We start from the raw sequence: 72,089 nt of genomic DNA on the forward strand, positions 1-72,089 counted from the left end.
AAACCAAGATAGAGTTATGCACCCTCTCTAGCATCGGAAACATATATTTATTGATTAGTTTTGTAAATTTAATGTTTCTTATACTAGATATAGATTTAAGTTCACTAACTCCTTTAAATACACTTTCAACTTTATTTTTTGATAAAATATTCCGTTGTTTTAGTTTCGTTTCATAACCTAAACAAATTTAATTTCTTAATAGTTATTACTAAACTTAATTTTAATGTTGAAATCATACAAAGAAAAAGAACAATAATATATATTTTGCTAATATATGTATTTGCCATTCGATCTTTTCAAGAACTTGTCAAGTCATATCTATTAGTAACCACAACTAAACCATCAATTTCAGTAACTTTTTTTTCTCATAACTTTCATGAAACAACACTCAATGTTTTACTATTCAGTATCCGTTTATTTAATTTAACACAATCCTCACTTTTTTTAGCGTAATCTCTGGTCATGCTATAAGATTTTGAAGCTTTCCAAAACATAGTATGGATTTGTTTGTTTTGTATTGGAGACGTAAAGATTAAACAGAAATGTGTAACTCGCATATAAACTTTATGTTATAACAAATTAACCTCCTCGGTACTCTACTCTCATGGAATTGCACAACAGATACATTTTCGAAGCAAACATTTAATTTGAAAAATATAAAAACTGTGGAGGAAAGGAACATTACGGAAAAGACCCCATCGTTATCCGAATTTACACTCTCAAGGTCAGCATCAACGGTGACCAAAATAAAATAAATAAATAAATAAAATTGAAAAAAAAATGGTCAAAAACTCAGAAGCCTAAGAATTTAAATTTTGAAGTGAGTATTGGGAAAGTCCAAAATTTTCCAAAAGAAGGTAGGGACAAAAAAAAAAGAGTGGAATTAGGTGAGTGAAATGGAAGTGGAGGAGTCGAAAAATTTGAAATTTGATTTGAAAAAAGATAAGAAAGGGTAAAAAGAGAGATTTTGAATGATGCCATGTGTTGTGGCGCTTAATTAATTTGAAAGATTATTTGAAGTTTAGGAGAAATGGGAGGTGAGTGGCAGCATGCAAGGACAAATGTCCCCAACCACTGGGCCACTCTTCCAGTTGTTTACACTGCAATTCTCAATTCTCAATTTTCTCTCTCTTTCATTTTCATACGCACCAATATTTTTATTTTCAAGTGTCTAAAAGGGACCCTGAAACCTTAATAAAAGCAACTTGTCTTCTTACATTCTATTATCCTCCAACGCATCACAACACAACACAACACTCTCTTTTACTTTCTCTCTCTCTTTTTTTTTTTTTTTTTTCATTCGCAGTGTGGGTCCCACCCTGTACACACAGCTGGGTCATTATTAAATCTTCCTCAACCAGCAACTTCAGCTTCCTCGTTCCCCTTCATTACCCTCGTAACTCGTAACGGCTTCATACCGCTTTTTTTACTTTTTCTTCTCTCAAGCGTCTTTCCTTCTTCCAACCTTTGCTTCACTCCTTCACTCTCTCACCCATGGATGAAGCTGAGTTTGACGCCGCGTTTGGCTTCCCGTCCGAGTTTCCCTACGAGTTTCACTCGCCCGGGGGCGAACCGGTCGAGTCCGGTTCGACCGGGACTGAGAGCAGCGACGAGGAGGACTTCTTCGCCGGGTTGACTCGCCGACTCAGTCATGCATCGCTCTATGACACCAAGAAGGAACAACTGCTCACTGTTCCAATCTGCAACGGTGACAAGGCTGAGGTAAATGATGGCCGGAACGTGCGGTTTTGTTTTGTTTTGTTGTTTTTTTCTTTCCGGTGGACTGACGGTGTTTTTTGTTTTTCTGGGGGTTTTTGCAGAGTCAGAAAATGAAGGCTCGGGGTTTGGCTGGGTCGCCTCAGTCTATACTGAGTGGTATCGGAAGCTGGTCTGGTCGGAGTGGCGGTTCCGGCGACGGGAGTCCGAACGGGTCTTCTCGTGTTCCGTCGCCAACGACGACGCCGTTTAAGGCGACGAATGATGCGTGGGATGTGCTGTACGCAGCCGCAGGGCAAGTTGCGAGGTTGAGGATGAACGATGAAGTCTCTTCGAAGTTTGAGTTTCAGAACGGGGGAGTTTTTGGGGGTGTTTCTCCGGCAGTGGTGGCGGAGAATGCGTTTTTCGTGAACCATGGCGGTCCACAGGTGAGTTATTTACAAACGCGTTCAAGTTGTTTGTAAAAATGCGTATAAGAACTTGCATGTTGAAATCGGGTGTTTACTCTTTGTTTTCCTTGCGTAGGCTCGGTACCCGCAGGTGAGACCGGAGCAGATGCTGAAGCAGCAGTGTGGTTCGGTTTGGGGAAGGCAAGAGAAGGTTGCCTGGGTGACCCAGCAGCACCAGCCACAAGTTCAGAACAGAGTCCGTGATTTGCGTGAGTTTGGGTATGACTATGAAGCTATGAACTGCACACGCGCTTTGCCTCATTCTGCATGGCACCGTCCTCTTCAAGTGAAGCCACAGAATCAGCCGGTGTCGCATTTCGGAACCGGGTCTCGACCCGGTTTGCAAGCTGGATCTGGCGGTGTTAACAAAAGGGGTTGTGCTGGAACAGGGGTTTTCCTGCCTCGTCAGTATGGGGCCCCTCCCCCTGAATCTCGCAAGAAAACAGGTAATTTACTTAACCCCCTTGACTAAGCACTGTTTCTGCTGATTTAGCGGTTTTCTGATTGTTGTTTTTGTTTTGTAACAGGTTGTGCTGCTCCGGTTTTGGTCCCAGCTAAGGTTATCCATGCTTTGAACCTCAACATTGATGACATCAATGCCGCTAGCCAACAACGTTTTTCTGGTGCATTCGGGGCGGACTATGGTAAGTGGGTTTTCAAGTTAAGCAAAACATTTTGGAGTAAACTTGAGTTCTTCCCCTGCTAACCTGTTTGAGTTCGGGGTTCTTGTAGATGCTTTGTTAGCAAAGAGAAACGCTCTGATTCTGCAACAGAAGTTCAACATGCGGCGAGAGGATGCAGCCAACCATGAACTTCGCTTGCCTCAGGAATGGACGTACTGACTAATCTGATAGTTCAAACAAAGATTCAATTTCCAAAAGTTTAATTCGGCGAAGAAAGCAAGCTAGTGAAAAATTCGTAGGGAAGTTTATTAGTTTAAATTTTATAATATAAAGATGAGATTCAAGAATGTGTTTTGGGTAGTTTAGTGGCAATAAACATCCGGTTTTTGTGAGAGATGCAGCTTTGGGATCTGTTAGTTGAAGAAACAGTGAAAGATAGCAGTTTTAGGGGACGGGTTTTATCTCTGATTAAGAATATATTTATTATTTTGTAATAAGTGGGGTTGTTTTTCTTCCATGTTAAAATTAATGTTGTGGAAGAAGGGTAAAGAGCTTGGTGCGTTAGAAGAGGGTTCATGTCTAGCTGGCAGAAAAAGTGTTGGAAGATTGCCCATAACTCTTTGTGAAAGCTCTTACTCCTTATAGAATAGTATGTAATAAGGTATACTATATGTAGTAAAGGCAACTGTTGTGTAATTCCATTATCCTCCATATCTCTATCATCCTCCTGTTCAGAGTTTGCATTTTAAGCCTTTCTTGATTTTCTTATAGAATTTGTGCTGCCACTGTGCATGGGTTCATCAATATGTTTGACTGGTATTAATTTTTGAGTATTGCTAATGCCAGTAGTTATTTTCTTTTAAAAGTAAAGTTGTGAAAAAGCAAAAAAATTAATTAAAAAAGGATACTAGAGTACTGGTTAATGATACTGTGTGGGACATATTGGAATTGAAATAGGAAAGATATTTTCACTAGAAAGTAAATTTGAAAGGTCATTATCAAGTAAATGGAGGGAAGAAGAGCAGAAGGAAAGGAAGATGAAGGTGTAAGCATTGGGACAGGGGATGCTGGTTGAAGATGGGAGGGTACCTCTGATGGGTCCCTCTCTGAATCCAGTGTTAGGACCCTCTCGTCTCGGTTACTACCCTCTTCATATGCATTCCCGCCCCTTTTTATTTATTTTATTATTATTTTTATCCAAAAACCGATCTAAAGAGTTGTCATTTTGAAATTCGTGATTTGATTTGGGACATTTCTTTTCTGATTTTGACCTGGTCAAACTTTTCATTATTATATATATATCTCTCCTTTTCAAATTTTATGCTTATTTGAAGCAAATAATTGTTTCTATAGTTCTTATTTAATGTTAATTTATATCTGATTTAAAATACTAATATGCCCACTTTCCTATCTATAGCACAATTTTAATGATTATTTTATTAAGCTAGATCCATTGATCATAATTATTATCATTGTTTTTAATGTATGGTTATTTAACACTTTTTCCACAACATGATCATCTAAGCATTATTGTTGCTTAACGGAGTATCAAAATAATCTGGCCTTGTACGGGTAACGGGATATTGATTTTCATTAGGAAATGCGAATCTTAATGAATTTATGTATACTCACACGACAGGGTAGCATAGATCGCTACCCTCCTTTCCATGATTCTCTTAAGAACAGACACATCAACATATTTTACCGAAAATGAAAAAATAAACAATTTAAATGTATACAAAACATACGATGAAAATGAAATTTTTAAAAATCATTTTTATTATCAGTAAAACCAGTAAACAAATCATTTATAAACCTATCTCAAGAAAACCAAACCACAATCATATGTAATAAGTGCTTTGTTTCATCAAATAAGCGTAGAATGATGATTATATTCATTTACGATCAATAAAAAATAAAACTGATAAGAGTGACCTTATGAGTGTGTTTTGTAATAAAAGAAACAATTAATGAATAACAGTTAAAGGATTTATGGACGGCACGTTATATAGCATTAAGAACACATCAGCTTAATAAATTATGCAGTTAACTAGTTGTTGTACTTGCTTGTTTAAGAATCAATAGAAGCCTTCAACAAATACTTTTTTTTTTCCATCACAATTTTCTCCACATGTCTCCTTTGGTGCAGAGGGAAAACGCACATCTATTTTGTTTTTCTTATTTTCTTATTGCAAGTGCCCTTTTGAAATTTCACGTATTATTAACATTATTATTTTCCAGATCAGCTTACAAATTTGAAACAGACACAGAAAGCAAATAAATATTTTGGATGGTAAAATAAGTTTTTAACATTTTTTATGGGCTTAGTGAACATAGTTTTGAACACGTAATCTAGTTTTGATACCAATTGTTAGGATCAAGTGCTTATCACTAAATCAAAATCATAGTTCTTAGTTAAGAAGCAATTCTTTTTACTTAAGAGTGCAATAACCCAAACATCACGATTATAACTCAACCCACTTGGTCTTCTCTTAGCAATTGTTTAATATGGAATCCCACTTAGATTGTGACTTTGTCCACCTAACCTCTGTCACCGGCCAATTGTATAACCCGCAACATAGTATAGTCCAGCCGAAAAAAGAAGTGTGGTAATTGTAATTAAAACGAAGAAGATGAAGAAAAGGGTAATTATGCGTGACATGATCCTACGTAAAAATGTGTAAGATTTTGTTATATTAATCGAAGTGGTTGACTGGTGGTGAGGTAGTGGAATACAGCTATAAAGTTTGTGACAGAGAATACTAACATGGCAGATGAGATGGGTCTTGGAATAGGGATAAACCTCAGGCTGAAAGACCCAATCGCAACCTTTGTGAGCATGTGGGGTAACACACACACTAGGGTTCATCTTCACTCATTTGGTTTTTGCAACTTATGCAAGCAAGCACATAAAATAAAACAACCCTCTATGTTTCAATCTACTCTTAGTCACGTGTGGCTACCTATGTAGCTAGATCAAACGATGTAATCCAAAACCCAAAATCATTCTTTCACTTACTTTGCCACTAAGTATCATAAACATGGCAACATTTCATTTCACTGTGAATGTGAATGGATTTTTACTTTGAGATTGTTGTAATAATAATAATAATGGTTTGGGAAGCATAATAGGTCATTTTGGTGCATCGTGGGTGGCTGAAATTCAAAAGGGAATAAACATAGCTGTCTTTTCAGAGATGAGTGAGTTGGTGACAGTTCATAGATAGCATGGTTTTTATTTGCTTAATTGACGCTCTAAGTTGTTGTCTTTTACCATATGAGAGGGTTTATAGGAGTAAGAAACGTAGGATTGTGAAGTGGTTAGTACTAGAAATGGTGCAAGTAAAAGGCAGAGATTGAGGTCGGTGGCGGTTGTTGCGTCTTATTAATTGGTTTTGTTTTGTTTGGTTACTTACTCACTTCTTAATCAACACCCAATAAGGATGTTAGATTTGTCCCTATGGAGCAACAAAACAAACAACCACACTTCTGTCTCCATTCAAATTCAATTATTGCCATTTAAGCCTATTGTTAAAGGATTATCTACTATGCCATGCTCCCAATTAATCAATTCAATCATGTGTCTTGTGTTGGTTATGTTTTTTTTTAACCTAGTTGTCCTTTTTGTGTGATACAAATTGAGTGATTCAAATTCTCTATTGGTTACTAAAAATACATTATATTAACACTTAAATTTTGTTTTTCCGAATAAGTTTCATATTATTTGAGAGTCGAAGTTTTAAATACATCTTTCTTTCTTTATTTTTTATGGTATTTTTAAAGATAAAATTGTGATAGAACTTTATACTCTAAAACAAACAATACTTTAAAAATACAGTCGTTGTTTCTATCGATCCTCTTGATATTGGATTGAAACACTTTTCATATATATTTTAAAAGGACAACAGATAAACAATATTGATGATGAAATTGCAGCTTGCACGCCCTCATATGGGTTTCTTGATTTGATTTGGTTTTGTTGGTGGTGGAATAGGCCCTTCTCTTTAAAGAAAGAAAGATAAGTATTGATGAAAGGTTTTGTGCGTATTCATTCACTATTATGGACTTGTCTTTGCCACCAAGATACCGAGCAAAGCCTGCAAAATAATTTAAAGTAACGTGCAAGAGGAGATGGGTTGTCAACACGTGGAGGGTCACTGATAATATCATGTTTGATGTGATCATTCTTTTGCCCTTTCTTTTTTTTTTTCTTCTGTCTTTTGACGAATGGGTTTCCCTTCTGCCCTTGCTTGATTTCTGGCCCATATCTAGCCGTAAATCACGTTTCTTATGGGCCCACGGTCCATCTATTTTTTAACACTTTTCTTCATTCCATCTACAACCATTATAACTTGCACTTGCCTTTTGGCATGTTAAATCACAAGGTAGTTAGTTTCACTTATTTATTAACATACTCCAAAATGTTGCTAATATTTAATTATGGTGTAATGTGTGAATGCTTAATGCTTGTTGTGTATTGTGGGTGAATTATGGTGACACGCTAAAAGTACAAAGGGTGTTGAGCGTTTGAGTAACAATACTAAGTGAGTGTACGGAGTTTGATGAAGCTAGGTACAGTGTTGGCGTCATTTATATGCTATTCTTCGAGCCCCACACCGCGCACGTTCTTTTGCGTTCATTCATTTTGTTAATACGAAAACAGTAACATCGTTTACAATTCATAATCCACTCTCCATGGCGTGCACATAAGTCAATCATTTTGCAGCTACCATTTTGTTTGAGAGGGAAATTCGCCGTTTGTGATCAGGTTTTCATTTTCACTTTTTTTTTTCTTAGTTATTTAATTAAAGCAATTGGTTTCTGAAGCTATTGTCAATGATGTAGATATGTGGATTATGGAGGCAACTATATTTTGAATTATAATAAAGGGAATTAAGATGGATGAATATTTTTATTATATCTATGGACCTTTTTTCTTTTTCTTTTTCTTCCTTATTACCGGTTTTATTGCTTTAAAATAATTTTAACCTTTTAATTAAAGAGTTAGTTCTCAGAATTTTGAATTTGCGGATTAATAGTGTAGTGACTTTTAACTTTTCAATACTATTGGTAATTATTTTTTATAATAAATAAATTGCATCACATCAATATCAAATTTTTTAGATTTGAGTAACTAAAATAGATTCGAAATAAAGAATCAAAACAGAAGTTACTTCGAATTTTAAACACTAAAAATATCTTTAGAAATTTTATTATTTTTATCGTGGATTGCTTTATGATAATGGTACTTTTATTTTTAATCCCACCTTTTTCTGACAGATTAGTCGCATTCTTTATATTTAATAGATCATAAGCATGTGTGGAGTACGCAGAAAACTGTAGATCAGGGTAAAAGCTGCCATAATTTTCAAGAATGGTCGATGTAAAAAGATTTTGAAGAATTAAAAATTATTCTATATATATTTTTTAAAACAATTATTATAAATAGTTAATTATTACTATCACTATTGCAAATAATAATAACAATAAATAATAAAAAAATACTGTCAATGTGAAGGACACAAAATTATGAACGATCATCATAAAGAACTTTTGACCTTAAATAATATCATAAGCACACCTGCAATTGATTGCATGCTTAATTTTAAGACTTACAATTAATCCAATTTCATGCTACTTCTGATACAAATATGATGATAAAGCAGCTGCTCAAAACAAGAAAAAATTGAATAGGTAATGCATTTTGTACCCATGTGCGAATAGTGTGGGTTGACATAGTTTGATACATGCACCGAAAAATTGACTTGTGATTCTCTAGACTAAACTTGGCTTGCAAACAAATCTAAGCGTGATGGTTCTTACTTTTCTTCTTTCTTGTAGCAAAGCTGCTCGGTCCAATTTCTATTGACATTCTTTTTGTCCTGCAGAAAATAGAAAATTCAACATATATATTGTGTCAGTCTAGGAAACTAGACACTGCTAGTAAAATCTTACTTAAAAAATTCAGAAACTGTATCGTTTCCAATATTTCACACTGAAAAAAATTACCTTGATGACAACTCTTCTGACTCCTTGCAATCCTCAGCAGCATCACCATCACCATCTGTGAGAATAAAAAAATCCTCTGCTCAATCATAGCTTATCATACTCCAAAAATTAAGGAAAAACATGACAGATCAAACAAGAAACAACTAATGGCATGGGCATGTACTCATGTCCAATGGTGTCAAACTCGGCTATCATAAAAACTTGAAGGATAAAAATGGTGTAAAAGATTAGTAACTCGATGATGCAAAAATCAACAAGATCCTAAAATGCTTCCTAAAACTTCAAAATTATATTTATATAAATGCATATGCATAAAAAGTAATATAGATAAGAAAAACTAATAGCTCATACTTGTCATAATAACTACGAACGGAAAATAGAGTATTTTTTCATGTAACGGAGGATTATAAACCCAAACAGGTCAACACACTCCAAACACCTAATTCTGCTATTATGCAAGAAGCCGAAACCTGATTAGGAACATAATTAGAAACTTCTTCCCGAAGCTCTCAAGGTAAAGTGGACTCCACTGAATTATTTCCCTAGGCTAACTTCAACCGGAATGTTGCAGCTCAAGAAGTTTATGGGCCAAAAGAGCCACTGGTCCACAAGGTACATGAGACACCTAAGGTATGCAAGGTGTAATGTGCACAAAAGAAAGCGAAATCCTCAAGCAGAGGTGGCATGAGTAAGTGGAGAAATTGTTACAAAACAGAGTTGGCAAGAGTAGTGAGGAGGTTGTTAGCCGTGGGAGAATACTTTAATTATAAGTCTCATGAGACAGGGGAGACAGGGTGATGAACTGATTTTCTGTTAAGAAAAGCTATGCTTTGGGCAAGTGGAGGTTTCCTCCATTTGTAGTTTCCTTTATGTACATGAATCTTGACATAATCAAACTGTGCCATTACGCTAGAGACCGTCCAAATTAGCAAACTCAATAACTTCAAGAAATTACCATAGAGGTTCGTGGTACCCGTGTGGTTGTGTGCGTTAAATTTCAGCTCTTAGATTATCACCCTGGTAGTCGGTGAACAGATTATGTTAAAGGAAAACCATAAACATGATTAAGGGAAATTTGGCCATTATTAGGCCGTCCCTAATCGAAGAACATTGAAGAACACTATAAATAGAGGTCAAAAGTATGGTGGTTGGTATATTAAATACATATTTAAGACTGATTTAATCCGCTTAACCATTTGACATTGAACTGACTTGAGCGTCAGAGTATCTTTAGCCAGTACAATTGATCAGTCTTGAACGAACATGACACCTTGGCATTGAGGAACATCACGAGTAATGACAGATAAGTTGTGTAGGAGAACGCTCGCCCCCTTTAACCCGAAACATTTTGACACCCAATGTGGGGTCGAGAGATTACCTTAAAACCCATATGATGACTACAAGGAACATGACGAGCAACGTCACTGGAGAAGAGATACACAGCGATGAGATGGAAGTGAGGGAAATGATGAGAAGGATGCAAAAACAGATGGAGGACATGCAAAACAAATACAAAAAAGATTTGAGGGAACTCCGAGTGGAGAATGAGGCAAGAAAAGAGCAGGCAAAATTCAGTGCCATCAACCCTAAGTATGTTTGCGATGCAAACCCTAGAGCGACCGATCGTTACCGTTCGTGAAGAATCTATCAAGGAGCCACATGGACAAGCCATAATTGTTCATGCGAGTACTAGAGCAAGCTAGGGTTATAACCCAACAATTGCGCCTATCGACCCGTTCGCGGTGTGTCCCTTCAACCAAGAGATCTTTCAAAACCCCTCTCCCCGAGCGGTGGAAGTTGCCGAAAGTAAAGAAGAACGACAGAATCACTAATCTGGACCATCATGTCAATCTTTAGGAATCAAATGATGTTCTATGCTGCAAGTGACGCCATTTGGTGTCGAGTTTTTTCTACTTCTCTAACAGGAGACGCATTGGAATGGTTCTTCGACCTCCCATCACACAACATTGATTGTTTTTGTACCCTGAAAGCTAAATTCAGAGCCCAATTTGTTGCTAGTCGAACAGTCGCGCTCACCTTAATGGCCTTCGTCAACATCCGACAAGGCAAAGACAAATCATTGCGAAACTTCATGGAACGCTTTAACAACGTCTCTATGAAGACCAAAAACTTGTTACCAGAGGTAGCCATGCACCACTTGGTTACCTTGGTGAAAGCCGAGCCTTTTGCTGATAAGCTCAGCAAGAAACCGGCCAAGAGGACGAACTAAGGGAGAGAACCGCTCAGTTCATGCACATGGAGGATATAAAGGACTTTCGCAATCAGATCCGAGCGGAACCCCCTGGAACAGAGAATCACAAGGTGGAGGACAAGAAACCGTGTGGAATAGCGAATGGGTCCATGTAAAAGAGGAGGAGTGTGCACGGTCTATGAAAACCAACAAATTGCGCACGAATGTTATTCTACTAGATTGAAAATGATGCCCTAACTAGTAGCATAACCCGAACTACATTGGCCAACAAATATGGACGACCACATAGAGCAAGAAGGAGAAACTAATGACCTACAAGTAGGAAAAAATCAAGGGTAGGTGACCAAAATCAGCACTGATATGAACCCGCAGAGCGAACAAGTACCAATAGCCGTGATCGAAGAAGACAAAGACCTCTTCATGCGGGCCTTAGCGGATATGTGAGGCATACACCCGGGCGTCATGTTCCACAAACTAGCCATATTTAGAAAAGCCTGACCGCTTGCCCAGAAGAAGAGTTGGCTCGAAGAGAGACGAAAAGCCCGACCGGTGGTGGAGGTTAAAAAACTGAAAAAAGTCGGTTTCGTTCGAAAAATCAAATATACTACATGGTTGGCAATGTAGTTCTGGTTAAAAAGCCAAAAGGTCAATGGAGGATGTGCACCAACTTCACGGATCTGAACAAGGCTTGTCCTAAAGACGCATATCCACTCCCCAGTATCAACCGCCTGGTGGATGGAGCGTTTGGTCACAACATGCTCAGTTTTGTGGAAATCATGACAATTGTTGCTATTTTGAGACCATTGGAAATTGTTCAAATGCTGCAATACTATCTTGAGACCATTGGAGATCCCTTTTATTAGCAAATCAGTGACAAGTCTTGCTATTTTTCCATAATTGCTAATGAACCTCCTATAGTAACATGTGAGCCCTAAAAATCTTTTTAAAGACTTGACACACTCAAGAATATATTGTTGTAGAATTGCTTTCATTTTCTATGGACCCATGGCTATTCCCTCCATGCACAGAAATTACATGCCCTATGTAACTCTGTTTGAGCAAACTCACTTCTCCAAATTTGCATAGGATATGTGTTGTTGTAATGTACTAAGAACCTTTTTTTTCTCAAATCCACCGATTGTTCTTTCCATGATTAACTATGGATTAGTATATCATAAACCTTTTGAGGTAGGGCTATAAAGTTACATTTATATACCACATTGGAATGTAGTTGGGGCATAGGTTAGCCCAATAGGCATGACTAGAGAGATTAATAATGTCTTTGATTAGTTCAAAAATGCAGTCTAAGGAATGTTTGGCTTGTGCATATCAATCTTGTGAGATCCAACTTTTGAATCCAACGTAAAAAAATTGGGCCCCATGTAACTCATCTAGCAGTTCCTCAAAATGACTTCCTCAATGACGGGACTAAGGGGATTTGTTAGCTATAGTAGCCTTATTTCAAGCCATTAAGACAAATCCTCCAACTTCCATTCTTTTTCTTCACTGGCAAGGCAGGACTGGAATAAGGACTATAGTTGGGCCTAATAATTCCTGAACTCAACATTTCTTTCTCTAGCTAGTCAATTTCATTCTTTTGAAGGTGTGGGTACGTATAGGGCACATTTAGAGGACTTACCCCATATTTTATGGGAATTCTGTGATCCACTGACCTGTTTGGTGGCAGTCTTTATGGTTCAGCAAAAGCAGCAGAGAATTCCTCAATAATGTATTATAACTCTCTTCATTCCCAGCCTCCGGCGGATTATTATTTCTTTCCTTCAAGGACCTGTGTTCCCTGGTTTCTATCCCCCATATATTGATACTGCCTCTATCTGTGTCCCCTTCATCAGAGCTTGTGGAGTAATAAAAGCTTTTTACAGCTGGGGATCACCTCTAATTTCCACAACCTGACCTTGTTCAACAAAGTTCATTGTCAAAGTCCTCCAATTTACTTTTACATTTGCTAGAGTGGTTGACCATGACACACCTAAAACAAAATCCACTCTAAATTCAAATATGAAATACTCCTCAATATGAGCATACTCACCGAACAGAAACTTAATATTTTGCAGAGTCCTGCTGTTTGTTTTTTATGCCCATATCCTAATTTTACTCTAAATGGTGGAGTTTGCTCCACCTGTAAACCCAAACTGCCCACCAACTTAGAAGAAAAAAATTTGTGGCTAGCTCCACTATCTATCAGCACCAAAACAGGTTGCTACCACAAATTTTAAATCCAGCAGGTCAAACCAATTGTTAGGATTCTCAGGATCAAGAAAAGAAAAACTAAAGGAAAAGGTTCACTCGTGAATTTATTCCTGAACCAATAGCAAAACAGATTACAAAAGGGAATTGTATCCTTTCACACCAGATAACTTGACTCCACAAACTAATATTCCAAGATGATCCCGTTAAAACAAACAGAAGTCTACTTGTAAACATTTTATAACAAAAAAGGTGAACAGATATAACTGTCACCCAACCTCTAAAAACAAAGCTTAATTCGTACTCTTAAACTGCTTCCTGTAATAACCTCGTCAAACCTTCTCCTGAACTGGAACATTGTGTTGTCTAAGAACCCATTTGTTGGCTATGGAAACCTAATAAGCATTGACCTGCTGGATCTTCATTTGTAAAGGTAAAGTGGATCCATGATTCCAAGAATCTTGCACTAAAACTTACTCCACAAATAATCCATACAACATGCAATCCCTCTGCATGTTAGCATGTGAACCCCAACCCCTTCCCAAAACTGGTAGCATTGAAAGAATTGATGAGTTTATTCACAGTTTTGACAACACTGTTCAAACCATTATTTAGGCATTATCTTCAGTATGAAGACAAGTTATAAATCAGCCAAGCGCTTGTTTCAGAATAATTTCGAATCAGTAACTCATGACAAGCATTAAAATTTAAAATCGATCAGGCTATCCCAATTAAGTCCAGCAGAAGGAAATTAACTCAATCAAAAATCAATTCTACCAACTTTGAAACAAAAAACTCTATGTTATTAACTGTCTAAGTTCATTTGACATTAAATGTAGAGTGACATGAGGGGTATACATACCGATTACATTCCCATCTTCAATTTCCTGCACTGACTCAGACTCAGACTCGGAACCCCATCGATCTCCTCCATCATCATGGTCCCACCGATCACCAACAGGAGGCATCCAGAAGTCTTCATCTTCTGTGTCATTATCCTCAACTTCTGTGTCACTATTCTCAACGGGAGACTTCGTAACTTCTGATCTAATCTCTTCAATTGTCGTGTCCTTATTCTTTTTCTTCTTCATTCTATCCTTTTCTCCAGGATTTGCACTTTTCGACTCCAGTAAGTTCTCCTCATCAATCCCTTTGTTCTTATTCTTCTTCTTCTTCTTCTTTTTATCCTTTCCTCCACCTTCTGCACTTTCTGACTCCTGTAAACTCTCTTCAACTTCCATTCCTTGGCACGATAACTTCTCTTCTTCCTCTCTCTCTGTTCACACAAAAAAAAATGTATCAGTAAACAAAGCTCCCAATATCTATACTCAATCACAGATCACAGAATCTGCAAATACTAGCAGGAAAACTTAGTCTCGCTTCATTATTGAAGCCCTGGCATCACTCCTAATCCAATATTGAGTGAAATAAAAGACATAACATCATTGACCTAATTTATTGAGAAATCTTTTCCCACTCATATGCTTCCAGATATGTTCCTCTGACTTATTCACGTTGTCCCCAGTCAGCTTACATATCAACTTTGAACTGAAAAAGAGGAACAAAAACAACTACGTCAGTAACATACTCCACAGACACAGAAAATGGGGACAGAAAAATATGTAACAGTTGAAAATTGTCACATTTTCATGTACAGACTGTGTTGCTACTTCATACAAACAGATTTCACACAAACTCAGTCGAAAATTCACAATTTTTAAAACAATATTTGATGACAGACATATGTTGAAGTTTTTAAGAGCTTTGTCAGCAAGGTTTCGATATTATTCTGTTAAACCTAATCGAACAACGTAACATTGGTTCGACAGACACACGTGAAGGCCTGAAGGCAGAGAGTAACAAAAATCAGGGAAAAAAAAAAAGTGGGAAAGAAAAGGAGAAAGGGAAATTGTAGTTTACCGACAGAGAGGGTCTTGTTTGAACATGTTGAGAGGGGCTTTGCGGTTCGTCAAGGCGAAATCGATGAGACCCAAACGACATTTTTTGCTCTGAGAGTAGGACGCTATGTCCTTAGAAAGGACCTCGTGCCCAGTTTCAACGCACCTGAAACGGGCGTTTCCCAACTCTGTGAAAGTGGGCGAGCCTAGCAAGTTGGTCCCTTCCTTCTTTCCACTGTCTTCGCTGGTTGCCATTGCCTCACTCTGTCCTTGCAGGATCCTCTGGAAATTGTGGTATTGTGTTACCAGACAGGGTTTTAGGTTGAAAAATTGGAAGACCTAATTGCACTTTAGACCTTTGATTTATCAATATCATTATATAGAGAACTTCATACTTTGTATACATATCTTTTTCTAATTCTATCTTTTTATAAGTAAATTTTTTTCTAAATTAAGATAATCATTTTGTTGATTTTATCTTTTAAATATTTTATATATTTAATCTTTTTTAATTTAATTATTTTTTAAATTAAATAACTGTTTACAATACAAAAGTTATCTAAGAATTAAATAAAAATATTTTTTATTAAAAAACACAAACATACGTGAATATGTTTCCTATTATAATTTTCTTAGTAGCAGGTAGCATTCAATCTTTTCATCTTTTCATTATAATAATAATAATAATGATAATTAAATATTAAAATAATGGTAGTTATAATTATTGTCTAATTGATTAAAAGATTAAAAGATGAGGAATATAAATCCCCGTACTTTGTCTATTCCGTTATAGTAATAAAAATATATTAAAAGTTAATTATTATATTAAAATTAATTACAAATATATCTATACTTTCTATTGATAGTATAAAAAAAATATAAATTAAAAGTAATTGTAATTCATTTTATTCACTTTTAGAATGTCATAATTCTAAGAGTAATAGGATAATATGTAATTTTCTATCAAAATAAAAAAGGAAAACTATAGTAACATATTTATATGAAAATAGTTATAAAAACATATATTTTTTCTTTAAGAAATTATGATTATAATTTACAATAGAAGAAATACTTTCAATTTTTATCATAAGTTTCTATATAATGAAAATAAAATATTGGTAAATAAATATAAAAATACAAATGGTAAAGGGGGTAAATTAATGTACTCTAAAATAAAAGTTGCAAAATTCAATCCCATCATTATTAGTTAGATATTAAATACCAAAAGGAAAATTAGTAGCTTTTGTTGTGTTGCATATGTTAATGTTTATAACAAGTCTGAAAATGAAATCTTAAATTTATCCATAAATATTATTTCTTTAAATTTTTATTCATTCTTTGCAACAAATAAATATGGTCATAAAATCAGGAAATATAAGCTTAATGAATCTAATTGGTCTCATTCAAAATATCTTGGTTAAAGTCTTAATTTATCAAATTATTTATTTTAGTTTATGAATAAATTAATTTTAATTCATGGCAATTTTTTAAGGATTGTGCTCATTGAATAAGGTTGATCATCTCCATTGTGCACATCTGTAGCTGATAATTTTTGGCATGTCCGAAAGAGCTTTTGGGCCGAAGTTGCATACCAGCCCAATCCAGGTAACACCTGAGAAATTGAATTACATAAATTGCATATTTGGATTCTCATCTACTTGAGACTGCTTTTTCTAAAGAATGCATAATCTATATCCACTCTTACGATATTGGTATGACATGTATATCTGTTGATTTGGAAAATAATAAAATATATATTATTTGATATACAACCATTATTGAATAATGTATAATAAATATATTATTGTTATTTTATAAATTTAAATTAAAATAATATATATTAAAATTATTAAAATAAAAAATTATAAATTATTATCATTATTAAAATATTATTATTTTATAGATTAAATATTACATTAAAAAAATATCAAATGTATATACGTGTCTCATATTAAAATATCTAATTTCTTACGTTTTGACATTAACATGTGTAATTAACATCAAACCAAAAACTCTCACAAAGAAAAGAAAATAAAAGAAGAAAGATAATATTTAATTCCTCCAATTTTTAATTTCACAATTTTTCCCTTAATCTTTTTCGCAAATTTGTTTCATGCTGTTTTAGCTGTTTAACTTTGATTTTATACATTTCACGTGACAAAAGTATAAAATATGTTCTTTACAGAGCATTATTTTCAAATAAATTCAGGAAACTATAATCAATAAATCAAATTATGTTAAAAATAAAAAGCATGACATTTTAGAAACTACATCTCTACATAATGTTAGTACACTTATTTTTTAACTAGAATTTTCAAAACCAGGATACACATTTATTAAATAAGATACAAGATTTACTAAATCTCATGGTATTCAACTGAAAAAGAAAAAAGTGTTAAAAGACGGTGTTGATAATAATTTTAATTGCATAATAATCTATAGTTAAATAGAATTAGAAGATTCTTAACAGCATATTTTAAATTGTTTTGAAATTAACATGGTTTTGTAATAGAAAGACGTAGAAGGTTAAGAGAAGCACGTTTCTGATCCATCACCATCTGAATAGAAAATTCTGGAAAATCCTCAGCACTTCTCTTGAAACTTATATATAGCTTTCGCTTTTCATTCCCAGTATCAGACACAGTTGATTTGAAGAAGAGATTCAGTCAGCAACAACTTTTGATCAAAAGGAGAAGAGATAAAGATAGCAATAACGATGTCTCTAATCCCTAGCTTCTTCGGTGGTAAACGAAGCAACGTCTTCGACGACCCTTTCTCTCTGGATATATGGGACCCTTTTGAGGGGTTTCCCCTTTCAGCTACTCTGGCCAACCTCACTTCCTCCGGTGATGAAAGCAGCGCCATAGCCAACACTCGCGTGGACTGGAAGGAGACGCCGCAGGCTCACGTGTTCAACGTGGACCTTCCCGGGTTGAAGAAGGAGGAGGTGAAGGTGGAGGTGGAAGATGGGAAGGTGCTGCAGATCAGTGGAGAGAGAAGCAGAGAGAAGGAAGAGAAAGATGATAGATGGCACCGCGTTGAACGAAGAACTGGGAAATTCATTAGAAGGTTCTGGCTTCCCGAGAATGCTAAAGTAGATCAGGTTAAGGCTGCTATGGAGAATGGGGTGCTCACTGTTACTGTTCCTAAAGAGGAAGAGAAGAAGCCTGAGGTCAAATCGGTTAAAATTTCTGGTTAATTAGGTCTTATGGTTCAGATCTCACAACCATTTCACTTTTCAAAAAACTGTGTTCCGTTGTTTCGTGTGTTTCCGTGTTGTTTATATTTGTGTCATGTTCTGTAATGCGGTGGTTATGGGAAGTTTGGGTGTTGTAATTAACTTGTAAAGGCTTCTGTTGAATGCATGGATAAACAGTTATAATCTTAATAAGCAGAAAGTTCATGTATTCTCTGTCACTCGACCATGGCTGTTGTTGCTTTTTCTTCTGTTTTTTTATGCTTGAAGATTTGATTTGGTGGAGGAGGCTCTAATAGAAGCTGATAATCAATATTTGTTCCGATCCGATTCAAGGTCTTCTGGCATAGTTAACAATAAGGATCGTGTTTTGAGGTTTTTTTTTTTTTGAACATGTCACAGTTTTATAAATAACGTTAATGTTCTGATTCAAGTTCGTGTAATAGCAATATTGTTAAGAACAACGATGATATTTCTAAGATATTGTTCTTTTCAAATGTTAAATTTTGTTATAATTTTATTTTTAAAAATCGCTTCAGAAAAGTAAGGAAAAGAAATAATATTTAAACTTGACTTCGATTTCGAATTAAATACACTGGTAAAATATTTAATTGATGTTTAATTGGTAAGAGATTTTTCTCAACCACCATCGTTGGAAGTGAAGATGGTTAGACTTTGTTCGTCGTCGGAGAATGCCGAACACGTGTCTTAAACAAGTAGCTGGTCCAATTTTGATATTTTCACGAGTCAATAGCAATTTTAGAGTCCTTTCAATTATTTGATTTGAAATTATTTGTTCTTTTCCTGTTAATTATCACAGTCTAAATCAAACTCATCAATAGTTTTTTTACATATCTAGGACCACAAAAAGAAGGTTTTTACACGTGTTATAATTACATAATTTTAAAAAAAATAACTGAAAAAGAAAATAAAAAGGGTATTCGTGACATATATTTCTCATTATTGTAAAGCCTATTTTTGATTTTGGAAGAATTAGTTTTTCAAAATCGTGCTATAATAAAATGGTAGCCTTTAAATCCTAATATATTTTTTTTCATTCATGTGTCTTCATTATTATGTATTGTTTTCTTTTCTGAAATTTTTTCTTTATTAGAAACATTTTTTTATCGTACCTTTTTATTTATTAAACTTTCTTATTAAATATTTATTTGAGAAGCAACTTTTAAATCACATGAACTAAACCAATATATTATTTCCATGTTTATTCACATCTTCCTCTTCTTCACATTTCTTTCTCTTCTTTACATTAAGTTGTGTAGTGCGAAAACTAGAGAAAAAAAAAACTTGCCGATGAACTTTCAATCTTTAGTATTACTTTTTTACTTATATGTGAAAATATTATAATATTATTAGTATCATGTTTGTATATTATTTTATCTCTGAAAGAAGAACATTAATATACATATAATGTTTATTTGTGTGAGAATCTTTTTATATATTCACGTTTACTTGTTATGTTGGTTGATTTATTTAATGATTTAGATTTTCCTAAGTGAAGTTAATAAGTTAATTTTTATTCAAGTATATTGGATTTTGATTTGACTTTTTAAGTGTGAAAAATCTTATACTACTACTGATGTTAGTAACAATGAAGAGTTCAAACATATTTGTCTTAATCTTTATATGAAAGAAAATTATTATTAAATTTTGATAATTTTCTTCTAAATTAGAATGTCATCTTTTAAGTAGTTTTATAATATAGAAAAATAAATAAATGTAAAAAATAGATGAATGGAAAAATAGGTAGTCAATTAAGAGATGTCACCTCATAAAAAAAGGTTGTCAAAATTTAATTTTTAAAAGATTATTTTCTTTATATAAATGAGCATAACAAGTAATATTGAGTCTTTTCTTTCTAAATTGAAAATGTAACCAAATTTATAAAATATGTGGAAGAGTAGTTCTTTGCTCGAATATTAATTAGCACTTTAACTATCATTAAGTTTCATTATGTTTGATGATTTTTGTACTATGCATAAACACTTAATTAATATGACAAACATTGTCATTATGAAATATGTGGAAGAGTAGTTCATTGCTCGAATATTAATGAGTACCTTAACCATCATTAAGTTTGATGGTTTTTTACAATGCACAAACACTTAATTAATATGACAAACATTGTCATAAAACTTGAGTTCCTTCAATAGTAATAAATAATATTTTTCTTGTATAGTTCATTATAGACCCGTTAAAGGTGGTATGTTTTAAGTGAACTATAATACTATGAAAATATTATGAAAGACAAGTAAACTGTACATAATTTAAAAATGAATTTAAAAATATATTGTTTCAGGAGAAACCAAACTTAAAACTTAAAAAGTTATCTCTATACAAAATGAGAGAGTAGGAAAGAAAGCTAATAAGAAAAAATTACTAAAGATTGTTTAAGTTTGTACTTTATCTATTTTATTTTAGTGGTACATTTTACCTTTTTCATGTTTCTTATAACTTTTTTTCTAATTACTTAATTTTTCACATAATAAAAAGAGTGACTTCTTAAATTCAGAGTCTAAGGAGTTTGATTTCCTCTTAACATATTGTGAAATTCATACACATTTTATTTATCTTCCATGATATTATAGTTTATTTGAACATACCATACTCAACATACTCAAGCAATAATATAATGAATTCAAAATGAACCATACAAGAAAATTATCATCTATTACTTGAGGCAATAATATAATGAATTCAAAATGAACCATACAATAAAATTATCATCTATTACTTGAGGCTTGTTGTTGTGATGTTTGTCATCCTAATAAGGTCTTTGTGCATAGTACGAGAATCATCATTAAAGTATTCATTAATATTTAAGTAAGGGACTAGTCAAATTTCATAAATTTTCAATTAAAAAAAACAGTCTTAATGTTAATTGCTATGTTCATTTATAGAAACATCAGAATAAATCTATTTGACTTTTCCCAAATCCTACAATAAACCTTCTCTTATTGCTACTAGCATTAATAATAACAGTAATAACAGTCAATTTTTGAAAGTCAAATTAAGATCCAAGACAAAAGTGAAATTGGACATAAAAAATCTTTAAAATAACTCAACCATTTCTTAAGTGAGCTTATTTTTTCAATGAGGATGAAGCCAGACTTGTTGTACCTACATAAACAGTTACAAAACATTTATTATAGTGTAAAATTCCAACTTCCTCCAACTGTCTACGATTGTTCAGACATCAATTTCAGTTCTACCAGCTTTTATCTTATTCCCACGAGCCAAAACGAGCCAAAGCTTCTTTTCTTCACTACTTACTACCAAAACCTGACAAATAAATTTCAGATATAATGTTATCCTTAAAGTGAGCTTCATCATAAATATCTATTATTAAGAGTACTGATATCTAACCGGCTCTGCCAGATTTATATTCTCATAAGTTTCCGAACCTATGTACAGAATTTTATCTTTTTGTCTTTATTTTTCCCTTGCTTGTAAACTTATGAGAGAATATCTAACCGGCTCTGCCAGATTTATATTCTCATAAGTTTCCGACCCCCCCTTTTTCTATCCTGGTATCAGAGCGAGAAATCCTTGGATACCTTTTGAATATTTATGTGATGGAAGTGGCTTGTATTCGCTAGGATACCCTTTATAGATCGGGCAGGTTATGGCCAGAAGAGCCAACAGAGCCATAAGTCCCATTTGATCTGCCTCTGAGGGTTGAGGAATACTTTGCATATTGCGACACTCTTTACATACATATTTTCTTGATTATATGTGTTTAAAAAGTGTAAAAAAAAAAAAGTTTTTGAGCCTTATGATTACCTATATTCTTTTATAAGTATTACTCTATAGTGTATTCCGTAGATTCCTGCCTCTTATCTCTTACTACTGCTTTTCCTCTTTGACTATACTGCTTCTATACTGCTTTTCTGTTTTGCCTACACTGCTTTCTTATTTTTCTGTTTTAATGGATAACATACAACCATTTCTAGGCTCCGATTACAAATCAGCTCTAACTGCTGTTGAAAAAATTACAAACTCTCCTCCTGTAGGTTATAAAAAACCTACTTCAGAAGTAGACCCTGTACACACAGTCCTTATAGGACAAAATAACACTATAATAACTCTTCTAGAAGAAGTTTCTAGAAAATTGAATCATATGATTGATTCTACTAAAAAGACGAACTTGTCCAAAGACATAGATGGTCTTATAAAGCAAGTATCAAAACTATCTTTAGGGACACATACACATATAAAAGCAACTTCTAAAAATTCACAGAAATTTATCAAAGTTACAACTAAAAAAGATTCAAAAGCTGCAAGTACCAACGCAGCACCTTCTTCAAACAATGAAAATAGTTTGTAATGATGACACAAACCAATACGTCTACACAAACACAAACTGATAATATTAATATGAATAGTACAACAGAACCTAGTAGCACACAAAGATTCCCTGGAACCCCCAGAAGATTAAGGGAACATCAGACTAGAAGTCAAAATCTTATACAACATCCAGGAATTTTAGATAGATTCTTAAATAGACAAAGAACTACTAACATTAGAAGATTTAGTAGACATACACCAAAATACAGATATAGGATCTAACTCAAGGATAGATTCTCTAAATCCTAGACAATTATACAACATAGGATGGCTAAGTTCAGAACGAACAAGCCTCTATCGATATAGGAGAATAGAAGATTTTCATCTCCCTGACAATACCTATGAGATAATCCCTCTAATATCTCCACAAACAGGAAGACAATTACAAAATCAACAAGGAAGATATGTCCACATGGGGTTAATTACCATTGGAGTAAGATCCTTAGCCAGACATATGATTGGAGCTAGAGCTTTAATAGTTCTACACGATTCAAGATTTCAGAATAATGATTCACAAAGTGTAATAGGGATTTTAGAAGTAGATTTAAATCAACCCTTTTCCCTTATTTATCTTGCTCCAAATTTCACATTAACTTTACAAGATTTTATAAATCATATAAACCTAGAAGTACAAACGATAGGTTTTGGACCCAATTGGATGGGTGAAAATCTACATTTAGACATAACCTTCATAGGAAGAATAAGTAACCATATTTCTTCTATGTATAGAATAAACACTAGACCATTAGAAGAAGCCATTAGCTCTTATGGTACACAATTCTTGCCAGCTCAAGCCTTCACAAGAAGAAATGAAGGACATTTATGGCAAACACATTTACCCAGAGAAGAAAATAACCCAATTACAGCCCCTTCATCTGCCATTTTACATAACAGATCTAAAGGACTTAGTCTAAGTTTTGTAGATTACACAAATATACCACGACTTGACTTAGAACAAGATAGGTTAGCCGAAAATAGGCATAGCACTTCAGCCATTCCTGATAACGAACACATTTCCATGATGAATACCATACAATACGAAGATGATGAAATGACTGATGAAGAATGGAATCATCATCAGGCAATTATAGCCATGTATAGACAAGGATCTTTAGATCCCTCTACAAACATAGATATTGAAGATATTTATGATGAAACAGACGATATCATAAATAATTTTCTTGATAACCTATATTTAGACAAAGAAGACAGCTCTTCAGTAATATCAGAACCTTTATCTACAATAGGTTTCGTCAATACAAGTGTAGGATCAGTAAACCCCAACAGTTATCAGTTAGAACATGTTGGTACACAAAGCTATTCTACTGGATCATACCCAGAGAATCCCCAACAAATGTTACTTTTACAGATAATCAATATACAACACAGGGGAAGAGGCTCCCAATAGAACCAAATTTCCCTTTGCCAAATCTTTTATTAAATATAGGAGGAATTGACCCTCAATTATTACCAACATACATTGAACAATGGACTGCTACTGTAATCCGTGATTATGGTATCCATTACGAAAAGGAAGTTCAGTCTTCACAGGACATGATTGCTAAAGGTGAAACCTACTTAGGTGATATAGCCAGAGCATGTTGGGAATCTTTTAAAAAAAATTACCCAACATAATTAAATACATTAGTAATCCAACCATGTCCTAACATTTATAATTTTTGCTCTCTAATACAAAGATTACTCACTTCTCAATCTGCAAATGATGGGAATACACTCAGACAACAAATTTATTTAGGACATCTAGAAAGGTTGTCTATAACATATTTTGGAAAAATCAAAGAATTTTTACAAGATTATCTCATGTATGCCTCTATAGCCGGATGTTTTCATGATATAAGTGTTGGAGAAAAGATGTTTCTCAAACTTCCAGGAAAATTAGGCCAGAAAATCAGAGAATCTTGGAAAAACGATGAGGTAACCCCCATGTTAAATAACCTCTCAATAAGAATACAACATATTATGAAAGTAATGGAAGACACTTGTACACATATTGCAATACAAAAACAATTAAAAAATTTTGATTCTAGAATTTGTAAACAAATATACACTCCACAACAATACAATCAAAATAAAAAATATATGCCCAGAAGAAAACCTAGATATAGCCAATCTTATAGTCATAAGTCTTAATCGACTGTACAAAGACCAACTAATTCTAGAAAAACTTATACTATAAGATCCTCAAATTCTAGGAAACCAACTCTAAATCCTAACAGACACGTTAGAAAATTTAGAGAAAATAAAAACTACAAACAAACATTAAAATGTTATGCTTGTAGCCAAACTGAACATTTCTCAAGAGATTGTCCAAACATAGCAAATCTTTATACAAAAGAAGCAGAACTCATCAAATCTTGCCATATGAATCTTCTTCCGATCGATGAAGACGTATCTACTGATTCTAAAATATTATCAGTAGTTAGTATAACAGAATTCAATGATGAAATTAATTTAGAAAAACAACCCAAAAATTATGACTTAATAAATGATTTCGCAAATAATGAATTTATCCAAATTTACCCTAAAGAATACGATTTCGAATTAAATGACAAATATAATGAATTAGGCGAAATATTAGATGATTCGGGATATTATCTAATGAATATAACTGAAACAAATATATGTCATCATACATTACAATACTTTTCAGGACCAACATCCATTCCCTGCTAGTATTGTGATAGGTATTTTCATAAATCACAAAGGGCTCATTGTCCTTTATGCTACAAAAATTTTTGTATAAAATGTATTACAATACATCTAAAATTACAAGAAATACCAATCTTTTTAGAACAAAAAGAAAACATAAAAGATAAAAACATAATTGATACTAGGACTTCAATTTTAGAAACCAGAGTAAATAACCTTGAAGAAAAAATCCTTCGTCTAGAACAAATAATCCAAGATTCTGAAACAAGCACCATCTCAAAAAACATACAAAATAACATGATGGGAACCACAGAATGTATCCCATTGGTTTGCAACGAAAAACAACTAATATCTGTTAAAGTATTAGTAAAATTAAATTTTCCAAAACAAAACAAAAACCCTGCTAAGGAAGAAATCATACAGGCCCTCTTAGACACAGGATGTTCTGAGACAGTCGTCTGCAGAACAAAAGTACCTTCATATATGATTACTAAGAGTGTTATTTAATAATATGTTGTATTCTTATTGAGAGGTTATTTAACATGGGGGTTACCTCATCGTTTTTCCAAGATTCATATGGGTGACATTTGTGTTTTATCACTAATAATGACATAATCCTTATTTATAGTGTTAGTTCTATTATGGCCTAATATAAAATCTAAACCAATAATCATGCTTTGTTTTGAAGGGACTAAATTTTCTACACGCATGGTTTTAAGATGTATTTTTTAGCCAAATAGGTCACAATTTGTACTGAATTGAAGAGAAATATTGTTTATTTCTTCATCATTTATCATTACTATTCCAGACATAGTTCTTGTTTTTTGTATATGTTTACTCTTAGTAATCATATATGAAGGTACTTTTGTTCTGCAGACGACTGTCTCAAACATCCTATGTCTAAGAGGGCCTGTATGATTTCTTCCTTAGCAGGGTTTTTGTTTTGTTTTGAAAAATTTAGTTTTACTAATACTTTAACAGATATTAGTTGTTTTTCGTTGCAAACCAATGGGATACATTCTGTGGTTCCCATCATGTTATTTTGTATGTTTTTTGAGATGGTGCTTGTTTCAGAATCTTGGATTATTTGTTCTAGACGAAGGATTTTTTCTTCAAGGTTATTTACTCTGGTTTCTAAAATTGAAGTCCTAGTATCAATTATGTTTTTATCTTTTATGTTTTCTTTTTGTTCTAAAAAGATTGGTATTTCTTGTATTTTTAGATGTGTTGTAATACATTTTATACAAAAATTTTTGTAGCATAAAGGACAATGAGCCCTTTGTGATTTATGAAAATACCTATCACAATACTAGCAGGGAATGGATGTTGGTCCTGAAAAGTATTGTAATGTATGATGACATATATTTGTTTCAGTTATATTCATTAGATAATATCCCGAATCATCTAATATTTCACCTAATTCATTATATTTGTCATTTAATTCGAAATTGTATTAATAAATTCATTATTTGTGAAATCATTTATTAAGTCATAATTTTTGGCTGATAATATTTCAGAATCAGTAGATACGTCTTCATCGATCAAAAGAAAATTCATATGGCAAGATTTGATGAGTTCTGCTTCTTTTATATAAAGATTTGCTATGTTTGGACAATCTCTTGAGAAATATCCAATTTAACTACAAGCATAACATTTTATCTTTTCCGACCCCCCTTGGGACTCCATGTTCATGTTATATTATTATTAAATATGTTAAAACATATCTTTTATCGATTAAAAACAAACATTTTCATTTCGATATATATTTTGATATTGCGCAGTGTATTATGCAGGGAATCATAAAACTTCACATTATGAAACAAGTTTCTGAAACACAAACACTGCTATAACATTTCAGTAGTATCTGACACTCCTTTAACTCAATTCAAGCACATACATTTATTCAACTCTGTCAGACCGAGACAGATAAAGAGTAAAAAAAGAAAAACCATACAGAAAAGACACAACATCATCGTTTCATTCCGAGCACATAGGTAAGATTGGGGAGCCTAGCCAGTGATCTGAACGGGTTTCACATCGGGCTTCTTCACTTCCTCCTTGGGAACAGTGACTGTGAGCACTCCGTTCTCCATAGCAGCCTTAACCTCATTGACTTTGGCGTTCTCCGGCAGCCGGAAGCGGCGGAGGAAGCTGCCGCTGCTACGCTCCACGCGGTGCCACTTGTCGTTCTTGTCCTCCTTCTCCTTCGTCCTCTGGCCGCTGATCTGAAGCACCCTCCCCTCCTCGATCTCCACCTTCACCTCTTCCTTCTTCAGCCCCGGGAGATCCGCTTTGAACACGTGCGCCTCCGGCGTCTCCTTCCAGTCGATGCGCGTGTTGGCGATCGCCGCCGTCTCGCTCGAGACCTCGGAGCGCGGAAAGGAGAGTGCGGTTTCGAATGGGTCCCACACGTCAAGGGAGAAGGGGTCGAAGACGTTGGTCCTTCGCCCTGTGCCGAAGAAACTTGGAATGAGCGACATCGTTTTGCGAGAGTTGTTGATGGGTAGAACTAAGCTTTGTTATTGCGATGAGATTTTGCTGAGTGATGAGAAAGTGGAGAAGAAGAAGCGTATTTATATGGAGTGAGGATGGTGTTCGCGAGGTTTCATGATGGGTCGAGTGATGGCAGAAAAGAGAAGAAGTGTTTAGACGGTTCTGAAGAATGTATGTATGTAACTTCTGATTGATGAATGAAGGAGATGCCAGCGTGGACGTAAAGAACCATGAAGATGTTTCGGGAACAAACAAAGAGTATTTTAACACACCACTGCCACGTGTACGGCTGCATTCACATCACCGATCACCATATTTGCTATAAAAGTATTATTTTTCGGAGTCAGGTATTAAATTTTTAAGTATCATTAAGTAATTAATATTTTTATTTAAAATTACAATATTATTAATTAATAAGCTAAGATCAAGATTTAAAAGCATGCAATAGTCATAACTATGCATAACTATTGGTTTTTTAAAAGATCAACCACTTAAAATGAAAATAGAAAAATAATTAATTTCAAAAATATTTTTTCTACAGATTTTATAATTAATAATTAAATTAGCCAATTTTTTTTAGTAGTACCCAAATATAATCATTTTATAAATAAATTAATACTAAAATCGCATATTAAAAGAGAAAAAAGTACCCAAAATTAGTATATGTCTGTTCATTATCACATCGAACAATACTTCTAACATTCAAACCGTTCAATCAGAATAATTGAAAAGTAGACGCGTGAAATGACGTGATCGACCCAATGATAAATCAACGACTCTGACTCATCTCTTTACACATTTAATTAATTCATATTTGAGTTTGCAAATATCATTTAAATTATACTAAACCAATTTACTCAATTCGTATTAACAGAAAAGATATATCCTGCACCAAGTTCCCTTTAAAGAATGTAACATATGCACAAAAATTTAATTTTACTGAAAATATATTTTAATTTTATTTGTTATATTCTTAAAAGAGTAATAAATATTTATCAATATATAAATATTTTTATTTGTCTTAAGAAATCGCCCAACAAATATGTATAATTATGCAAAACATATTTTTTTTATAATTTTGCATTACGAAAATCAAGTTATACTTCCCAAAAATTTTAACAGATACAATCCAGTCACAAACACCAATTCATCCTGAATACATACATCAATACATCTCAAATGCACAACTAAAACATTAGTTATTCTCAAGTAAGTAGATAAAAATTCCATTTTTCATAACTATCATACAACATTTCTTAGTTTGAATTTCATATTTCAAAATATAAATCATTCTTTATATAATTCTAATATGTTTGAGTTTTAAAATAACACAATTAATTTCTCTTATCCGTAAATTAATACAGACGACCCAATTTGAGTATCAAATCCTTTTTAAACTTAACAGAGATCACAACTTAACCCTTAACCTAAGAATAATAAAAACATGATCAGAGAACATCATCAGGATCACTAACGAGTGGAAAAACATGAAAGAAGCTCAAAGAACACATGCGGTTTGAAATTCTCCGCATGCATTGGAATCTAAACTAAACCAGAGAAAATAAGATCAACTTACTCTGTTTGAGAAATTAATTGAACAAAAATAGAGAGCTCACCTCAAGGATCCCCTAACTATCTCTGATTGACGTGAGATTTTTTAGAGATAATATAAAAGATGCTAAAAGAATAGTTTCTAGAGAGATAAAGTGTTTATAACTAATAATACTTGTTTTTAGATTTTCTATTTATACTTAAGCAATTTAATAATAAAATTATTAAATTTTATTATTTTAAAACACTTACCCCTTCTAAACTACCATTTTCTAAGTTTTCACACTTTTTGTGCTAAAATTAAAATTTAAAAATCTATAAAAAAAATTATTTCAAATTTTCTTACCTATCATTAATTAGAAACAATTTTTTATTTTAAAAATAAATTTATTTATACAAACGAAATTGGATGAATATTTACAATTAATATATCACTATAAGAAAAAGATTTTATAATGGTAGATATTTGCTGGCCTTTAAAGAAAACCAACATTCTCTTTTTGAAAAAAAAAATATAATGTATTTAGAGTCTTTTTACAACTGATGGGAAGTTTTAGGTATTTTTTTTTCTCTTTCTCATTACATCTTCATTCCTGCTATAGAAGAAGAACTGTTTTCACTCTTCCCTTTAGGTAAACATTTTCGTTGTAGAAGAGCTCATTCATTGTATTGTCCTCTGATTTCTTTTTCTAATGCTCATTAATGGTTAATGGAAGTTATTCCCAGCTCCCAATTAAAGTCATCTTCGGAGCCATCTTCTTCTCCTTTAAGTAAGTATGCTTCATTTGTCTTTATTCTTCATGTAAATTATTTTAAGTTTCATAAATCCTAATCCCATCTTCAATTCTTGAACCCTAACTTGATTTCTACCTTTAAAATACTTTAAATTTATAGACTAAGTGGATGTTACAACTGTCATGAAATTTTTTAAATTCCTAGATTTATTGGCCGTTATAACCGCCACGAAAATATTTAAATTTTTAATCTTATTGACGGTTTAAAGTGTCGCTAAGTTTTTTTTTTTTAAATTAAAAAGTCTTTAGAGGTGGTTAAAATTGATGTTTCAAAATTTTAGTAACAATTGTCCGACGATTACATTAAATTAATGTTATGATGACTTTGTAGCGTTAAATTTGGTGACAGTTAATTAACTGACGGTGGAGAAAATAATAACAGTTATAGCCGTCACTAAATATCACATTAAATTGACACAAAAGTTCAAAATTTTAGTTGTGGTATCCGTATTCCATCTCAAATATACCACTTCGATTCTTATTATTTTCTATATCCTTATTATTTAAATATGTCCAAAAGTACACATTAAGGAAGTAAAAAATCATATTACATATATAATAAATAATTAGTTCAAGCGCAACAGGATTTAATTTCTTTTTAAGTTGTGTTTTTGAGAAAAAAAACATTTTATATTGATATATACTTTCCATAAGTAATATATATATATATATATATATATATATATATATATATATATATATATATATATATATATATATATAAGTACGTTTTTATTTTATTTTATGGTGAACAGAACTCAGTGTATCCTATGAGATTGTAAATGATGATTCAGAAAGCCTACTATATGGTAAGTGAACATTTTCTCATGCATGAAAAAAAGAACTTTGGGACGTGTCTGCACTTTTGCATAACACTTAATACAGCTAAACATTTGCTCTTGCAACACCTCGAATGTCCCCTTTCCCTTCTCAACGCCAGATCATGCACACATGTTCAAACCACAGCCATGCCCTCAATTTGTTCCTATATAAAAGTTCCTCAGTTTCTTCTTCACAACAAAGAAAGTGTGGAATTGAAAATCCTGTAATAGCCATGGCTCTCATCCCAAACATCTTCGGTAGTCGACGAAGCAACGTGTACGATCCTTTGTTTGAGGATATATTTGACCCTTGGGGAGGGTTCCCCTTGGCTTCGTTGGGTGGAGAAGGCAATGCCATGGTCAACACTCGCGTGGATTGGAAAGAGAGTGCAGAGGCTCACGTGTTCAGCGTGGATCTTCCTGGGTTGAAGAAGGAGGAGGTGAAGGTGGAAGTGGAAGATGGGAGGGTGCTGCAGATTAGTGGAGAGAGAAGCAGAGAGAAGGAAGAGAAGGATGATAAGTGGCACCGCGTTGAGAGAAGCTCTGGGAAGTTCGTGAGGAGGTTCAGGCTTCCCGAGAATGCAAAAATGGAAGAGATCAAGGCTGCTATGGAAAATGGGGTGCTCACTGTTACTGTACCTAAAGAGGAAGAGAACAAACCTCAGATGAAGTCGATTCAAATCTCTGGCTAGATCTATGTCTCTTTCTTCTATATTCTGTGTTCTGTTTGTGTTCCTATGTATCATCATGCATTGCAGTTATGTGAAGTTCTAATGTTGTGGTTGTGATGTTTTCCGTTACATGTTTCAATTAACTGTCACTTTTGAAGAAGAATTTTCAATAAAAGGTTAACTCAAATCACTTATGTTAGCCTCTGTTTATCTTTTATTGCAGTATATATATATATATATATATATATATATATATATATATATATATATATATATATATATATATATATATATATATATATATATATATATATATAGGTTGAATATGATGAAATAGTTTAATTTATTAATTTATTATTTGATACTTTGAATAAGATTAAACGGTCTCCTTAATCTACATGGAGAGAAACAGAAACTTGAGTAAAAGTTATGTACACTGAGACATAATGGTGCCTAAAATAATTTATCCTCAATTCAAACCCCTTTTAAAGAAAAAGATAATCATTCAAGCTAATTAAAAAATATTAAAACCTTAGTGAAAAAACATTAATATGAAAAAATGGAGAGAAAGAAAACTCCATTTTGAAAATAAAAACAAAACAGAGACCTTCTCTCATGAGTAAACTTAAAATGAATAAAAGAAATAATAAAAAACTTAAATAGGACATTGTATAGGTAATTATAAGATAATTAAGACGAAGAAAATATAGCTTCTAAGATTAATGCGTCTTGTTCAAAACTATATACACATACACATGTCACTTGTTAGTTTATTTATAACGTGATTTTACAGATTAAAATGAATGTTTTGTATATATTTTTACAAATGTGTTTCTTTAATTAAATAAACAAATTTCTATTTTTCTTTTGTGTCTGTATAATCTAAATATTTATTTCAAAAGAATATTTTTAAGTTTAAATAAATGTTTATTATTTATATTTGTAATTAAATTTTTTAATTTAGATTAATTTTATGAAATAAAAAGCTTAAGTTGTGAATCCGACCCTGTATTTCATGATTTCCGTTGAAAAGTACTTATACAGTAGGCCGAATTGTTAAACTGTGCAAGGACCTGGGCCAACCTAGTCCATTTTTTTATGATTTGTTTTTTGGACTTTTTTATGCATAACTTTTAGTCCAAGAGGGAGTAAGGCTAATCCTCTCTAATCTTAAAACAAATAGGAATTTACTTTGATGGAAACCATTTCCATTCACGATTTCAAAGTAGTTTTTAAAGAATTTATCTTTCACTTTCTATATTTATTTATTTTTTTAAATTTGACTGTGTTTTACTTTTTTTTTGAAGTATTTGAACGTTTTAATGTAATGAGTGTTTTCTGATAGGATTGTTGAAGATCCATTACATCATTCAGTGCTTATAGTAAGTTTTGTTACATATGATCTAATATACAATACAAGTTCTTAACACAAATTTAACTTATAAACAAGCTGCAACAATAAAGTATTTTTTAGATAAATACCGAGTGTTTGAAACATTATCTCTCGATGTGTATTACTTCTATGTGTTTTATTTCTAGTTCACATATAGACATCAACATAGGTATTACTATAACTTAGTATTCATATAAATAGATTCTTCATTTGAGAACCAGTAATTACTCAAATATTTAATATTAGACTGAACCATGTTTTAGTTTTTTAGAAACGATTTTAGTCTCATACTGATGTTATTTGACATACACTATATATATATATATATATATTTCCTACATGCTTGACCAAGCTCCACAAATGAAATGGTGTGCTCTTACAAAATGGAAGGTACTGATTTACATGTCTTCTTCTTCATCATCATCATCATCACTTTCACTACCACTTGAATCATCCACATTAACAGCAGCTACTTTGGAAACACTAATCTTAAAAGAAGCAGATTGAATCTTGTAAGGTAACTTTGTATTATTGCTTGCAGGCACCCTACACTCTTCCACCACTTTTTCTTCCTCTTTCTTCAAATCACTCGGTGGTAGGAAGCAATCAATGGACAACCCTTTGATGTTAAAATCCACTTCTTCAATCTTCCAAACCTCTTTTACTCTGGTTTTGGAATGGCCCTCAGGGCCTTCACCAAACCTAGACAATGTCACCCATGTTTTTCCTGCATGTGCTATGTTAATTCCATCTACAAATTTGTAGTCTTGTATCAGAGACTCCATGTTGGTTTCCCAGAATATAGAATCACTTGCTGTGGTTTTGAGTTTCAGCAAGTGAGAGTCTTCTAATTGGACCAAAAGACCTGTTCTTTGGCTGAAGTAGCCCCACACAGTGTGGCGTATAATCTCTACGTTGCTGCTACTTCTTGTTTGAAGTGAATTGGAATCTGCTTCAAGTTTTAATATGAAACATTCTTCGTCATTCACCGTCTTCTCTCCAATGCATATGGAGTTGTTGAACAAATTGGCCGTGGACCTTGGATCAAGACCCTGTTTAAAGGCATTAACTGTCAAAAAATTGCAGAATAGATGACAGTGTTTATGCAGAATTCATAAACACGAAGTAATGCGTCTGTGATTTGACACCAGCTAGTAGTGTTTAGTTTATTAGCACAATCCTTGGTTTGAAGGATTGATTGATAAGGCTTAAGAAGCATGGAATGGTCGTGTAATTATGATACGTCAATCATGGCTATTGATAATGCATATGATGGTTATTGTTAGTCATACTTCACGTCATGTTTAAATGCGATTACGTGTTGAAAGGCTTGAAGGACTTGAAAAAATGGATAAACCAGTTGTCATGCACTGAAGAATGAAGATAGATGTTGTTGACTTCTGGAATGAGGTAGGTATTGTTAACCACCTAAGTGGAGGAGTATTATACTTTTGGGTTCAGACTATATAAGAAGAAATTTTTTTGTATTACATATTAAATTGTTGACTTTTGTTAATAAATGTAGACGCCATTGCGTTCTGGGAGGGGTAGGTTATTAATTTCTGTGCAAAAAAATGAGGAAAGTAATTTGACTTTTCTGAGAAAAAGTTCTGGTGTTCTTTTTTGAAAAGGAAGCACCTGGTTTTGGGAGAGTAACATTTGGTTAGGCAGCGGTTGAAAACATGTTCAAACTAGCTTTTCTGTTCTAGGGAGCTAGAAGAACAAAATACAAAATGCAACGTATTTGGGAACACATTCAATTCAGATTCACACTCACACTTGAGTGACTCATGAAATCAAAGAGGAAACAACTCTTAGTGCAAGAACACGGTTCAGAATATAACACATCAAATCCTAATCATAATTTAAGAACTCAAATTAAAGGGGAAAAAACTGAAAAAGATAAAGATATTGGTGAACTTTAAAGAGAAATTACCTGAAGTAAACGCCTGAGTGGTCTTGGTGGGCCACGAGAAGCATGAGAATGGTGCCAAGGTGTTTGCCTCCATGCCACTTTTCCATCACTCCCGGCACTGATTTTGTAACCGGAAACAACCAGCTCCAAACACCACAGTTCTGGCTTCTTCTGCCACACCACAAACCCTCCCACTTCACCTTTCTTCTGCATCTTCTTCACCTTCACCATCTTCTTCTTACTCGCACATTCTTCCCCTCCTGAAAACTCTGTTGCCCCTACTCTCACCTCCCCCATCGCGTACATGCTTTCCACCCAATTCAAAGCTCTCTCTCCTCCCACAGCCGCCACGTACTGTTTCACTATGTATTTCGCCATCGAAGCCTCCTTCACAATGAAAGATTCAAACTTTAGATACATATACACTAGTACTTCTTCAGATGCTTTCTGGGGTAGCTTTTCCATGGGAATTCGAGTTTCATATCAGTAATCGGCATAATAGTAAATTTTTGCGTTAAAAAATAACATCGATTACTGAAGTGAAACTCCAAATTGAAAAACAGTATTAAAAACATATAAAAACTGCGTGGAAAACAGAGAGAATGTTGTGTTGGTAACTAGTGTACTAACAATGTTATGGGATTTAATGGTGATGGGTTGGTTGTGAGAGGTGATGGGAAGAGGGATCAATGGTGCGCCAACAACACCAAGCAAGAGTTGCATATCAGTATTTTGGTCTCCATAGAGTGATGATGATGTAGAAGATTCAACGTTTGGCTTCATCCATGACTTCATGTTATGCCAAGCTCTGCTGGTTCCGCTTTTGATGGTGAAAATCTCTTCTGGGATGGGAACCTCCAGCACCGTTTGGAGCCCATCCTCGCGAGCAAGATTGGGACAGAGCTTCTTCATTGCAGAGAGAGATATAGGAAGCAGAAATCAAAGAAAATGTGGTTTGATTTTGATGAGCATGAAATGAAGAAAATGTTTATGGGTTGATTGAGAAAGCTTATGAGATGAGGAAGTGACGAAAGAGAAGAGAAAAGAGAGGGTTGGAGTCTTGAACTGAAAGGGAGAAGGATATAGTTATACGAGTGTTGTTGAGTATTGAGTATGTTACTTTGGAAAAAGATTAACAACCAAACTATGGGGACCCTCACTTGTTTTTTCTCGTCGTGTTCGCACGCCTCTCGTACTATTCTTAATAACTTAAGGTTTCCCTTTAAATTTAATGTACATGTTTGAATAATTTTAAGGTTTTCATCTCTAACTTTTTTATTTTTTCTAAAGGGAACATGCTAAGTTAGGTTGTAGCTGCTTATCTTTATTTACTCTGTCACAAAATGAAAGGCCAAATCCTCATAAAAGTCCTCCGGTTCATACCTTATAGTCTTTCTAAACTCCAAATTGCAAATATTTATTGCATCGCATTTTAGCTAAATTATTAACCCAAATGTGTCCCATATATTTAATTAGGGATATTTCTGACACAGAAATAAAATATACAATATCAATACAACATTAAATTTAACCTACACATAAAAAATTAACATCTTCTTAAGATAATGATTTTACGAGTTTGTATGATTCTTCACATTTTTATTTTTACCCGTTTAATCTCCAAACTACCAAGATTTCACCAAAGTGTTTGATATTAAATTTTGCAAAATTTGACCAAATTTTATATTGTGTCTGTCAGACTTAATATAAAACTGGAAGGTAAGTGAAAGAATCAATTCTAAAAATCCGTAATAAAATTATATAGTTTTTTTTGTTGTTGTTCCTTTTGAGTAAAAACGTAAATGGAAATTCAATGATGTAACAATCTGGTGTTCTTTCTCTTTCGCATAGTAATATTATAATTAATTAAGTACACAACTTGTGAGGAAGTGAAATATGTATATACTTAGTGTGGCCGCTACACAATTGGGATAGTTTCTCTTGAGACACACACATACACAATAAGTGAATTTGATTCAGAGGTAAACAACTTAAAATAAAAGTGAAATTGAAGAAAAGAAAAAAGAGAAGCTCAATTGGGAGAAAAGAGAGTAATTACCCCACAATTCAAACTTTGTTACCTCCTACAATGGCATGAATACTTTTATGTAAGCTTTGTCTTTTTTTACCTAATAATTGCAAACTAGTTAAAAGGATAAGATGATGGTTATTGAAGATACGATACCTTTTAAGTTGAGATAATGTCGGGGGCAACACATGATGCATACGAAGAACATAAAGATTCATGTTTGGAACAAGAATGCAAGATATGAAAGATGCGACCAACATTCTAAAATTGTAATTGTAATTGAGAATGGTAGCCCATGGCCCTGGCAATTGGTGGTTGCTGGTTATAGGTTAGGCTCACATGAATTTGTTCATGTCTCCGGTGAACAGGGCCACATGAGCTGTGGTTGGATCCTATTTCTGATTATTGGTGACAAGAACCTGTTATGCGACAAAACATAACTTGTCGTTTCTCGATTCTGAATCATTTCATTCACGTTCATGAAAATGCTGCACCAATTAACTATGTATGATGTTGTTACAACCATCGAGAGTTTTGTTATTTATGAATTTTTTTTGTGTGTATAAGTTTTATATAATTAAGAAGGAAAGTGTCTGTTCAATATATCACAATTAGTTTAACTGGATATTCATGACAATGATTTTTGTTTGATATTATATTGTATTGATATGTTCCATTCGATATTTGATACCAAGTACTGAAAGGGGCTTGCCTTATAGGTTGAGTTTGGAGTGAATAGTTTTCTTAAGGAGATAGAAAGAGGAAAAAGTTTTAATATATGAACGGTGTTGATTGAGTTGTAAGTATTTTATAAATTTTGAGATATTTTTAACTGGGTATTTATTAAAGGATTATATATATATATATATATATATATATATATATATATATATATATATTAGTACTCAATAATTTTTATATTTTTGAATTAAATTACTGTTATTTAATTAAATGATATGGTCGTTATTTTATTTATTTATTTTTAATGTCTTAAAATAATATTGTGATTAATGTAAATTACTGTTTTTATTCAAAAGTGTTAAGTAATGTGAGATTCATCTATATATAATGATTATATGAAAGTTGTGATAAAGTATGTCTACTTTATTACTTAATACAATTTTAATAAAATAATAAAAATAATTTGTTATTAATATTACTCTATATTAATCACTAAATATCATGTTTGTTAATAGGTATATATTAAAAATTAAGACCACGGAACATTTTCATAGTCACACGCCCATTAACATAACAATTAAATAATGCAGAATTAAAATATATAAAAAACATATTTACTCAATATAACAAACAAATCTGATAAGAAATTAAAAAAATACTTAAATTACAAATTAAGACAATAAAACTATTATTAGTTTATATATACATTCATCTTAAAGGTATGTTTTTGGGGTGTATTCACTTGAAAAGATTGATTTGGGAGAGAGATAAAATGGATTTGAGTGGATTAGAAAGTGGAGTTTGTGTTATTATTTTAAAGGAATTTGAATGGTGAAATTGAATGAATTTAGAGGTAAAGTTTATAAAATTTTGTAAATAATTTGATTGTTATGATTGATTAAAAATTAATTTTAATTGAAAGAAAAATAATATTATCAAATTGTCTTTGATGTTAAAAATAATATAAAATTATATTTAAATGAGTTAGATTTATTTTATAAAATTATTTAAATGAATAAAGTAGAAAAAAAATAATAAAAGTACAATACATTTATACGTTGAAAAAAAGATATATAAAAGTTTTAAAAATTAAAATATTAATTATTGTTGTAAACATTAGTAAACATAAACGAGAAATACACATATTTATGAATAAAAACTATAGATGAGTGAAGAGTATAATAATATTTTATTACTAATCACTAAACGCATGTTAGGAAAAATGTAAAAATTAGATAATCTTGAGATTCCTTATTACCCTAAAAGCATTCCTCAGTAAATAAAAAAATTCAAATGAGAGTCAATAAAATATATTAAAAAGATTAATCATCCACACTAATTAATATCATAGTAAGTCCAAAAGTATCTGGAGGTAATTTTTGCTTGAGAAATAACTGGACATTATTTCAAACAAATTCGAATCTCCTTAACTGCAGTGGAAAAACTTTTAAAATGGGTATTATTAAAACAAAAAGTAAGTATTCTTTTTTTATTTCGAGAGAATTAGCATTTTGGTATGAAAAAGGAGCAAATGCTGAAGAAAGTATTTGACACTGAGAAGGAAATTCATTTTTCTAAAGACAGAAGTTCATTTTATTTTATAAAAATTACAACCAGGCTTCTATGTTATTACTTATTACAACAGTTCAGTGTTTTTGTACCTTTTAACTAATTAATTAATTAATATATTTAATCACATTGAGTTCAAAGTTTACGTTGCTCTATAGGGATCAACGGCATTTTAGCAACAATAAGTAATTAATTAATGATTTTATAAAAAGTAGAAAATACAATATATATATATATATATATATATATATACTAAAATTAAAATAAAAAATATATAAATACATTAAAATTAAAAGAAAATATTTTTATTTATATTAATTTAAATATATTGATAAGTGTCAAGAATAATTAAAATTTTCATTTGAAATTGACATATATCCGATGATATTATTTGTGTATAAAACAAACCACCTAAGACACATAATGGTGTAGTGAAAATTAAAGTTTTATGAATTGTTATGATATTTTGTTGTTTTGCAATAAATATGAGATAAAATAACAAGTATGCAGCTGAGCTACGGTCACTAGTGTTGAGCCATGGAAGTAGAAAAGACAAAACAACATATTTTGACATTTTGGCTGAGTACAACAAATGGAGTTGAACCTCATGAGGAAACCTTCTTTGCAAGAAAATTTGAAGAACAAATCCATAAGGCTGAACAGTCGAGAAAATTCTCCCAAGAGAAAAAGGTCAAGTGCTAAGCACCAGGATAAAGGAGTTGAGAAGGAAACCCACTTATGAAGAAATTGAGTGGAGTGTTAGAAATGTAGCTATAGGAGAGAATACGATATGTGAGGCTTGAGGGAAATGCTCTTAGTGTAAATCTTATGTGTAGATGCTATTGAAATTTCATTATAATATTCTATGAGTAGTTGAACTCCCTCGTATCCAGGTTTGATGTACTCAATTCTGATTTTATACACTTCTACTTCTTAGGTATTTATCTATGCTTTCATTCAATTGTTTGTGGTTTGATTTATGCTTAATGATGACCTGATCACTCATCTCTTTAACTGGTTTGGATTGAGTTGGGAAAATGTTCTCAAACTAAGGTCCAATCAAATCACCATACATGTACTAGTGCTTTTTTGGTACTTAGAGGGGATGCTGGATGAAAGAGTCTTGCACATGAAAGCAAGGATTTATTCAACGAGTCTTGCATATTAAAGCAAGGATTCATTCTACCAGGAGTTGAGGAATTGTACTAGTTTGAAGTCCTTAGGTTTTAGTTTTGCAGGGATGAACCTAGATCTACAGAGAAGGAGTACTCCCAGGATATTGACATTGAATGATTTGCATAGTAAGTAAACAAGATGGTAATGGTGTAGTAGAAGAAGATGAGATGAAATCAAATCATAGCCCATACTCCACTCAATCTATATAATTATGACTATCTATCTACATATACTCTATCACAATCAAAAATCCCAACAACAAACTATCAATACACTTGTTAAATCCTTGTGGATACGATACTTGTTGATACTACTAGTGCACTTGCTAGGAAATGGTTAAGATATAATTATCAAGTTTTTAGCGTCGTTGCTTGGGATTTAGTTTAAGTATTTGGTAGTTTTAACCATTCTTTTTGTGAATCTATGCATACTATGTAAAAACCATATTTGTATAGTTAGTTTGAGTTTTGTATTTTGTAAAGTGTTAATTTTCATTTCTAAATTGCTTTCACATATATCTCAAACAAGAGGCGAGTTTAAGATATACATATTCCTTTTACTTGTTTGAAAATGTGTTTTGTGCCATTGGAATGAGATCTCAGAGGGGAGACAATAGATGCATCAATCATTTGAAAATATGCAAAATAATTTTGTTGTTATTGTTGCTGATCGAAGGAAAAAATTTTCTGCATAAAATCTGCTGATTGTGTAAATTTCAAATTTGACAACTCTGACCACTTTGCTTGTTTGATGCATAACTTTGACCACAATTATACAATTGAGCTGATTAATTTTTCTTTATATTCTTGATTCAATTATCTTTAATTTGAATGTACAAACATAATTTTTGGAGGTCTATGGAAGATGTAGTTTAATTTTGAAATTACCAGACGAACCGTATAGGACAACTTTGACCTTTATTGCTTGTTTAACGCATAACTTTCTCCACAGTGATCCAATTTAGCTGATTCTTTTCTCTATACATTCTAGATTCAATTGATCTTTAGTTTGAGTGTAAGAACATAATTTTTGGAGGTCTATGGAATGTGTAGTTTAATTTCGAAAATTCCAGACGAATTGTAGAGGACGTCTTGACCTTTGTTGTTTGTTTGATGCATAACTTTCTCCGCAATTATCCAATTGGGTTGATTCTTTCTTTCATTGCACTTTTTATTAAATGATATTCAATTTGAATGTTAGAACATACTTTTTGGATCTATGTGGTGAAAGGTGCAGTTTTGAAAAAAACAGACAGGTTGTAGGAATGCTTATTCTAATTTATGATTTTAAGTGTTTTTTTTTTTAATTTTAGCTTGTGAAATCAAGTGCTGTGATTTTTAGTCCATTTTTAAGCATTTAATTTAAAGAAAAAAGATTGAATGAAAGCTCGAGAGAATATAATAATTGCTGCAATCAACAAAGACAAGAGCATATCAACGCTAAGCTTGGTGCAGAGTAAAATTTTGTAGAAAACTTTGAACTTATACTTTTTTGTTTAATTGTTTTGCACAAATTTTATCTTTGAAGAATTTAAAAAACATAAGCAAGAACAAGCCTAAAAAAAATTTAAAGAAATCACTTGTTTAACATGTGAGATGACTGATAAAATAGATAGAGAAGATGACATAATCATCATTTGAGATTTGTCATGCACCTAAGATCCAATTTTTTTTTTCAGATTTGTCATGCCCCTAATATCCAAAAAAGTTTCCACATATTTATGAATAAAAACTATAGATGACATAATCTTCACATTTATTTACGGGCGAAGATCATGAAAATCATTAAGTTCACTTATGGATGTTGTGCAACAAAAGGAATTGGACGGACTATAGAAGTTTTGAATAGTTGACTAGTGTTTAAAAGACACAACTAACTAATACTGAAGCTGGTCAAACAAATCAAGGATTTGAACCATAGGCATAATTTGTCAATACTAAAGCTGACCAAACTGTCCCAATTAATCTTTCTTGAGACATTGATGTCCCACCTATATTTTTTAATTCATTTTTCTTGTCTATTTTTCTAGATTATTTGCAACTCCTTCGTCTAATGCAATTAAAACTTCAATTCTATTTTTCTATAAAAAAGACACATTTTTGTTAATGTATTATTTTATTTATTTTTCTTTAACATGGTATTAATAATATTCAAAATTTATTTTTATTAAGATTTGGATCTATGAAATTTGTCATTATATTTTTCTCGCTTTTCATCATGGTTAATTATATGGGACACAAAAATATCATATTAATTATAAATAAAACAAAATTAGACTACATAAAGAGAAATAAATTTTCTTTTCTATTTTTTTAAAATTAAATTAAACTTAAATTTCATCATATTTGTAAAAGTTAACCATAGGATATTATTTCACAATTGATACACATGTAAAAGATTTACTATAAATATCTAAATAAATAAATATAGAACTATATTAATTAAAATAGAATATTAATTGTAATTTTATATATATATATATATATATATATATATATATATATATATATATATATATTTAAACAACAAGTAAATTAAGCATAGTAAAAATCACTTATCTTAAAATTAATTTCTATTGTAATTATAAACATTAATTAGTATTAATTTTTTTATTAATATTTTTTAATGATTATGTAAGTTGTGTTGTACAGTAGTTTACAAAGAATAATAATAATAATAATAATAATAATAATAATATAAACTTATAAACATGAAAATAAAACTATAGTCTAATATGAGGAAATGATGGGTGTATGTGTTTTTTTATTGCATAAATAAACTCCAAAAACGAGTAAATTCAAAAAAAAATCCAATAAATAAATAATTAGTATCTTGAAAACAAAAAATTTAAAATAGTGTTCGTGATTTACTTTATTTATTTATTATTAAAATCTATTTTAATTGTGCGGGGTCAAATCTATTTTTAGCTTAATTTTAATCTTCCTTTATTTATTTATTTATTTATTTATATATATATATATATATATATATATATATATATATATATATATTTTAAATTCAAACCTTCTCAACACACTTATTAACTTATTAGATAGTCAATAAAAAGGGATCTATTCTAGAAATAAGTCAGGATAGATACGTATATTTTATGTCAAGATAAGTCTACCTACACATCACTAACCTTTCAGACACGGAAAAAAATACCCTCCTAAAATTGATAAATTAAAATTTATCAAAATAATTGTTAAAAGAATATAATTTATACTAAAAAAATTACATATAACTATAAATTTTATTAACATCCCACCTAATGATCATAATATTGTCACATCATTACTTACCAAAATCCTAATCCAAAAAACATCGGTAAAAAATTATAAAGTAGCACGAAACAAATATAATATTATACTAAACTCTATTTCTAATATATTTGTAAATGTTATGACTAAAGTAACATTTAGTAATTAAGCTATTTTAAAATATATAACATATAAAACTCATATACATATATTATGAATGAAATGTTTTTTTTTTCGCACATTCACATATATGGGTACAGGTGGAATTTCCAATAGCATAATAAATAACATAATAGAATAATGAAAGAAAAAATAATAAAAAAGAAGTTGAGAGGTGTACATGAAGGAAGATTTAGGTGAAAAAAGAAGGAGCGTTGATCGCGGCGAGTTAGCGGCAGCAACTCGTGCATCCACTCAACAAATTTCTTTCCAATTTATTACCATTAATCATAGCATTCTAATTATTCTGCTTCAACCTTTATTATCATCTCATTCATGTTTTTGTTTTTTCTTCTAAACCTAACTTCTTTCTCATTTTACACACCTTTTTTTGTCCTTTTTTGTGTAAACTTACAATTCCTGTATTTAGGATAACAAAAACCTTAAGACTTTTTTATTATTATTATTATTATTATTATTATTATTATTATTATTATCAATTATTGCTATAATTTTATCCAATAACAACTTATAAAAAAAGTATACTATTTAAACTAGTTATCCTAAAAATTAATAGACTTAATAATATATTTTTAATATATTTTCAAAATTAACGTTTTTATTTACAGGAAAATGTTAGTTTATATAAATTATATTAATATATTTGAAAGATAAAACTGTGATGAAAACGTTAAACTTGTGACGAAAATATTAAATTTTAGAAAAGAACAATATCTAAATATATAATTACATTAATTTTAATTGTATTAACCTAATAAATTTGAAGTTCGAAGATTGAAACTTTGATGGGACAAAAGAAAAAGGCTTTAAATAATTTATTAGGTATTTATTTTAATATGTCTAATAATTTCACTTAATTTATAAGTTAAAATTTATTATACTTTACATTATTCTCTCTTATGATGCACAAATACGATGATACGATACGTATATAATATGTCGATACATTTATTTTCAAAATAATAGGATATGATACGTGATAGATACACGATATATGAATAATGAAACATGTACAATAATTATTACAAATATAATAAATATATGTTTATTAATGTGTGAATCCAAAATTCATAATTAGAGACCAATTATTTTAGTAGTCAAAACCTAGTAGCTAATGTTAGTGACCAATTTAAAAATCAATTCATGATTGAAATTATTTTAATTATCAATTTAGAGACTAATTATAATTTTTTAGAACTATTTTAATTGTCAATTTGGTTACTATATAGTGACTAATTATTTTTTGTCACTAAAATTATTCACTATTCTTTGAATTTTATTGTAGTGCATTACGACCTTATAAAGTAGATACTTTATTGATAAGTATGGTTAAAATATCATAAAGGATCGGACACCATACGTGTCGGATACGGATACGTGACCCAAATTGAAGTATCGGTGCATCATAGCTCTCAACCCATTAGTTATTGGACAAAATCAAAATCATTATTATTATTACTTTTATGTGTAGAGATAAGATCTTAATTAATTATATGCTAACAATTATATTATTATGATTCAATGTTGGGATACAAAATTAATATATAGAAAATAAATCATAAGTTATACATAAATTATTATTATTTTAAATAAAAACACGTCAAAAGTAAATTATATATATATATATATATATATATATAATATTTGTAAGCATAATACTTAATTAAATTATGTGGTTAAAAATATAATAATTTTGATCTGAAATAATATTTATTACTTTAATTACACTATTAACATTCTTATTTTTGGGAGTAAACTAACGACACTTAATAATAAAAAGTAAAAAAGTAAAGGTTAAAAATGTCAGAAATTTAAAGCTAAAATATTTTTGTTAGGATTAGGAACATATTTAAATTAATATTAAAACAATACTTATGTTGAATATGTTAAAAAACTTTATAATGATATTTGGAGCACTAGAGAAAATAAAGCATTATATCATGAAATGATTAGGATACAATATTAATGCAACAATCATTCAAGACATCATTATACACTATTTTTGGAATAAAATTTTCGATTCACTAGATCGAATCTCACCTTTTAAAAATTCATTGTTCACCAATGTTCCTTTCTTAGTCCTACTAATTAAGATGAGAATAAAATCATTGTACGAATCTTGGAGGATAAAGTCTCAATCAAAATCTATTTTCCCTTCTTTCTAAGTCTTTATCAATGCTAAACATAATTATTAATGCACAATTTTTTCATTCGGGCTAAGGAACAATTCTTGTCCCTACTATAATCTAAATTTGGTTGAATTTACTTTAGTTGCATATAAGCAATTTGGTGCATGGTAAGGAAAGTGTACTTTTAAGAAATGACCAAGATCTTAAAACACTACTCTCATTCATTATCTATTGTTGTTTTAATTTTTTTTCCCTAAATAATAAGAAAAAAAATAATTGTTTGATGTTAAAGCAAACTCAAACTTTCTATCTTTAGACTGACCATAGTAGTTCAATATAGGAACAGTTTGATTTAATGTTAGAGTATAATCAGGAAAAGAAAAACGCCCATTTAAAAAAAAATGGAAAAATATTATTTGTTCTAACCATAAAACAAACTGGTTAAATATATTTTTGGTCTCTTAAGTTTAAGTGAAATTTAGAATTAGTCCATCTCTAAATTTTTTTAACAATTTAATCCTTTATCTTTTAAAATACGTGAATTTAGTCCTTTTAATTAAATTTTATTAAGTTTATCTGATGTTTCAAGCGCATTTCTTGATAGTATTTGAATTACTTACACCGTTTGACCCATTTTCGCTTCAATGTTAACTCAAATATTATCATAAAATAGGTTTAAAATGTCAATTAAATTTAACAAAATTTGATAAAAAAGATTAAATTCACACATTTTTTAAAATGAATGACTAAATTGATATAAAGTTTCGAAAATGGACTAATTCCAAAATTCACTGAAACTTGAGTAACCAAAAATATATTTAACCCAAACAAATCAAACCAAAACCAATTTGTAAAATAAAGTTTGCATTCACTTATATATTATAAATTAACTTTATCTCTAATCAATGTGATACTTTCAACTACAATGCAGCAAAATAAAAGTAAAAATAAACGTGTATAAACATATGGAAAGAAAGAGAGTTACAAGGAAGTATGCAGACACAGGTATTGAGTTTGATACCTGTGTTAAGAGGAATTGAAGAGGGTCTAATAACCCCCCATCATCTTAACCTGCTTCATCCTCAATTCAAGAGGGTACATTAAAGTGAAAGAGCCAGGATATGACAAAGGCAAACACCATACATGCTAGCAGGAAATTCAAAAAACGATGACCCTGCCAGAAATTTCGAGTTTCTGTGGGTGCTGCTGCTCCAGATGCTGCTGCCGCGGAACTATCATTTCCCTCATTCCATTGTTCTGTCATTTGAATTTCAATAGCTCCAGCTACATTGTGTGCAATTGATCCACAGATCTCACATGTTCTGTTAATCATACAGATCAATACTTAGTACAACTTACAAAGTCTATAGAAGTATGGAAGTTTTGATATCATGTTCCCATAATATGATAGAAGCAAGTTTTACACTTGCAGCAGTTTAAATGAAGGATAAACAAGAGCAACAATTTTCTTCTTCTTTGTTTAGTTTATTGAAATTCTTTATTTGCAATTCACAGAATTACATTCCAAACTTCAAACTGAAATTAACCTCAACTGTTTCTGCATCATATATACCCACTCTTCACTCATTCTATTGAAAATTACAGGATCCTGTCAAGAATAGGTGATTATTAATTCATGAAATTCAGGTGTCAATGGGTCACGAAAGTCCTCTTGAATAATACACTTGTTCATGATTTCTTTTAAAGAAAGAAAAAGGAATCAATAAATAAAGGGACGGTTATACTAATCTCCCTTGAGGTTAACATTAATTACCTTACATCTTTATTGATTGGGAAACCACACCCACCTCCATAAATGTACTGTTTTCACAAAATCCTTCTTTTACAAGAAATTTCTCATATCACATCAACTTTTGCTTATGGACCATACATGCTGTCTCATTAAAAATAACAAAGCATTGAAGGCAAGTTTAGTTTTTCAAAAAATAAAGCTTTCAAAACTTCAACAAGTGAGGTTTAAAAATTTTGTTGTTTTTTAATCAAAAGTTCTATATTGTTCATTCAAATAAACAAAAGGTTATGATATCATAACAGTTATTTATTTCAAAATTACCAAAATTGGAAAATATTTATTTAAAACGAAAATTCATTGTTTGTTTTCCTCCAAAACCTCACTCTCTCATCGAACATACTTTTGAAATTCAATTCGTTCACAATCAACTGGACACAGAGGTACAGAAGCAAATCAATCATGCTTGAACAGTCCAACCTGCATAATATGATATTTTCATCTCCTCAACCAACATTTTTCTTTAAGCATTTAATCTTTACCTAAACCATTTTGTGAACAATGTGGCCTAATTTAGCTCACACAAGGACCTTCTTACAGCAAAAGAAGAACCTGCATTATTATCCCAAATCCTCTTGGTATCATAAGCATATGCTAAATTTCTATAGGGCAAGTAAGCAACAAAAACAGAGAAGTCAACTCAAAGCACCAGATTTGGGGAAAAAAAATAGATTATCCATATCTCAAACTAAAGCAAGACCACCAGATACCTTGTTCATAACTTCACTCCAAAAGAAAAACACCAAGAACTTAAAAGTGGAGTGTTGATCAATCTTAGAATTTCACAATACTTTGCCAGGAACCAAGCCATTTCAAAGCCATAAAAGTGTACTTACTTGTTGCCCTTGATCTTGAACCAAGCCTCTGCACACTGCTTGTGAGCAGCAGCCAAATCATCCTTGCAAGAGCATCCCAGCTCAATGGGAGTTCCAGATTCATGGTTGGTCATATCCATACTGAGATGGCAAATCCTACAATCCCTCTCCACATTATCCAAATGCACCTTAACTTCAGGGACTGAACCCTCTTCCAGATCCACCTCCACCGAACACTCTGAAGCAGAGGATCCTCTCTCCTTCTCACACACTCCCACTATCTCAGTGCCAGGATCATGGGAAGACCTTTGCTCCTCATGCGACCGGTCGGCGGCGTCAGAACACCCCTCGTCGGCGGCGGAGCTCCGTTGACAACAGCCATTACTGTCTATGTCAACGACAACAACATGAGACTTGTCTTCAGTAGTGACCAACATTTTGAGCACCCAAGTTGAGAATCTTCATGTAATGACCCAGTGAGGCAAAGATCATTAATACCCACAAGTTTTTAGGGACAAAGTTTCAGTCTTTCTGAAGCCCAGCACGAGTTGTGTGACTTGTGTGCAAGGTATTTGATCTCTCTCTTCTGAGACCCTGACACAGGAGGACCTTTGAGAGAGAGAGAGAGAGAGAAAAATGGATCAGAAGAGATGATATGAGAGAAACAGCATTATGATTATGCAGTGATCTGATGGGAGAAATATAGCAAAAAAATAAAAATTCCCTATTGTTTTGTTTGTTTGTGTGTAAAAAAAGAGGGGTCTTGGAAATCTAACAGTGTCTCCCTCTCAACACAAAGACCCAAAGCATACACAGTTTTTAACATGTCTGATTATTATTATTATTATTTTCTGTGTCTATACCATGTCGTTACCATTATAACAAGCAAAAGAAACCTTAAAACAAAGAGAGATTGTTGAACACGGGTCACTCACGGTGAAGTGACATGGTGTGATGAGCTGTGGGATAAGTGGGGCCCATGTTTCTTTTTCCCTTGTGAAGTATGGTGAGAAACCAGTGTGGTTTTTCACTGTGGCTGCAAATCATGAGTTCAACTGAGGAGAGAATGCACGAAAGAAGGAAAAGGGAAAGGAAAACGAAAAGAGAAGAGAATGAATTTTTGAAGAGTGAGAGGTTATGATTGACAGATAGAGAGAAGACACCTAAAAAAGCTCTTTCTTTTGGCGCTGCCATCATCAGATCAAACTGTGAAAAGCACAAAATTCTTTGTCCTCTTTGCCATTCACCGCTTTCACTTTTCTCTTTCTTCCTCTTGTCTTTTATGTTTATGGTTTTTCTCATTCTCTTAACTTCAAGAAATATGAAAATCAGAAGTAGTTTCCATGTTTCTACTGCCGCATGCTTAAAGTGGCAGAAGCAACAACATGTGATAATATTCGGTGATAAAGATGATTGATATGCCATGCTGAATATAAAAAATATCTGCAAGTGCAGATTCTGTAAGAAATTTAGTAGGAAAATAAAGAGATAAAAGTTTAAATAATTTTTGGGAATAATAATTCTTCGCTTTATATTTTACCATGTAATTTTGTTAAACTCAATCATAGAGGAAGCAAATACCATATTCCAAGACATAGGTTTTAGCATCCATTGTCTGTTTGCATTATGAGACAGAACTGGTATCCACAGCTGAAAAAGAAGACATAAAAAGGAAAAAAGAAAACCTCAATGCATCCAAGCAAAGTAGCAAACAGTGCAGGTCTTGATGGCTACATCAACCTTACACATTCAGCTACTTTACCACCAAACCCTATAAAATCACCAGACACAATTCAGCACAAATTTTTCAGATTGGAGGGACTTTAGTATTCTTTTTTAACCAATGCTTTTCAATATAATATTGTAAGAGTTTCCCGTGATTTTATTAAAAAATAAAATAAAATTTAAGTTTACTCCTCTTTCTATAGAAACCCAGCTAAAATTTGCATTCGGGTTATTAGATGGGTCAAAAAGTGAGCTCTAACCTAAATAGAAAAATCTGCCATTGGGCTCACCATTCCCAAATCAAGTCCAACCAACCCATTTCTTTCTATATAATGTCCTTCTCTTTATAGTAGATAGTGAAAAAGTGAAAAAAAAAAAGGAGAAATGAATGAAAAATGTATTACTAAATAAGTGAATTAAACTAGAACATGAAAATGAATAATGAAAAATAAGCTTTATATATATTTAAAAACAAACTTGACAAGCTTATGTTAATGGTGGAATCAGGTTTCTCTTGTGGAAACTTTTGGTTGTGTTCCTAAACAATGAAACCTTGTTTAATTATGTGGCAAAAACTTGTATTAGAGGTTTATATAGTTGGGCCATCCCTACTTATAGAGCCTTTTATGAGCCCATTTACAATGGTAGCATAGCGACTATTTCTTCTTGCACTCCCTTTTCTTCTGCTCCATCCCATAAAAGTTGTAAATCTCAAATTATCCTTTATTAAAATTATAATAAAACGTAAAAGTTACTCATACACCTCATCTTATAAATATATTTTGGATTATATAATTCAAAAGTTATTTTCAAATTTAGAAATATACATTCATAATGCATTTAAAAAACATATTTTGAAATGTATTTCAAAATCTGGAAATATTTTTCGGATGGTAGAATTTAGAATAAATTAAAAAAATTAATTTTAAATCGTGTAATCTGAAATATATTTTAAAATAAAAAATACTTTTTAAAATGTATAATTTGATATCTGTACTTTTATATAAAGGGATTCATTATTTTGGTGTGCAATTTTTTTTTCAATTTTACCTTTTAATAAATAATAATTATTTTAAATTAAAATAATTTTATACTAATTCTATGATTTAACTAACTCTTCTTTTAGGGTGACAATGTAGGAGTTAGTCCGTTGTAAATAATACAAGGTGGATCTAAATCTTAAATTCGTTAGCATGTATTAGTTCCACTCATATAACTTTTGGTCTGTTCAGACCTGTAACAAGATTAAATGAACTGACTCACGTTAAATTTTTCCTAAATTTTTTTCTAAATGAAAACTTAATTAATAGGTGTTATTTTTTTAAAAATAAATGACATTAGTATAAAATGAATAGGTTGTTTTTTTTACTAAAATCTGTAAAGTTCAATTTGAAAACATATTACCATTTGATTTGGTAGATAGAACAACTTTTAAATTGGACCATTTGATTTATGGTGCAGCAGATAGAATAACTATTAAATTTTGACCACAATTAAATGCATGATGCAATAGAATTTTTTTAAAATTTATAATTTTTTAAATTTATGATAAAGCAAAAATGTGGACCACCTCGCTAGCCATAACAAATGTAGGGTGAGCCACAACTTTCAACCTGTTTTTGCACACTCGGCGGACCAATTCAGTCTGCATTTTGTGAACATAGTGTAGAACAGGCCTCAACGGTCGAATCAACTTATACTGTCGCCTCTAATTTTTTTTTTTTTTAAATTTAACCTTTTTTTTAACATTTTTTTAAAATTTAACTATTTTTTAAACTAAATAATTATCTATGATAAAAAACTACTTAAAAAGTAAATAAATAGAATATGTATAATAAAATTATAAAAAATATTTATATTTATTTTATTTATTTTTAGAGTTAAATATGTCTTTAGTCCCTTAATTTTCATTAAATTTTAGAATTAGTTCATTTTGAAATTTTGAACTAGTTTAGTCATTTATCTCTCGAAATACGTAGATTTCGTAATTTTAATTAAATTTTGTTAAGTTTATTTGACATTTCAAGTATATTTCATAATAGTATTTGACTTAATATTATAACAAAAATAAAAATGTGTCAAACAATCTAAATAACTTAAATACAATTCTAAAATGCGTACGAAAGATCAAATAAACCTAACAAAATTTGATTAAAGAATAAATTCACGTATTTAGAAAGATGAAGAACTAAATTAGTCTAAAATTTCGAAATAAACTAATTACAAAATTGACCGAAAATGAAAAGACCAAAAACATTTATTTTTATAATTACAATTCCATTATTTTTTATTATCATAAAAAAGTGAATATTGCGAAATGCATTTTTTAAAATATATTTTCGAATTCAAAAAATATATTTCAGAATATAATTTAAAAAATAAAACTTTCGAAAATAGATATTGGGAAAGATATTTCCTACTTCCCCCATCCTATGTTTTTTCTTTCCTTTCCCATTCTTCTTCTCCTTGCTCCCATTTTTCTTCTTTTTCTTTCCCTTTCCCCTTTGTTCTTTCATCCCTACCCACCCCACGTTTCTTGTTCTTCTTCTTCCCCATGCTTTTCTTCTTTTTCTCCTTTCTGGTGGTGACAACGGAGATGAAGAGGTTCGCTCCCACTGGTACAAGACTAAGCACAGGAGAAGAAAGCAAGGATAAGTTTGTCATTTCATAACCTCTATGGGGTGCAAAAGGAAAAAGAGTAGGTGCAGAAAGAAAACCCAAAATAGCCTTGTTATTGAGCGAAAACACCCCAAACATTAAAAGCAAAATCGTAAGAGATTAAATTTTGTGAGCCAGCATATTTAATTAATTTGTTGGACATTAATTGTGAATGTAATGCACTCTGTCATGTAGTACAGATGCAGATGGCTGTTTTAAAATGTTTCATTTTTTGTACTAACACCTTATTATTCTCGCTCCTTTTTTTTTTTCATTTTATTGAAAAGAAAACTTCAAACAAGTGATAATGTATCTCGTTTCTTTTTGTGATTTATTTGAATGTTGATTTTCTCCTGAATAAAATTAATTAGCGACATTTATCGGATTATTATGAGTTGATAATAATCAACACCATATTATACAACATAAATGAATACAAAAAAAAAAAAAAACCTAATAAATTCGTCTACAAAATCATAGAGAAATAAAACTAAAAATAAACAACATAAAATTTTATGAGACACTTTATTCTTGGTGGGGTTGTGAAACCAACCATTTCATTCAATCGTGCATTAGTTGTTCCCCACTACACTACTACCAACCAATACATATTTTGTTTTATTTCACAGTTCATGTACAATATCGAAATTAAATTCTCAATCCCATGCGCCATAATTAAAACGAGAAAAATATATCAAATTCATAATAAAAAAATTATTATGTCAATATATATTTTTTTATTTCTGAACTTCTGCAAGTAATGCATAGGATGGTAAATTCTCGTCTTTAAAAGTTCATGAACAGGTAAAAAAACTCGAATTCGACTTTCAAGTCTGAGTAATATTAGTTAACTCAAGTATTTACTATTTTATCATATATGTTTTCCAAATATAAAACTATTTTATGTTATAAAATATTTGTCTTAAGAAAATGTAAAATGAATGGTAAATTGATGCATTACCTTTCCTATTTCACCTAAATTGAGAGATTATATTTTAATTAGAACATACCTCAAAGATTTCTTTATTCGTCACGGTTGAAAATCTCGATTAGAAATAAAATTATAAATTGTGTTATATAAATTGAGAGATGAAAAAAATTGGTAAGATCCGAAATTGATGGTTGGAAGATAAGAGTTAGAAAAAAATGAGAGAAAAAAAATTGAGGAAAGGGTTTAAATTTGGAGACATGAGAAGGACCTTACGGGGCCACTATCCCTGCCACGCACACCCACCCAACTTAACTTCAACACTTAACACTCTACGTAAAATTATTCAACAAAAATATTCACATTTTTGTTTGTTTATTTATTTTCGCACATCATGTCTTCTTCATAAATCCTGTGTAGTGCAAGAAGGGGACATGGCAACTACATACTCACACTTGTAGACAATTTGTACACTCTTTTGTCCAAAAATTCTACTTCACCTAGGACCCCATTTCCCCTTCAATTTCATTTCAACGTCTTTTCCTTGCAAAATTTAACCCCACCCACCCCTCCATCTTACAAAATTCATCCCACATATATTCTTGCTCCTACATTACACTCACACTTCTTCACCATTATCACTTCAGAAATAAATTAAAATTTAAGTTTAACTTAATCTTACAAATTTAACTTAATCTTACAAAATCGGTTTGTAAGGTAAAATCTGTATGTACATATGTTTTGTTTAGTCGACGTAAAATTTATAGTGTATTCTTTTACGTTTGATCTTATCTCTGATCGAGGTTAGACTTTTTAATGATAAATTAACCAACTTCTCACGTCAGCATATAGATTTGTAGTTAAAATTTCTGTTTAGTATTCTCAATACAATGGTTAGCAACAGCAAAACGTGATTATCTATATGATCTGGTACTTTTCTCTGGCAGATAGCTTACAATTAAAGGAAAAAGTATTACGTACCATGCATGACAATCAAATTGATGAGGACAGAGGGAAATTCTCAGTAAAATAGTCTACGCAGTTTAACCGTATATTTTAAAGCTGGCAAAACTATATTATTTGTGAAATTGAAAAAAATATATTAGTAAATAGCATTGTTGTTTAGAAGAAATAGACAGAATAGACAGTGAAACAAAAGGGCCATCTTTCAGAAGTGTGTGTACTGTGTTCCTTAGTGGCCCTCTCCTACATTAATAGTTTAGTGTAGAATTAATCTTTTGTCCTTTCAGCAAAATTGATAAAGAGATTTAACAGCTCATTCTTTAACAGGAGAGAGGGTAGCTAGGGGTTCCAACCATGTGATAAAAGCGATCCTCACCAAAGTGTGGGCTAAAATTTACAAACTCATGTGCTAAGAATAACCTCTAACCACGTAAAACCATCAAAATAAAATACCATTTTAAAGATGTTGCAATGTTGGCACGTGTATGATTCCATTTCCTATGGAACACTCAGTGTGAGTCTCAAAGCAATATGCAGAATTGCCTCAATAACAACTCTCACTGCCTTGGATTCTAATTAAAGTTCATAAAAGCATGTGTTTTTTGGAGTGCGATTCACTCAACCTCACTAGTTTTACACTCTCATATGCTGTAGTTTTATATTCAGCTCTACTTTACCAAGATTTCAGTGGGGTTTTCCTGCACTGTTTTCATTTTTTCACAGAAAGCTAATTTAATACTATAAGGCTATATCATAGTTCCTGTTACTGTGTGAGACACAAATTAAGCCTGTTCCAGCACTCATATGGCAACAGAGAAGAAGAAAACCAAACACAAAATCCAAATTCATGTCAACATATGACAACTCGAGTGTGGTCAGTGAACTATGACTGTGAGTGCCAAGTTTGCCCAGTTAGCTTTTTGTGCATAAAATGACCATGTTCAGCTGGGGCAAAAGTTGCTTTATCAAAAGGTGAAATTGATTTGTTGAATATAGGTAATGATCAAAATTCAAAAACCTTCCAAATGGGGTAGAAATTACTTTTGGCCGACTAATTAGAATGCATACCTAATTCTCACCACTGTTTTATTCATACGGATGGATTTCAATAGCTACCCGGTTAACTAGCTTGTTTGCTTCCATTTTTGCTATCTATTGTACTTAATTACATTTTTCATCTACCAACAGTGGCATCCTCAATCTGTAATTAAGAGGGAGAATATGCGCATCTGTGACATTGGAGAGAGACTACCTTTTTCCTGCCATTTATTTCTGAACCCATAGAAAAAGTTTCTGATTAAAATCATGAAAGTTACTCACAGATATGAAAGATATTGGGAAATGCCCTTAATTCTTTGCTCAAAGTTGTTTTTAGTCTGTGGATTTACATGAAACCCAAAAATTCTATAGCGCACTTAACTCATAAATCTTAGTACATCAACTGCAAAAATGTGTTAACTTGCATGTTGTAATTTTGTAAGATGTTTGGAAGGTGACCTCATTCTAGTGACTGAAATAATGTACTGCATATATATATATACACTGACATTCACGGAAAACTACTTCTGTAAAATATATAATTATATATTTATAAGTGTACGTATATATATATATATATATATATATGTGTGTGTGTGTGGTGAAAAGCAGAAAGACCTAATAATGAGATAATATATATACCTGGTTCAAGAATAATTTACCTTGGTGGGATCCAGTCCCTCCGGGACTGAATTAGTGGATCTATTCAACCATGCTCAGAAAGCATGAATAAGGTAATCATTAAGCCTATGTTTTGCTGAATTTAAGGGTGTTGGGTTCTGGAAAAAAAAAGATAACTTCATATATATTGAATGAAGTAGAAAAAGAGAAGAAAACAACAATACAGGAACAAAGTTCGGTGACAGAAGATGAGATCCACTAGATAAATCACATGACATCGTCAAATATGTTAAAAGCAAAATAAAAGTGAATGAAATTGGGTTGGTGAGTGAGAGAGAGCATTAACATGGACTTACTCGGGAACTGTATCAGTGTCTTTCTTATGCAGAATGCAGTTTGTAAGCCAAGAACAGTGCTGGTTTGTGATGCAGTGATTAGAAATTTTCCACCAAAACCATGAGAAATAGTAGAAGCCACCAAAGGAGGAATCCAAAGGGATAGCATGATCCCAAATATTGAACAAGGAAGAGAAGGAAAAACTGATAAATCTGAGATTTGGGATCAATGCGATCCCTTTGGATGCCTCCTCCAGTTGCAGTGGATTATTACAGTAACCAAACTCCACCTTCTGAGTTGATTCTTCAGTGTGTTTGATATATATATATATATATATATATATATATATATATATATATATATATATATATATATATATATATATGTATACTCAATCGTTCTGTTTCTGAAGCTTTTGTGGTGAAGGAAAGTGAATGGATGATGGAAAGGTGTGTGTGTGTGTGAGTTTGAGGGTTGAGGGTTGAAGGTTGAAGATTGAAGCGAGGGAGAGGGTTTGAAAGCAAAAGAGAACAAGTGCTTATATTAACAACAAAAACTCTCTTTCCATGATTGTTTGTTTTTATTTCAGAATTTCCATGAATTGATTATTATATTTAGGAAGATTTTGCAGAATAATCCGAAAATGTTTTTTGAGGAAATTATGATATTTATTGAGATGTAGACCCCATTCCATAACAATCCAGACACCCCGAAAGAAAATTTACCCGACAATGGGTCAGCTATCCATTATTGGAAATTCTCTACAAGTTGGCTAGCAATATATATTACAAATTTATTCCCTGTCTTCGCAAAGAAAAGCAATTTTATTCTCTAAATTTTTCTTTTCCTCTTTAACTAAATCAAAGTTTGTGGTCCAATCCATGTTCCCACTCACACACAGCAAACTATAATAATACTTGGTTCAGAAGTCTGCATTATAAAAATTATGACATTATATGTACGCATGATTAAATATACTTTATCAATGATATGAATGATCATACATATGACTTAACACAGACTAAATATATGCACAGTGGGTTCATATTTTCAGCAAATCCAAGTTGTCTACACTGGTCAAAGATGCTTAATATAACGCATTACATCAATAAACTACATTATAAAAAAGTATTTGATTTCATGTTCCATTTCTAGTAAGTTTATTTATTGCATCAAAATAAATAAATAAAATGAAATGGTTTTTGTGCGATTTTAATGGGCACCCAAAAGAGAAGCATTTGTTTGCTTGCAATGGAATCTAGTAAAAAAGCACATGGATAGGCACATTAAGCGGGTATTTTAGCTGGCTAGATCCTTTTCATATCTTTTCTTTTCTTTCTTTATATCTCATCTAAATCTTCTCCACATGATCATGGCTACTAATAGGCCTCTAAAAAAGTTTAATTCATTTTCTCTAACAAACACCCTCATCGTACATGCTTCTCAAATGTTCCTATCATTCGTAAAGTTTGAGGACTAAGTTTGTTGTCTTCCTTTATCGTGCAAACGGTAAAATCAACCACTTCAACTTTATCAAAATCTTCACGTGAAACTGTCTTCTCACTTACCCCTGTCTATTTTTCATGTCCCTCACACATTTCTTCATTTTTATTTTTTTTTTCGTTTTCTCAAACTTTTTAGCTGCTTGCTTTTCAATTTTTTTTTTCCAGAAAAAACATATAAATCATAATAGTCAATGCATATATGTTTTGTGTCGTAAAGGTTTTCTGAAATTGGCACGAGTCTTATATCGTTTGGTAAATTGATAAAGATTTGTCTTTTAGAATGGATGTTTTAATTCAAAGCATATAAAATTGTTTTTGAAATCACATTCTCAAAGAATCTATGTTTAGAAAAATTATTTTCATGAATATGTTTTGGTTATTGACGTTTAGTAAGAGAAGAAATCATGTCAAAGAATGAACAAATGGAAATAATTTCCACCATCTTAAAAGTATAATATTCCTATCTTTTACTATAAGAACAAGAACTAAGAAAAATACAAGTAGTTTATATTCTAGGCAATTAATGATTTCATGGAATATATACTTGTAAAACTTATATATCAAATATATGAGAATGTAATATTTCTAATTTTGGTTTCATGAGAATCTTTCTTGATACATTTGAAAAAGAAATTACTGTATAATAAATCCAAAACCATGTTACAGACTTTTTTATAATTTTTATGACTGGGTATATATCTCGTAGTTTTCATATAATTATTAAGGAAACTACAATATTCAAACCTTGAAACTTGTTTCAATAGAATGAAGGGTATTTTTCCAAACTCAAATGATTACAGTTAAAGAAAAATTAAAATTCGAAAGGGAAACAAAGTCCTACTAGGGAATTATAATTAATAGCGTACTATATATCATATAATCATATAAAATCTTTTATATAATTTTATTATATAAAATTATTATTATATAAAATTATTATTATCTATCCTTGTAGATTAACATTAATTAATAAATTATATTATTTATTATTATTAATTATCAATTATGTTACACATTATTATTAATTTTATGGATAATATATATTTTAGATTTTTATACAAACGGGATGGATTGAATGAATCAATTAATAATTTGTGATGAACTTAATTAATTAGTAACTGATTGAGAGTCCCTAACATCTGCTAGTAAGAATAAAAAATTGATATCTTAATCAAATTATCAAATTTTATTATGACATAAAATTAAATGATAGTGATATATGTTTAGAATAGCCTACAAGAGATATTGGAATAATTTATTGTATGATAGTCTAAAATGATTAATCTAACAATACAGGTTAAATTGCTCATTGATAACTATACATAGCGTAGATTATAATTGTTTCAAAAACATATTATTTAAAAATTAAGCTTTGATCAATAGGCTTGGCAGATTAATTGATTTAAAAATATAAATAATATAAAAGTATTAATGTATCTATTTATATACGTTTACAATTTTATGTCTTACAAGCAAAATAGAGTTTGCATTATATACGTCTCAAATAAAGAGGCAAAATTTAGGATTTTAATTTAAGAATAAGATATGTTCGAACTTTATTATCGTGGACTACCCGCTTCATATAACTTGAGAATATTTTAGAATGCAACATTAACTAAAATTTTTCAACATTCAATTTCTTCGTTAATTTTATCTAATAAAATTAATTTTAATGAAAGTTGTATAAACTAGATAAATTGGGGAAGAAAACATTAAAGCCCACTAAATACCCTCCCAAAAGTGAGATGAAAAATACATGTCTAGTTACCAGAAATTATCAAACACTCTTTAACATTTTGACATGAAATTTTATAACTTTTAAATATTTAAATCTATTAAATTTAAATTTATTTTATTTTAAATTATTTTATTTTTTAACAATTTTGTTTAAGAAAACAATTTCATCTTATAATGTTTTAATTTTTTTTATTAGAGTAAAGTGCTTTAATCATCATCAAATGAGATGAAATATCAAATAATTATTAACAATTAAAAAAATTAAAACATAATTTTTTTATTCAACATTGATTAAGGTAATTTTTTAGTTAAAATGTTTAACATAATTGTTTAACTCATGTTAACAAAATATTGTTGTTTTGGGCTTATATTAATTATAATTATTTAAATTGATGAGTTACTTTTATGATGTTGTTAGCTGGAGGGTTTTTTTTTAATATCAACTAAAACGTTTACTCACTTAACACTGAGGAAAATACAATCATAGTTCTTTGTGTCGGATAATAAGTTGTTACAATTTTGATAACTAATATAACGATGTATTTAGATTTTAATTTATAAATAAATAATATTTTTTATTAATAATAAAGATTACTTTAAATTATGTCTTAAAAATTATGTGTTAATTAACAATTTTCTTGTAGTGTTAAGGTTTATTATAGTTAGTAATGACAACGTAGGACGGACAATATGGGTTAGTCCACAAGTTCGTAAGAAGAAGTACAGAGTAGACTTTTAAGTTTCTTAATCTACTTTGGTCCATCTCATATATAACTTGCATTCGCACAGGCCAACAACATGCCTGGACGGGTAGCTCGCACATCTACATAAATTTTAAATTACCAAAAAAATTGTATATTTTTAATATTAGATGGAAAAACAAATATTTCCGATTTGTAATTATTAAATGTGTATAAGTTTTAAAAGTTATTAATTAAACATTCATGTAAATGCGTAAAACCCAACCATGGTGATTAATAATATTTATAATTTCAATAAAAAATATGAATAGGCACTACTAAAAGAATTAATAACCACATTTGGAAAAAATTAAGATTCAAAAAAATATAATTATTATTTTGTTTTGAATAAATATTTTACCGTTTAAGTTTAAACTACGTTTTTTTCTTCTTCTTTGAACGTAAAACATCATGCTTGTTAATTTAAAATAACAAAATTAAAAAATAAATAGACCTGTAAACTAATGTTATACATATTGAGTTAGAGAAATTAGTCTTCATTTCTTATGCAAGACATGCCGGTTCAATCCACTTTTTATAGACTAAATGTGAGTGAACTAAATTAGAACGAGTAGACTGACATACTCCTAATTTATTAGTGTAATATGTGTTTAGTATATATAACTTTTTCAATCTTTATTCTAAATAAATAACTAATAAATTTTAAAAAAATTATTATATCAAATGACTTGTTAAGTTGGGTTAATAGTTTAAAATCCAATATTATTTCAATTTACAGAAAATAGACTGACTTGAGTTTTATCTTACCTCAAAGTGTACATACACCATGAAGACTCACAAAAGTTATAGTAAATTACTCACCAGCAAATATTCTTGCATTGATAGTGAAATCCAAACTTCACATCTTTGTCAAATCCAATTCTATCCCACTAAATGAATGCTATACTTTTATCACATGTGAAAAAGAAAAACTTTACTCTTAACATCTGAAAAACTTTTGAAACACCTTCACAATTTACACATCCACTAAGATGTCACTTTCTGAAATTTTCCTTGTGAATGAACGTTATTATCTATACTAGATAACTAGTTTCACAACTAATTTGGCCAAACACAGGTACCACCACAAGCATATGAAGGTGGGTCGATAAGAGAAATGCAGATCTTGTGAAGCAATAACAAATCCAATATAGTCAACAATGGTATGAATCATTAACTAAGATTCATTATTCATGTTCATTCACTGGCCACAAAAGAAATGGCCATTGGTAGTTATATAATTAACCCCATAAAAGGTGATGCATAGTATCGATGATATATTCCAACGACTGATCAAATATAGAGAGCTAGGTTTGAGGTCTTAAAGGTCAATAAAACAGAAGAAAGGAGGATAGGTAGATGTTCATCCCTGAATATCCATAACAAGAGATTAAAATTAAAATAAATTATTGTCTCTTTGAATAAACCGTTTTTGACGAGCATAGTTATACAGTATAAAACTTTTAAATAATGTCTAATTTCAGTGACAAAAATATGTTTAGAGACTAATTTTTTGGTAGTTAAAATTTTTGTAATTAATGTTAAAGATCAATTTAGAGACCAATATATAATAAAAACAACCTTAGTTACCAATTTAGAGACCAATATAATTTTTTTAAAACTATTTTATTTACTAATAATTTTTAATTTATAAAGGGTTAAATATGTTTTTAGTCTCTCAAGTTTTGGTGAAATTTGGAATTAGTTTATCTTCAAAACTTTTGACCAATTTAGTCATTCATCTTTAAAAATGCGTAAATTTAGTCCTTTTAACCCAATTTTGTTAAGTTGATGTGACGTTTCAAACGCAGTTCATAATAGTATTTGAATTGTTTACACTGTTTGACACATTTTCGTTTCAGTGTTAACTCAAATATTATCATAAAATGTGTTTAAGATGTCAAATAAACTTAAGAAAATTTGGTAAGAATGACTACATCCACGCATTTCTAAAGATGAATGACTAAATTGGTATAAAGTTTCGAAGATTCACTAATTCCAAAATTTACTGAAACTTGAGAAACCAAAAACATATTTAACTCATTTATAAATTAGTATCTAAATCAGTCACTTTTTAAAGAATTTTTTGTAGTGATAGTTTGCTGGAGATCTCATATCGACTAGAGATAAGATTGATTTACTATATATAAATAGGTGCAAATATTATTTTATAAGCCGATTTTATAACATTTAGTTAGGTTTAAAACTCACTTCTTGATATGGTATTAAAATTAAAATCATGAGTTAGAGTGTGTCCTAGCAAGATTGGTTATTTTTGGGTTTAATGTCTCACTTGCTATCCTAAGATTTATTGTTTATTGGACCTATTAGATTATTCATTAATGTCTACTTTCACATTTCTTTTGTTTCGACGTGAGAGACATGTATTGAAGATATCATATCAATTAAAAATAAAACGAGTTTACAATAATATATAAATACAAATCAAATCTTATAAATTAATTTTATACTCTTAATCGATGTTGTTGGATAAAGGTGAGGATGTGTTGCATATACAGGAGACGCATTGAGGGATGTGCAGAAAATGGATTGATATAAAAGAGCATGGTGATGAATGATGATGATATATAAATGGCGTGGTCCAGCTACTGTGCAGTGCATATTGCATAAGAGTAGCCACGACAATACCATTAGTGGGATGACAGTACTGTGAATATTGGCCCTCTATAGGTGTGCTATATAGCTTCTGCATGCTGCCATTGCTGCTTCTTCAAGGTGGAACCCCATGTGCTCCAACAACCTCTCTTTCTCATTATATCTATCATTACCCTTTAAATATATATATATATCTTTTCATCATCACAAACACTTTATAACAATATTTCTACCTTCTTTTTAATTCTCGGGAATTTAAATGCTGCAAACTATAACAACTCAATCTCATCTTTTTTTTATGAGTACAGTAAGTAAAACAGTTGCCCTTGGGGGAGAGTGTACACAAATTATGAATAAATATTTAATTAAAAATTAGAATAGTAAAAAGTTAAATACAAATATTCTCATTTTTCATGTATGAAAAAAATGTATACCCGTTGTATGAAATGGTTATAGAGATGAATATATACCTCAAATGAACTAATGAAACCCACACCTGTTCTATATGAGAGAAAAATATATAAAAAAAAAATCTTTTTTTATATATTAAATTTAGTTTATATAACTTAAATATTAAATAAATTATGCAAAAAAATTATAATTTAGTTTACCATAAACTAAATTTAATTTATAAAATATTATTTCTTTTATTTTTAATTATCTTCTAAAAATTCTGAGTCAAAACAGAAAAATGTGTTATTTGTCCGTGTGTATGTGTACAATTCATTTTTTCTTGTCACAAATTTAGGAAATTATGTAACGCTTGTAAAAACATAAAAAAATAGGTAGCATTAATCATGAGAGGGTCGGAGAGAATTGCGGTGAGAACCAATGATTTGAGCGTTCGTGATGCACTTTTGGGAGCTTCGACGGAACATTATATATTACTCTGATTCTGCTCATTCACTCCTCCAGTTTTGTGTCCTATACACCTTTCTGCATCTTTATATCATATGCAACTTTCTGCTCTGCACAAACTTTCTTCTGCAGCATTTCATGTTCCCACTTTCTTTATTCTCATTTCTCTTCAATTTTATCTCCTGTGCATCTTTTTGCACCTTTCTTGTTAGAAATTATATATATATATATATATATATATATATATAGATATTCTAATTTGACATTATCTTTAGTTGATATGAGACTTACAAAATATCTTTTCATGTCGAGGTATATACATCTTGAATGTGAAACTAGATATTAATAGGTGATAAGATAGTAAGTGAAATAATAGATCCAACAAATATCAAATTTCGCCAGCTAGAATATAAAACTCATGGCTCTGACACCATATTAAGAAGTGGACTTAACTCAACTTAATTCAACCTCACAAAACTGGCTTATAAAGTAGGTTTGTACCCAGACATATACTTTGAATCAGTCTTATCTCTAGTCAATGTGAGACTCTGAACAACGTTAACTAGAGATAAGGTCAATTTAGATTATATAAATGAGTGTAAATCTCATCTTATAAGTTGGTTTCGTAAGGTTGAGAGTTAGGTCTAAGGTTCATTTCTTAACATGATATTAGAACCATAGCTTAGTACCCATCCTAGCAAAATTTGATGCTTGTTAGGTCTATTGTTCCACTCAATATCGGGTCATTATTAGACTACCCATTAATGTCTAGTCTCATATGTAGATGTATTTCACATTCTTGTGGGAGTAATAAGCATTTTTAATTGTTTTTGTTCTCTCTATTTTTCATTTCATTTCATTTTGTTTGTTGGGTTTATTATTTTAGTCACTATCGAATCGCTATCAAACTTATGTCTAGTCGTATATGCAAGATGTATTTCACATTCTTGAGAGAATTTCAAACTTTGTTTCTTCAACTCAGTTTGACCCACATGACCCTCTCTTCATTCATCATGCAATTCATCCTAATCAAAGTCTTATGTCTACTCCTTTATCTAGTGACAACTTTGAATCTTGGAGATACATCGTTGCGATCATCCTTGAATCCATTAAGAAAATAGACTTCGTTGATGAATCTCTTTCCAAACTCCCTGATCCAACAAAACTTCCTTTATGGAAAAGAAATGACAGCATCGTGAAATCTTGGCTTCTCAATTCCTTTACCAAAGAAACTGCTACTAGTATCATTTACTCTTTTATCGGTAACATAATGGACCTCAGATTGGATTTTCCCATTGAAGAAAGCTATTTTTTCTTGTCACCAAATATCTATTTGTGTTGGAAGTGTTGAGTTAGGCTTAAAACTAGGGGTGACAAAACAGGTTGAGTCAAGCAGGCCAACTCGTCATCCCATGTTAAAAAGGATAAACTAGGTTGAAGATTTCAATCCGTCAACTCGTTTTGGGCCTGCCTGTCCAGCCTTTTCAATTTGACGGGTCAAAATACAGGTTAGCCAGTCTTGACCCGTTGGCCTGTTTTTAAAAAATAAAATACAAATACAAATAATTAAAAAGATAATTCTTTACATTATATTTTTTAAAGGTATAAATATATAATGATATTGTAATTTAAATCATTAACACTAACAAATTAAGTTTCAATTATTAGTTATAATAGAGTAATTCAACATGTAAATGTAATAATTATTTTAATTTAATTTATCTAATTAAAAGCATTAACTAGTCAATTAGAAGTTTAAAAAATATTTTAATATTAATTTATATGTATATATAAATAAATTTAAAAAATTTGAAAATAAATTAAAAAAGTTAGAAAAATAATTGACTGACTAATCCAACTTGACGAGTTATAATTATTGGTTAGTTTCTGTTTGATGGGTCACTCTAACCCAGTTCCTTTTTTACTGACGTTAAACATGCCTGATTAAAAGAGACTGGACCTAATTAAAACCTAGTTAACACTCATTACCAAAGTCGAACCACAAACAACTTGCCATACATTTTCACTATTTTTCAACTTGAAATTTGAAGTCATAAATTTTTTTATTCATTAACAGTTTTACTGTGTGAGTTTTTTTTTTGGTATGGTGTGTACAATGGATGAAACCACTGTGCTAGAATATTTTTTTCCCAGCTAGTAAAGGTGCTAAAAAATAGCCCCATATAACATATTGTTTCTTTTATTTACATGTGGGAATATAACATATTGTTTCTTTTATTTACATGTGGGAGACACATTACTATTTATTAGATTGACTTTATGCAATTACCCAACTCTTGATCATTTGCTAACATCTTTTATTTCATTTAATCAGTATTTTAAGATAGAATGTATAATTAAATAAACTACTTTAAATTTAAACAACTTATAAGGTTAAAAAATGTTTTAATATATATTTTAAATTAATTTAATCTCTAGTCTTACAACAAGACATGAACATCTAAGATTATATATTTATAATGGTTAATAATAATGAATACAATTCGTCAATAAACGTCACTAAAATAGATTACGATATTATACTGAATTAAAGTTTAATTTATCATCACAATGAAAATATGAGATATGAGAATTGTTTTCAGTTATTTGTTCAAAAATTAGTTTTCTCTCTAATTAATTTAAAATATCTGATATATAGATTATTATATTATTCACATTGATCTATTTAGTTCGAGTATAATTATCTCCTGTAAAAAAATAATCGTGGTATTTGCTTAAGAAAGCATCAATAGAAGAATATTTATTTGAAAAATAATGGACTGTTTTACAATGCTATCCAGATGTCTTGCTGGGCCTTGATTTTTAATTCCTTGCCAGAACTTGTTGGGTCTTTCTTCCTGCACTTCCAAAATTTCTTCCACACCTCCAATTTTTCTTTAAATTCTAAAAAAACCCTTTGACCATTTAAGAAAATCCGCAGACACCACCCCAAAATTATGTCGACTTCCGGAAGTTAAAATATATGACTTCTGGAAGTCAAAATATATCACCGAAAGTCGATTTTCGGAAGTCAAAAATAACTTCCGGAAGTCAAAATGTATCACCAGAAGTCGACTTCCAGAAGTCAAAAAAAATTCCCAAAAGTTGACTTCCGGAAGTCAAAAAATATTTGACTTCTGGGAAGTCAAAGAAAAATTCTCCGACTTCCGTAAGGTAAATTTTTTTTTTTTAATATTTTTAATTCTTTTTAGAATTTATATTTTTTAACTTTTAATGATTTTTTTAATTTATTATTACATTTATTTTTTATCTTTTCATATTTCTTAAAATATAAAAAATATTAATATCTATATATATAATTTTATTTTTATTTAATATAATAAAATATAAATATAAATATAAAAATAAGTAAAATTAAAATAATATTAAACTTTAAATTAAAAAAAATTAAAAATTAAAAAAAATTCTCCTTAATTTAATTTTATTTAATATTTAAATTCATTTTAAAATAATAAAAATTTAAATTAAAAAAAATAAAAAAGAAAATATATATACAAAAATAAATAAATAAATATATATATATTCGTTTTTTTTAATTTTAAATGTTATTATTTATATATTATTTATATATATTAATTTAAATATGATTTTTTAATTGTTTTTTATTTTTATTAAATTTATAATAAATTATATAAAAATAAATTTAAATTTAAATTTATAAATATAAAAAAAATATATAATTGAAAAAATTTTAAAATGTTTAAAATAATAAAACTTTAAAGTTAAAATATATATATATATATATATATATATATATATATATATATATATATATATATATATATATACACACACACACGGAAGATATATAAACGGATTTTCACTTCCGTTTATATATATCTATAACTATATATAAAGGGGATTCCCTCTTTTGTGTCCATATTTCATAATTCCAACTTTACTCTTTATAATTTAATTATTTATTAAATTTTTAAAAATTAACGGTTACTTTTACAAATTTTTATAAAACTATTTACTTATCTCCTTCTTCTCTCTTCTTCTACTATTCATCAATAGTTATTTTTCTCATATTTTCTCCGTACATTTTACTTTATTTTTTATAAGTATACTTTATTTTTTGTTTATTAACTTAATAACATTACAATATCATCAATTATTAATATTATTCAAAAAATACGTACACACAGGCGCGATAACGCCTGTGTTTATGCTAGTATATATATACGGAAGTCCGACATCCGTTTTATATATATATATATATATATATATATATATATATATATATATATATATATATATATATATATATTTTCATTTTTTTTAACTTTAAAGTTATTTTATTTTAATTTAAATTATTTTTCAATTTTTTATTTAATATTTTTATTATTTAATATTTTTTTATTTTTTATAGTAATTTTTTTAAAATTTGTATGTTTTATAATTTTAAATACGTGTTTTTTAAAATTGAAATAAAATAAAAGTTAGAAAATATAAATTTTAAAAAAGTTAAAAAATTTTAAAATTGATTTAATTTTACTTATGGAAGTCGACTTCCATAATGTTTTTTGATTTTCCGAAGTCGACTTCTGATAATGTTTTTTGATTTCTGGAAGTAGACTTCCGGTAATGATTTTTGACTTCCAGAAGTTGACTTTCGGTGATATATTTTTACTTCCGGAAGTCATATATTTTGACTTTCGGAAGTATTTTTGGAGGTGTGATGTCTGTGAGTTTTCTTAAATGGTCAAAGGGTATTTGGAGAATTTAAAAAAAATTTGGAGATGCAGAAGAAATGCTTGGAGGTGTAGGAAGAAAGACCCGAACTTGTTTGGGATGGTGGGTCAAAGCACAAAATATGATGGACCTTAGAAAAAAAATTAAAAAAAGAAAAAGAAATTGACAAATAAAAATTACTTATAACTAGCGCAATGGTGTGGTAGTGTCTATTTGTACGCATTTTTTAAATATACGTGATATTATATTATTAGGTGATGATAATATAATATTATTAAGTTAATATATAAAATAAAATTATATTTTTAAAAATAAAGTAAAAAATATCAAAAAATATGAGAGAAAAACGGTTGATAAATAGAAAAAAAGACAAAAAATTGAGATAGACAGTTTTTTAAAAAACTTGTAAAAATGACAGTCAATTTTTAAAAATTTAATAAATAATTATATTTTAAAGGGTAAAATAAATATTTTGAAATGTGAATACAAAAGAGGAAATGCTCTTTATACATTGTTATAGATATTAGGAGGATGGAAACGTTTTAGAAATAGAAATGTATATTCTTGTCCTGTTTTTCATTCATTTTCTTTATTTTCATGTTTTTTTTCATTATAATAAAGTGGGCCTCTCTCATTTTAGTCTTCGTAGCAAATTCAAACACTTTACACATTATGTATGAACTATGAAGCGTGTGGGCATCGATGATTCAGAAACCTCAACTTTTGTTTCTTTGACACTTCTTTTATGGAACGTAAGGTCAATTCAAACACAATTTCGATGCCTAAAGAGGAAAACAATTAGTGACACTTTTCGTTTCTCTATTTTTTCTTTTTTCAATTTTGTGTATTTAGTTTCTCCATTGATCTCACATTATTTGAAACGATAATTGATAAAAGCCACACTAATTAATTGTCCTTTTGTGGTTAGTGTCAAATCAAATCATGATCATAGTATCAATTGAGAGAAAAGCAAGCAGCTGAATGTGTGAGATAATCAACTTTATATTATCAATTTTATAGAGAAATAGCAAATAGCATTTAATAGTTTTTACAAAAAATAAATATAGGGCACAAATTTCTTAAACAAATAGAAATTTAAATATTTAATTAAGTTTTAACTTTATTTTATAAATTTAAATATTTTTAACTGAATTTTTATTCATTTTTATTTTATTTTATTAAATATTCAGTATTTTTATTTTTATTTTCAGTTTTTTTTAACTGAATAACATGAACATTATTGTGTCTCGTAATTTTATTTATTTATCATTAAAAAATTGAGATTTATTTGATTAATATAAAATAATAATATAATTAACGTAAAAATATAAGTGGCTTTCATTATTTTTTTTTATTGAAAGATCAATAGAATGTTGGTGACATTATTATTCATGTAGATAACTCTTAATACATGAATAAATAATAAAATAATAATAAATATTTAAATAAAAATTCAATTAAAAATATTCAAATTTATAAATTACTTTAGATTTAACTAAGTCAAATCCAAATTTGTTAAAACAAAAAAAATATAACATTTTAATTTCTTTTTATTCTTATAAATATAATCGCATTTTTTTTAATTCTTAAAACGCGTTTAAATAAACATGTTGCGTGAGGGGAGACTGTTTGATGATTGTTGCATAAAGGGCTATTGATATTATCTTTTTCATATATAAAAAAACAACTCGTCCTTTCACTATATTATTAAATTTATTAATTTTACCTAAAAGCTACAACAATAGAATATCTAATGTAAATTTTATCAATCAATCGTTTTCATGTTGAGTTGTTCGATTTCGTGTGTGTATATGTATATATTTATATTTATATATACGTGGTGCGTGGTGAAAAAGAAAGATCTTATAAATTAATACGTAATTCATGCTCACTATATTTTTAAATTAATGCTGTAAAGGAAACATCCTAAGAAAAATTATTCAAATAAATTTATTTTCAAAGAAGTTATCAATAATTTAATTTTTCTTATGTTTTGTAATCCAATAACATTTAAATAAACAATTTCTAATGTAGCGAAACCCAGAGCAAGATTGCAAATGAATTGGATCTTATCCTCGTCACTATTACTCTTCAAATCATGTTGAAATAGATAACAAAAAAATTATAAGATGATGAATTTTACAAAATTTAATAAAAAAGCATCTTTATTTTTTTCTTAATGGGTGTTTTTAGGACATTATATTGAATATTTGACCGTTCATCTTTTAGAAATCTTTATTATTTCTTTATTAGAAAGGGTTGAACTATATGTTAAGAAGTTTACATAAACTCATACAACTTATTTAAGAATCCCAGTTACATTTTCTCAATATATATGATTATTGAGGTTATTTAAGTAAACTTATTCTTAAGCATTTTACGAACAAATTAAAAAAAAAAAAAACTGAATAAACTTTAACATAACTTGTTCATAAGTTTTTTTTACGAAAAAACTAAAAATGAAATAAACATTCACATAGCTTGTACATAAGTTAAAAATCTGATTTTAGAGAAACCATGATATCATATTTATTTCCTTTTTTTCTCTTAATAGTTATTATCCTTTTTTCTAAATATATTAAGAAAAAATAGGCTTAATTGTCATTTTCCTTTCTTGATTATTATTTTAAACTTTTATTTTTAATTTTGTCATCACTCACACACACATCTTTTTTTTTTCCTCTCTCTAACAAGTCTCATATAAAAATATAATATCTATACATTTTCAACACCACCACACAAGAAAAAAAAACAATTCATCAAATATCTCTTCACATTAAAACTCTTGCACAATTTAGATGATACAAAATTATATAAAACTTTTAGATATTAATTTATGAAACATACACTTCAATATAATATGCACCTACCCAACACCAATGATTTAATATTTATATTAAAATAAAATACAATGATTTATGAAAAGTTACCTATAAAACTAACAATGTTATTTTTCATTAGGTGTTTTATTGGCATAGAAAGATTGAAGAGTGTCCATCTAAATTTTTTCCTCAA

The 72,089-nt window shown here is 30.4% G+C and overlaps 7 protein-coding genes across 8 annotated transcripts; 3 read left to right on the forward strand and 4 right to left on the reverse strand.

The window, feature by feature from the left end:
* Positions 1-1,285: 1,285 nt before the first annotated feature.
* Positions 1,286-3,537, forward strand: LOC114194711. The gene is made up of 5 exons (XM_028085085.1): positions 1,286-1,722; positions 1,821-2,144; positions 2,242-2,611; positions 2,693-2,809; positions 2,898-3,537. Exons 1-5 carry the CDS (start codon positions 1,495-1,497, stop codon positions 3,005-3,007), a joined length of 1,149 nt encoding a protein of 382 aa, XP_027940886.1. The 5' UTR covers positions 1,286-1,494; the 3' UTR covers positions 3,008-3,537.
* A 4,769-nt stretch (positions 3,538-8,306) lies between these two features.
* On the reverse strand, positions 8,307-15,467 carry LOC114193217 (surfeit locus protein 2-like). Its single transcript, XM_028082937.1, has 5 exons — positions 15,138-15,467; positions 14,668-14,765; positions 14,080-14,493; positions 8,798-8,852; positions 8,307-8,670 (listed from the first exon to the last, which is right to left on the reverse strand). The coding sequence occupies exons 1-5, from the start codon at positions 15,368-15,370 to the stop codon at positions 8,592-8,594; spliced, it is 879 nt and encodes a 292-aa protein (XP_027938738.1). The 5' UTR covers positions 15,371-15,467; the 3' UTR covers positions 8,307-8,591.
* A 2,228-nt stretch (positions 15,468-17,695) lies between these two features.
* LOC114193439 (17.8 kDa class I heat shock protein-like) lies at positions 17,696-18,532 on the forward strand. The gene has a single exon (XM_028083243.1). It carries the CDS (start codon positions 17,832-17,834, stop codon positions 18,312-18,314), a length of 483 nt encoding a protein of 160 aa, XP_027939044.1. The 5' UTR covers positions 17,696-17,831; the 3' UTR covers positions 18,315-18,532.
* An 8,599-nt stretch (positions 18,533-27,131) lies between these two features.
* Positions 27,132-28,010, reverse strand: LOC114195670 (17.5 kDa class I heat shock protein-like). Its single transcript, XM_028086217.1, has one exon. The coding sequence runs from the start codon at positions 27,824-27,826 to the stop codon at positions 27,356-27,358; it is 471 nt and encodes a 156-aa protein (XP_027942018.1). The 5' UTR covers positions 27,827-28,010; the 3' UTR covers positions 27,132-27,355.
* A 3,176-nt stretch (positions 28,011-31,186) lies between these two features.
* LOC114193942 (18.2 kDa class I heat shock protein-like) lies at positions 31,187-31,875 on the forward strand. The gene has a single exon (XM_028083945.1). It carries the CDS (start codon positions 31,239-31,241, stop codon positions 31,695-31,697), a length of 459 nt encoding a protein of 152 aa, XP_027939746.1. The 5' UTR covers positions 31,187-31,238; the 3' UTR covers positions 31,698-31,875.
* A 1,380-nt stretch (positions 31,876-33,255) lies between these two features.
* On the reverse strand, positions 33,256-36,095 carry LOC114193511. The gene is made up of 3 exons (XM_028083339.1): positions 35,615-36,095; positions 35,006-35,371; positions 33,256-34,121 (listed from the first exon to the last, which is right to left on the reverse strand). Exons 1-3 carry the CDS (start codon positions 35,894-35,896, stop codon positions 33,468-33,470), a joined length of 1,302 nt encoding a protein of 433 aa, XP_027939140.1. The 5' UTR covers positions 35,897-36,095; the 3' UTR covers positions 33,256-33,467.
* A 10,760-nt stretch (positions 36,096-46,855) lies between these two features.
* LOC114193485 lies at positions 46,856-49,921 on the reverse strand. Of its 2 annotated transcripts, XM_028083311.1 has the most exons (3): positions 49,569-49,921; positions 48,655-49,242; positions 46,856-47,330 (listed from the first exon to the last, which is right to left on the reverse strand). In XM_028083311.1, exons 2-3 carry the CDS (start codon positions 49,068-49,070, stop codon positions 47,096-47,098), a joined length of 651 nt encoding a protein of 216 aa, XP_027939112.1. In that variant the 5' UTR covers positions 49,071-49,242; positions 49,569-49,921; the 3' UTR covers positions 46,856-47,095. The 2 variants fall into 2 exon arrangements, with proteins under 2 accessions (XP_027939112.1, XP_027939111.1); XM_028083310.1 differs by lacking the exon at positions 49,569-49,921 and having other exon boundaries at positions 48,655-49,461.
* Positions 49,922-72,089: the final 22,168 nt, after the last annotated feature.

The sequence above is a fragment of the Vigna unguiculata genome, chromosome 8 (assembly GCF_004118075.2).
Source record: "Vigna unguiculata cultivar IT97K-499-35 chromosome 8, ASM411807v1, whole genome shotgun sequence".
NCBI lineage: Eukaryota > Viridiplantae > Streptophyta > Magnoliopsida > Fabales > Fabaceae > Vigna > Vigna unguiculata.

Bases quoted from the DNA above. Each gene is read 5' to 3' on its own strand.
- LOC114194711 (XM_028085085.1), top strand. From the start codon at position 1,495: ATGGATGAAGCTGAGTTTGACGCCGCGTTTGGCTTCCCGTCCGAGTTT. The intron at 1,723-1,820 runs GTAAATGATGGC...GGGTTTTTGCAG, and splicing joins GCAACGGTGACAAGGCTGAG to AGTCAGAAAATGAAGGCTCG. The intron at 2,145-2,241 runs GTGAGTTATTTA...TTCCTTGCGTAG, and splicing joins TGAACCATGGCGGTCCACAG to GCTCGGTACCCGCAGGTGAG.
- LOC114193217 (XM_028082937.1), bottom strand. From the start codon at position 15,370: ATGGCAACCAGCGAAGACAGTGGAAAGAAGGAAGGGACCAACTTGCTA. The intron at 14,494-14,667 runs GTCAATGATGTT...TTGTGTGAACAG, and splicing joins AAGATTTCTCAATAAATTAG to AGAGAGAGGAAGAAGAGAAG. The intron at 8,853-14,079 runs GTATGTATACCC...TTATTCTCACAG, and splicing joins TGAAGATGGGAATGTAATCG to ATGGTGATGGTGATGCTGCT.
- LOC114193439 (XM_028083243.1), top strand. From the start codon at position 17,832: ATGTCTCTAATCCCTAGCTTCTTCGGTGGTAAACGAAGCAACGTCTTC.
- LOC114195670 (XM_028086217.1), bottom strand. From the start codon at position 27,826: ATGTCGCTCATTCCAAGTTTCTTCGGCACAGGGCGAAGGACCAACGTC.
- LOC114193942 (XM_028083945.1), top strand. From the start codon at position 31,239: ATGGCTCTCATCCCAAACATCTTCGGTAGTCGACGAAGCAACGTGTAC.
- LOC114193511 (XM_028083339.1), bottom strand. From the start codon at position 35,896: ATGAAGAAGCTCTGTCCCAATCTTGCTCGCGAGGATGGGCTCCAAACG. The intron at 35,372-35,614 runs GTTAGTACACTA...TTCATTGTGAAG, and splicing joins CCATTAAATCCCATAACATT to GAGGCTTCGATGGCGAAATA. The intron at 34,122-35,005 runs GTAATTTCTCTT...GCCTTTAAACAG, and splicing joins CACTCAGGCGTTTACTTCAG to GGTCTTGATCCAAGGTCCAC.
- LOC114193485 (XM_028083311.1), bottom strand. From the start codon at position 49,070: ATGTTGGTCACTACTGAAGACAAGTCTCATGTTGTTGTCGTTGACATA. The intron at 47,331-48,654 runs GTAAGTACACTT...TATGATTAACAG, and splicing joins TTCAAGATCAAGGGCAACAA to AACATGTGAGATCTGTGGAT.